Here is a 72,089-nt window from a genome sequence, read left to right on the forward strand (position 1 = left end):
CAGGTGTAGAAGCACGGTGGCTAGGAAAAACTCCCTAGAAAGGCGAAAACCTAGGAAGAAACCTAGAGAGGAACCAGGCTATGAGGGGTGGCCAGTCCTCTTCTGGCTGTGCCGGGTGGAGATTATAACAGAACCATGCCAAGATGTTCAAAAATGTTCATAAGTGACAAGCATGGTCAAATAATAATCAGGAATAAATCTCAGTTGGCTTTTCATAGCCGATCATTAAGAGTTTGAAAACAGCAGGTCTGGGACAGGTAGGGGTTCCATAACCGCAGGCAGAACAGTTTAAACTGGAATAGCAGCAAGGCCAGGCGGACTGGGGACAGCAAGGAGTCACCACGGCCGGTAGTCCCAACGTATGGTCCTAGGGCTCAGGTCTCTCAGTTGGCTTTTCATAGCCGATCATTAAGAGTTGAAAACAGCAGGTCTGGGACAGGTAGGGGTTTCGTAGCCGCAGGCAGAACAGTTGAAACTGGAATAGCAGCAAGGCCAGGCGGACTGGGGACAGCAAGGTGTCATCATGCCCGGTAGTCCTGACGTATGGTCCTAGGGCTCAGGTTCTCAGAGAGAAAGAGAGAACGAGAGAATTAGAGAGAGCATACTTAAATTCACACAGGACACTGGATAAGACAGGAGAAGTACTCCAGGTATAACCAACTAACCCCAGCCCCCCGACACATAAACTACTGCAGCATAAATACTGGAGGCTGAGACAGGAGCGGTCCGGAGACACTGTGGCCCCATCCGAAGAAACCCCCGGACAGGGCCAAACAGGAAGGATATAACCCCACCCACTCCGCCAAAGCACAGCCCCCGCACCACTAGAGGGATATCCCCAACCACCAACTTACAATCCTGAGACAAGGCCGAGTATAGCCCACAGAGGTCTCCACCACAGCACAAACCAAGGGGGGGGGCCAGCAAATCCATAGGTGGTGAACCTCCATTCCCCCCAGTTTAACCATAATATAATAATAATATAATATGCCATTTAGCAGACGCTTTTATCCAAAGCGACTTACAGTCATGCGTGCATACATTTTTGTGTATGGATGGTCCCGGGGATCGAACCCACTACCTTGGCATTACTGATCTTGGTTTTGCCTCTTTGAAGAGCTTTTGTCCAGCTATATTCAATGATCTCTTTTCTCTAACCACAGTTCGCTTATACTGCTTGTTTAGCATCAGAGCAATAGAATCACTGGCCCGATGGTAATCTTAGGGAGTCGACTTTGTCTAGCTAGCCACTAGCGTACTTCTCAACTGATCCAGCATCAGATTCCATGTTGCATCCCTACTGTGTAAACCCTATTATGAAAATAACAGTTTTGTGTTGGGTGGGCCTATTCTGTTAGCTTTGTTGGGATAAGATTGAACCAATTGTAATCTAACTGAACACATTGTTGGATTATCTCTCATGTGTCTGAACGTGTGGGTGGAGGGATACTAGTGAAATCAGTTTCACTTCCTGCCTTTGGGGAAATTGGGCTGTCTTGTTGCAGCTTGACTTTGCACTGCTGGCACCGCTAAGGGTAATTCAAATCCCCAGCCTGTGTCATCAGGGGGTACAAAATATTATTGCTTTTCCCAGATGTCTAAAGCGGTCATTTTGGATCTCGCACCAGAACTACAGGACATTAAACTGAAGCTCTGGTGGATAATGTTGAACCCCCATCGTCAACCAAACTGCAGGCATGCCGGGGCAGAGTGTGTAATACATGTAATTCCAAAATCCTTCAATCTGCTGCAAAAATATTTAGGTCTAGATTTACCCAGAGCCAATAGCATATCTTCCAAGTCAGTGGGCAACGCTATAGAGAGCTTGATCATCATCAGGAACAACAAGGGAGACTGTTGTGTGTTTGAATGGAAAGAAAACCCCAGCTGATCCCTCTGTCTTCAAGGACTGTTTGGAATACCCCATGATACCCACACTTCAAGTTGAGGGAGTTGACACTTTATATTCAGGTATAGTCAAGTTTACACTTCACAAAAATACATATTTAAAAAAAGTGTATTATAACAGTTCACAGTTAGTTTTATATGTAGGTTTATAAGAAGTACAGGGTACATGTTCACTGTTAACAAGTTAATTAAAAGGGATCAAGCCCATGTAGGAAAGAGCTGGTTCACTGTCTCCACCAGGTCTATGAGAGAGAATGATAGTGGTAGCGAGACAAACCGTTGGCGCCAAGTCTGCTAAGTGTCAACACAATCAGTAGCATCTCCCCCCTGAGGTTTCCCGCTCTTTTGTGTTCCAGTCTGAAGTCAAGGAATGGGACAGTGGGAAGAAGGAAGGTTGGGGTAGTAGTGGAGGAGCAGGCAGCTCAACGCTCAACGTTCCGCGTAATGGGAAGAGAGGTCCAAACCACAGGATAAAGCACTCAAAGCGCTGGTCTCTCCAGCCTGTTTCACGCTCGCCTGAGCAACTTGACAAGTACGAGTCAGGGGAAAGGGGGAAGGGGAGGGGGAGGACAAGGAGAGGAGGGGTGAGAACAACAGAGAGAGAGAGTCACTGTGGAGGCTTGATCACTCATGTTGTGTTTTGAGTGCCCGTTGGATGCGTGACTCCGTCTCTCTCTCTCTCTCTCTCTCTCTCTCTCTCTCTCTCTCTCTCTCTCTCTCTCTCTCTCTCTCTCGCTCTCTCTCTCTCGCTCTCTCTCTCTCTCATGCCCGTGCTTCATTGTTTTCCAAGGTTGGTCATCATATGCTTGTCTGTTCTCGGTCGGAGGATCATGAAAGAGTCTTGAATGTAAGTACTTCTTCATTTGTTCAGGTCCATCCTTGTGGGTTATTGGAGTTTGTTTAGTTAGTGGCAGATGCTGATGCACTAAGCTTGGTCACACATGGGGAGGTGTGTTTTGGGGGCTTGCTCCATTTACTTGGGCATGGGAGGCACCTGCATGTGGAAGTTGTTGTTATTCTGTCTGTGGCTTCCACTCTTCGGGTCTGACTTGGACTGGGATAGACTTCTGGAGCATGGTATTGAGATTTACTTCAAATTTATTCAGATTCAGTAAGACAAAGTAAATAAAAGTACAAATACTTTGAGGTAACTATATGCAAATGTGTGTCCAAAAACAACTTTTACATTTAACCTTTATTTAACTAGGCAAGTCAGTTAAGAACAAATTCTTATTTACAATGACGGCCTACACCGGCCAAACCCGGACGACGCTGGGCCAACTGTACGCCGTCCTATGGGACTCCCAATCACAGCCGGTTGTGATACAGCCTGGAATCGAACCAGGAGGTCTGTAGTGACACCTCAAGCACTGAGATGCAGTGCCTTAGACCGCTGCGCCACTCGGGAGCCCAAAGTGACTGATTGTACAGTATCCATTGGAGACCACAAATACCATAGATTCAATAATACATAAACCTATTACATTGCTGATTAATTTTGAAGTAAAATGATTGAGAACAGTATAACACATTCATCTCAATTAAACATTGGATGTCCTATTACAGTGGCTGAAATATGAGGCAATTGCTTTGCATGTTGAAACAAACATCCAAATCATGTTAGCTTTCATGCAGAGGACATTTTTCAGATGAAGTCTTGACTGACCACCAGTCTTGACTGACGTCCAATATAATGTCCCATCTTTGTGTCGTTGGAATAATGCTTTGGCCTATTTGTATGCTCACAGGCAGCAGCCAGAAGGACTCTAAAAAGGGCAAATACTCTTGGAGATGGTGACATAAGAAAAACAATCATATCTTGTGCCTTTTTCAAGAGATTTTCATGAGATTTGTCTTCAGAGGTTTGTCAGAATCAGGGTTTGTGTGAATACCACTTGAATGACTTGCTCACTGCTAAATTATATAACAATCTAATACAGGAATGTACAGGGTACATTAGAGGGCAGTACCTTTAACTGTGCTCAAGGACAACTGGTTTTCATTTTGCACATCTGCAGAACCATGTTGTCGTTACCTAATTAGAATTATCTCACCTGACAGGCTTTTTCTTAACAGCTGCAAATAAGCTGGGATAAATTTAGTCTTAAATTTTTTTGTAGTTGATAGGAAACATTTACATTACATTTAAGTAAAAAAAAAAATAAAAAAAAAAAATAAAGTCATTTAGCAGACAATCTTATCCAGAGAGACTTATAGGAGCAATTAGGGTTGAGTGCCTTGCTCAAGGGCACATCAACAGATTTTTCACCTATTCGACTCAGGGATTCAAACCAGAGATCTTTCGGTTACTGGCCCACCGTTCTTAACCCCTAGGCTACCTAACAACAAAGGAACACCCACACATACAATTCTGACCTAACTTCTGGTCTTTTTTGATAAATTATAGATTAAGGAAATATTTACCCATTTTGAATGTAATATTGTTTTTGTGCATCTCTGAGCGATGTACTATCAATTCCTGGGGTCATTTCATGTTTTCATGGGTATCTAAGCTATTGCCGTTCAAGCAGGCAGAAATACAGCCGGTATGACATAGCATTGCGATAAAGCCGCTCTCACTACACTGGAAGTTAATAGGAATATGACATTTAGTTCGCTAAAACATACATGTCAGATTTCAATACTGGCCCATGTCATAACTTGGGAGGTTGTCTTCTCTCAAATGAGCCTTTGATCATATTTTTGCGATATTCCTACCTTGAGAAATGTGTAATTTAACAGGGGGCCAACCACACTTCTCCTATTTGTCTGCCTCTTTAGTCCAGGGTGCATTGCATGGTGCCGTTGTGAATGTAGGTCTGCGAAGCACATCGATCTGCAGGTTGAACATTGTGAGATTGTAGACTCCTAAATTGACTCCAGTTTGTTTAGGCAATCTTACAGCTAACTAGCTACTCACATGCTGATATTGACTTTGGTATTATTGTGTGTAGCTATGTTTGCAGGCCAGCCCATAGAGAGAGTATTGCATTGTGGGTTTTGTAGTTGACAGATTTCCACGATTTTCACGTTGCTACCAACTGTATTATAAAGAAAAAATGTGTTAGTGTTATTTAACAGGAATTAATTATAGGAATTAGTGGTTTTGGGTGGAATTTTCCTTTTGGGCCGAAGCGCTTTCAAACCCCCAGGATACTGCATTCCTCAAGGCCTAATTGTAAATTCAACATTGAACTACAAATTAATCATAAATGTTACCGTGACCCTTTTCCACTGGGTTGTCATTATAAACTCAGCAAAAAAAGAAACGTCCCTTTCTCAGGACCCTGTCTTTCAAAGATAATTCGTAAAAATCCAAATAACTTCACAGATCTTCATTGTAAAGGGTTTAAACACTGTTTCCCCTGCTTGTTCAATGAACCATAAACAATTAATGAACATGCACCTGTGGAACGGTCGTTAAGACACTAACAGCTTACAGACGGTAGGCAATTAAGGTCACAGTTATGAAAACTTAGGACACTAAAGAGGCCTTTCTACTGACTCTGAAAAACACCAAAAGAAAGATGCCCAGGGTCCCTGCTCATCTGCGTGAACGTGCCTTATGCATGCTGCAAGGAGGCATGAGGACTGCAGATGTGACCAGGGCAATAAATTGCAATGTCCGTACTGTGAGACGCCTAAGACAGCACTACAGGGAGACAAGACGGACAGCTGATCAACCTCACAGTGGCAGACCACGTGTAACAACACCTGCTCAGGATCGGTACATCCAAACATCACACCTGCGGGACAGGTACAGGATGGCAACAACAACTGCCCGATTTACACCAGGAACGCACAATCCCTCCATCAGTGCTCAGACTGTCCACAATAGGCTGAGAGAGGCTGGACTGAGGGCTTGTAGGCCTGTTGTAAGGCAGGTCCTCATCAGACATCACCGGCAACAACATCGCCTATGGTCACAAACCCACCGTCGCTGGACCAGACAGGACTGGCAAAAAGTGCTCTTCACTGACGAGTCACAGTTTTGTCTCACCAGGGGTGATGGTCGGATTTGCGTTTATCGTCGAAGGAATGAACGTTACACCGAGGCCTGTACTCTGGAGCGGGATCGATTTGGAGGTGGAGGGTCCGTCATGGTCTGGGGCGATGTGTCACAGCATCATCGGACTGAGCTTGTTGTCATTGCAGTAAATCTCAACGCTGTGCGTTACAGGGAAGACATACTCCTTCCTCATGTGATACCCTTCCTGCAGGCTCATCCTGACATGACCCTCCAGCATGACAATGCCACCAGCCATACTGCTCGTTCTGTGCGTGATTTCCTGCAAGACAGGAATGACAGTGTTCTGCCATGGCCAGCTAAGAGCCCGGATCTCAATCCCATTAAGCACATCTGGGACCTGTTGGATCGGAGGATGAGGGCTAGGGCCATTGCCTCCAGAAATGTCCGGGAAGTTGCAGGTGACTTGGTGGAAGAGTGGGGTAACATCTCACAGCAAGAACTGGCAAATCTGGTGCAGTCCATAAGGAGGAGATGCACTGCAGTGCTTAATGCAGTTGGTGGCCACACCAGATACTGACTGTTACTTTTGACCCCACATTGTTCAGGGACACATTATTCCATTTATCTTAGTCACATGTCTGTGGAACTTGTTCAGTTTATGTCTCAGTTGTTGAATCTTGTTATGTTCATACAAATATTTACACATGTTAAGTTTGCTGAAAATAAACGCGAGAAGTGAGAAGACGTTTCTTTTTTTGTTGAGTTTATGTAGGATGCTTTTATAGAGTATGTCGATTCAGTGCAACTCAAGGACATTTGAAGTGAGTTTCAGTCAGGACGACTGATGAATAATCCACGCAGTGTACATACATTTAACCAAAAAGGCCCGTGACGGTGTGGTATATGGCCAATATACCGTGGCTAACGCAGAGTGCCTGGATACAGCCCTTATCCGTGGTATATTGGCCATATACCACAAACCCCTGAGGTGCCTTATTGCTATTATAAACTCGTTACCAATGTAATTAGAGCAGTAAAAATACATGTTTTGTCATACCCGTGGTATACGGTCTGATATACCACGGCTGTCAGCCAATCAGCTTTCAGGGCTCGAACCACCCAGTTTATAAACATCAATAATTCACATGCTTGGCATGTATACAGAGTGCACATCAGAATTGGTGGGTACGACCTAAGTTTTAATATTCATTGTTGGTTGTGTGTGTGTGTGGCTGCTCTCTACTTTTCACACGGTTCTGCCCTGGGTCCATTGTTACAGCATGGCAGATTGTGTCCTAACATAAATATTGGATGGCAGGATAAGTGTATTGGTGCAGGGGCCTGGTTCCTCCTTCCACCCCCTCATCTAAACATATAACACCATCAGCTAGTCCCAAGGGAGTGATAAGATACATTCTGAAATATTTCTTAACATTTCGAGGTCAAGAAGGTAATATTCTCTTGGGAAACCGATGAAAGGTAGGATAGCTGTCCGGAACGCTTTATTCACTTGTGAAAATATGTACTTTCTTATTCGGACTTCTCAGTTGACCTCAAGCTAATGTTTGTCCTCTGAGAGAAAATGTGAAATGGGACTGCTTGGGCTTAGACATACAGATGTAGGATCTTAATTTGATCGCTGTTTTGTTGCTGAGAATTTTCCTGCATTGCAGGAAATTCGAACTTGTAGTGTATTCAAGGTTTAAAAAGGCTTCTAAAGTTTGCAATTTCCACTTCAAAATGTCAAACTTGATTTGCCCTAATGAAAAATGTATCAACCCCTTCAATACATTTCCATTAATTATAATCTACATGATAATTCACATTTCCTGTTGCTGCAGGAATATTTTCATTCTCAAATTAAAATTATAAATAGCTTCAGTCTGCCCCTCTCTTCAGAAAATCCCTGATGCTAGTTGACATGCAGAGTTGAGGCAGTCGTGACAGGAGTGACAGTTCTGGACCTTAGGCATGGAACAGAGCTGTGGTTGGTCACACTGCTGAGACCGTTGACATAGAAACACAGAGAAAGTGATGCTGTTATACAAAGGCTTTGTCTTTGTATACTTGTCAAATAAACTCTATCAGCAAGTCAAGGCCATCCCCCAAACACTAAAAACAAAATGGAGAATGTATTCGTATTACTTTGGTGGGATCAGTTTCAGTTCAAACGACATGGTCTCATTCAAATGTAAAAATGGTGACATTTAACCTCTGTACCCAAGCTGACCTATTAGTTATATCAATGATCCAGATATTCCTTTACATAGACTGCTATATGTTGTTAGTCAAAGCCTTAAGGGAAGATACCACACTGGTTCACAGTGGTCAACAAGGCAAAGGCGAGTTCACATCAGCACAGTCCCTCTTTAGTCTAATTACTGTGGTCCGATTTTAATAAACCAACTCCTTGTTGCCATGGTAGAAACACCACCGTTTCCAAGCAAGGCCTTGGCATGGGCGACCAGCAGTGTCTCAGATCTATTCATGGCCAGCCAGTCTCCCAAATTCCTGCTGAAAATCTATCCTCTCCCCCTGCTGTGGCTTCCAGTGTCTGGCAGCCATTCTCTGGCTCCTCCACATCACACAGTTTCCCACTTCAGTCAAGAATGCTGGAGTTTTCAATAGAACTAAAAGTGGTTTGTTTGTGAGGGCCTTTTTCTTCTACACTGTGGGGTTACTGGACTGTGTGAAGGGTGGTTTGTGTTCCGCGTGACCAGACATGACACTGGAACGTACCTCTTAGCAAAGACAGGCTTGAGAAAACCAAGCGAAACCAATTTACTGTGGTGGATGGTGGATATTTAGTTATATTCTACCACCCGCACTTACTCATTAAAGTTTGACGGCTTGGGAAAGATGCAGTGGCCACCCTTTTCCAGGTCTATGCTGAGGACAGTAGCAGAGGACATACAGTAGTAGTATGTTTACCCCTGGGATGGTGTTGTGCAAACCTGTCTTCAGCTTCAATGTCATGGCTATTAAACCAGCTATGACCCTGCCACAAACAAAATGGTCAATGACTTTACCCTAAGGCTGGATTCATATCACTATCTAATGAAAGTGTTAGTGCAATGTCAGTCTTTGAGTGTACAGGGACATGATAGGAAGCTGCTGTGGAGGTTTGTTGACTATGACACGGTTGACACCTTCAATATAGAGCAGAAACAGCCTGAGAGAGATCTTATAGCAGAAACTGATAACTGCAAATGTATTTTGGCTTGAATGTCTTGAATTAGACCCAGGGCAAATAATTGACATCAGTCAGTACCAGTATTAGCCTAATCTGAGTATCTGAGTTGACTTACAAGGACCTAACGCCATCATGTAGGGTTATTGTATCTCAAGTGCACACTGTTGATTTGATCTGGTTGATGTTAGGCTTTGTGCCAACATGATTTTAGAAAATGTTGCATTGACAAAAGGCACTGATGGAGTTGTTGGCATTAACTGAATATTTGATTGGATGATGTTTTCAGTTAATGGCACTGCATTTATAAAACAGAGCATATTTTTTTTCAAGCTAGGCTAGATGATAGCCCAGCATAAATGATTTGATATTGAGATAAAAACTGCTGCATTGGACCTTTCAGACCTTTAACTGTTTAGGGTTAAAACGATTTCAGGTGAAAGAAACCCAATGTATGACTTCCCATTGAGATCCTTAAAACTTGTTGTTTAGTTTGGACCCTATTCGGAACTTTTAGAAGGTGAATGGAAAATTAAAGGGAGATTAGTCATTCAAGATTTTGATAGGATCCATGACTACAGCCTGGCCTAACGGTCGCTCATCACCATTTTAAATTAATCTGCCATAGCTAGCCCGTGTCCACTCATGTAAAATGCATGACTCTGACGAATGTTCCTACGCCTTCTTCTCTTAGCCCCATTATGCATTTATCTGCCGTCTCTCCCATCTCTCTGCCTTTGATACCTAAAGATGATACATCACTTTCGTATTAGCGAAGAGCGAAGTGAGATATTCCAGTTCTGAGCTAGCCGAGGGAATAGACCTCTTGCTCTTTGTTTTAAAGGAGAGATAAATCACATCTATCCCTAACGGGCTGTCACATTATACACTGCATTACTTCTAGCTCCACTGTTAGGGGAACAGCGACGTTAGAGTGACTGACTTATTCATGACTTATTCTTAAACGTGCATTTTTATACACCTGGATATTTTTAGTGTGATGTTGCTAGCGGGGGCGTATGGTATAGGTGGTAGCCCGTCTGGGAACAGAGTCTGCACCTTAAGCTCCCATTCGTCTTCATACACTTTGACTTATTATAAGTACGTGTTATAACTGTCTTATACGTTCAGATTGGCTGAACAAACCCCCAGTGCTCACTCCCCCACACTGGATATGAGTGAAGCACTCATTAGATATAATTTCTCTCTTTAATAATTTCATCTCTAATAACTTCAAGCGTCACAGCTTACATGGGCACTTGACAACTAGTGCCTACATACGATGCATGCTAAAAAGGATTAGCTGGCCGTCGTAATGGGTTTGGCACATCGCAGTTCCACTGTGATCCATGTCAGTTGGTCATAGTAAATAAATGTAACATATACAGTATTTATGTCTCTAGATTGAGGATGTAAAGGATTATAGCACATAACACCATCACAGGGTCCAAACCTTATTTCACTCAATATGTTAGGTCCTTGCCGGAGCCTAGCTGGTGTCAGTGATGGGTGGGTTGAGGGAGAGACCGGAGAGGACGTGTTTGACAGTTTGAGGCCTCTTTGTAATACTGTTCCCACTGTGAGCAAATGGTGATGCTGTGTGACATGCCAGTGTTGTGTGTGTGTGTGGGTGTGCGTGTACCCATATGTGTGTGTGTGAACTGGATTTCCCCTGTGTGACAGAGAACGACAGCTGAGTTCAGCGCAGAGGGAGGGACGTGTGTGTGTGTGTTTGGCAACACTTCCAGCATCACCGCAAACTGTTTTCACTGCACTACACTGTTCACCGCTGGATTAGACTCAGCATAAGGACATTTACTGAATCATTAGATAAAACCACACAATTCATGAGGATAAAGATATTGTTGTTCTCGTTCCATTCATCTCCTGTATCTCACTGGTTTGTGTCCCCTGGTAGAAAGGAGAATGCAGTCATCAGTGGTTATAGTCATTATTGGCCTCTTAATTTGTCCCTGAGCGGTCATTTCAATCAGTTTGTGTCCTATTATTGGTTATTGCCTAGCAACCACAGCCGACTCATAGAAAGTCCTTGAACAACATAACACAGCTAAAAGAGAATGTCTGGTCCTTTCAGCTGATAAATGTCCTTTCTCTCTGTGTCTCCTTGTACCACGCAGCCAGGCATACTTGTGGATCTTGGTGATTAGATCAAAAACATTTGGCCATCCCGGGAAGCAGTGTCTAGGTGCCAGTGTTGAGATACCAAATGCAAACACTGCCATATATATCACTACAAATAGTAAAAAACGCTCTTTAAAGGCCCATCTGAAGTCAGTTAAAGGGGCAAAGGTCACCAAGTGAAGAAACGTATTTGGGATTTGCCTGGAGGCCATGACACCTTAGAGCGTGATGCCCCCGAGCCAGACACATACTTTCATTAAAGTGCCCTCCTTTTTCTGTGAGTTCTTTGTCAACAAAGCCATGCAGAGAGCTCTAGATTTCCACTCAGCTTTATTAAACTACCACTAACATGAGTAGGAGCTCTACTGTCACACCATACCAGTTGATTGCAGGAGGGAGTCAAGATAGATGTGAGTGGTAAAGATGTTACGACTAGGGAGGAAGATAGAAGATGTTGATAAGAGGGGAGTGTGTGTGTGTGTGTGTTATCCATAACGCCAGTGCCCTCTAGATGATCTGGTTACAGCCCTGGTCAGGCTTATCCTTTTAATGGGCTCACTTAGAGAAAGGAGGCAATCTCCTGAACATTCCAAGCATTCCACCACGTTAAAACCAAGGCTCCCAAAACACGTCCTAGAAAGAAATGTAGAGAAACCCCAAATAACAGCTTGTGGTAATCATTTTTGTCCATTTCAACCACAATAATCGTCCACACCTGGATGAAAGAGCTGCCATTTCTACTTTGTACACTATGACTTTACAGACATTGTGTAGGTTGATGATATTACTTCCCTGTATCAATTCTATTGTAGTCCTTCAAGGAAGAAGAGAGAAAATAATAGAAGCACACCATCAATGAATACAACCCTTTTGATTGGAGGACGCAAGGAGCAACCTCGTTTAAAATGACCTTTTTGACTTGTATAAGAGTCTCTTGAACACTGAGGAGTCTGAAGAACACTTTGCTCTGCCTGTGTGCTGAGTGGCATGCATTGTGTTATTACAGTGAGCTGGGCGCTTTCCCGCCAGGCTCTGTGACTGGAGGTCTATTGTGGGCTTAATTAAAGAAAGAGTCTGTGCTGTGGGTATTCATGTGCTTTGTGAAGAGGCCTCTCCTCCTAACAGCACATCCCAAAGCAGCAGCAGCAGCAGCTCTCAAAAGGTTGCAAAGAGAGCAGGGCTTTTATTTGATTTTCTTTTTACTTTACTTCACAGGCACCCCTCTAAGGGAAATGGAGGATATCATCTTACTCTGGAGATGGACACTTCTTTACTGAGTCTATTCTGCTGTAGTGTTTTTCCCAAAGGTAGAGAAACCTCTCTCCTGCTCAAACCTGCTACATAGCCTTTGTCTTAAAACTTAATAATATATATATTTTTGCATTTATGCAGACCATACATCATGTTTCATCAAACGTGCTTAGCTGATATAAAAACATATTTTGGGATGATACAATAACTTTTCAGTTAAAAGCTCAACTCTTGTCTAAAACTAACCTCAGATGGAAATTGATTTTCTTGTCTTTCTAAGAAGTACATTTTTAAACTGTACCTTACTCATCCGGTTCAAACTCTAAAAATAAGAGCCAGAATCACTGCCACGATCAGGGTGCTTAACTAGCCAAGTGCCCTGATTCATTTCAATCAGCCAAGAACTTAAACTTAAACTCTTTCTGACTAATACAAGCATATTACATTCTTCTTCCAAATACGTTTGCTTTGAAAGGCACTGATTTTAGTGGAGGTGGCAGATTCGAGCGACATTAAGTGACTATGGAGGAATGTGGCCCAAGATAAGGTCAGCTCACTCTATGTCCCTCTGAGGACATCATCTACCCACAATCCCTTGAGTAAGAAAACAAGGAAGGATTACTGATCATCCTCGTTACAAAGTCTTATAAAGGCATAAGTCATGTTCACCAGGAGTGAAACTCTTCAGTGAGTCACTCAATATAAAGCGAGAGTTGAGGGAGAACCCTTTTTGGTTCCAGGGAGAACCCTTTTTGGTTCCATGTAGAAATCTTTTGGGTTCCATGTAGAACTCCTTTGGGTTCCATGTAGATCTCTTTTGGGTTCCATGTCAAACTATTTTGGGTTCCATGTAGAACTCTTTTGGGTTCTACACGTTTTGTAGAACGCCCTACTTGTCTCCAGAAGTAAATGACTGGGGCCAGAATCTATAATCTTCTTTCATTTGGGGAGAGAAAACAGCATGCTTCAATTAACTTTTGCAAGTGTGTGTGTGTGTGTGTGTGTGTGTGTGTGTGTGTGTGTGTGTGTGTTTGAGAGACAGAGAAAGATAGAAAGAAAAAGAGTGAGAGAGAGAAAGAGAGAGAGAGAGAGAGAGAAAGAGAGAGAAAGACAAAGAGAGCGCGAGAATGAGAGAGAGAGAGAGAAAGAGAGAGCGAGAGATACCAAGAGAGAGACGAAGAGCGACAGAGCTTTGCCAAGATTGCAAAGAGTGTGAAAATTATAAATGGGACAATACCAGGAAGGCGAGAAGATTATAAACCAGGATCGGTGAGTGACAGGATCGGTGAGTTGCCATAATCCCACAACAGGCATTCTGTACTGTACCCACTGACTGCACAGCGTGGGCTGTCCCCGCTCTAGCTATCTCCCAATTGGCTCATCTAAAACAGGGCCGCCCACAAAGCTATTTGAATACAGAGTGGAGGGGAAGGGGAACAGGAGGGGTGGAGGGGGAGGGGGAGGGGGAGGGGGAGGCGGAGCGGTGCGCTAGATTCCCTCCTTCTGCCTGCGTGTTCTCACTGGGCTGGGGAGAGGAGCGGCTTTAGGGTGCAAGGAAATATGCCACGAGAGGCGATGTGACAGCCAGAGACAGACGCACACTGACACAAAGTTCCCCCAGTCGGACTGGATTATAGCAGGGCTGCTTCTGCTGCAGCTGGTCTGTTGTAACGGAGAAGGAAGGGGCTCTTCTGACCTGACCGTTCAGCAGCTCAGTTCAGCTCTCTCCATTTCTTCTTATCCTCTTATTTCACTCTGTTTATGGACAATGGGATTTTAACCATGTGGCAGGTAAGGAGGACTGTGATTGATTGTGTGGAAATGTTGTTGTGTGGTCCCTGAGGCTGTGGGGTCTCTGGTTACTTAAAGCAGGGGTCATCATGAGTACTCTCCAAAGCTCTATATATCTAGTGATGATTATATCACAGAGAGACATGAGTTCTCATCATCATTAACTGGGACTACAGTTATAGAGCTGATGATCGAATGACTATGAGGTTAAATGTGCAACATTTCCAGATGGGACTACCACAGGCAGTTACTTAAGTGAATATTCTACTGTATCAATATAACCTATTGATCATTTGTAGAATTTGAGTATGATACACTTTACTTCAGCAACTGTGTTCTTGTGTTTATGAGACTAGAATGGGCTTGCTGTTTGGGGTTGTGACATAAGTAGTTGTTATAGTGCTTTGCATATTCAAATGAGGGGACTGTGATATGTTAAATATTTTGGACAGCAGGAATACAGTGGGACTCCTAAGGGTGCATGTTGTGATGGTATCAGTGCAGGGAGCGACGCCTCTGTTCGTTTCCACAATCGTTTTCATGTGACCTAATTTTGGGACGCTGATGAGCTTTTGTCCTCTTAGAAGACTTTATGTGAGTGGGTGAGAGATATCGGTGGGGTGTTCACAAAGTTAGTGTGGTGTGAGAAACTAAATAAATAATTGAAGAGAATTTGACACACTGACTATGGGAGCGGCATGGGTGGGATGGCAATTGGGAGGTTGGCATGTGTGTGTGTGTGTGTGTGTGTGTGTGTGTGTGTGTGTGTGTACCTGCATGTACCTGCATGTGTATTTGTGTTTGTTTATGCTATGTATTTCCGAGTTCCTCCAAATACCCTTAGCACACTGCTGTCAACATGGTTGTGATACTGATGAGATCACATCTGCCATTCAGCGACATGTCCTCTCCAGCCAAGCATGCATTTGACACTGTGGACTCCTGTCCCTAAGGACAAACCTATCATGGTCACTTCCCTTCACTTACTGTATTGTGGGTCAAAGGCACAGAGATGCTCCTCTAGCCTTCTCTCCCGTGGTCCCAGATCTGTTTGTCCATGTTTGGCATGACAATGACCATATGAGTTGACAGACAGCACAAACAGATCTGGGATAATTTATTTTCTTTGATAATGAAGGGAGATCTGTGATTTCAAGATGTGGTTGATGCTTTGTTACCCTGTTATAAAGCGGTCCACAGTCAACCTGATCAGTGGAGACGAGTGCTTGAGGATCATAGTCTGATAAGCTCTCGTGAGGCCACTTTGACCTGCCACAGGACATGACAGACTGTTGGAATGAGTCACTGTGACTCGCTCTGTGTTTGTCACTGGGCATAAATATAGCAACAACAGCATTGTGTGTCTTGTTGATATAAGGTAATTAGATGGATGGTGACTTAGCTGTTATCTTTGCGATAGTAGTGGCACATTTTTCAGTTTAACATAACACATCTCAAGTTGCTCAGTTCTGAGCACAGTTGTGCTGTTTGCTAATTGCAATCTGGGTATCTCCCAGCAGGAAATGAGCCACAACCATTTTTTTCTCTCTATTCTGCTCCAATGCTTATGCGTTCTTTGATTATTTGGTCCAATAGATGCATGAACAATATTTCCATGGTAACTTCTTCTGCATTGAGCCTTTGACAATGAGAGACTTGTTTGGGATTTTGGCTCTGCCTGTTCGATCAGGGAAGTCATGTGAACCGGAATGCAGTTTCAGCCATAGTCAATCGGCACAGTAGAGCGAGAACAATTGAAATAGGAAAAGTGTGACTTTAGTTTGGTGGTTGCCATTTTGGGGGAAAATTATGGAATGTGGGATGATGAGAGCCTTCTCTCGCAAGATCCAGAGAAGCAGATGCTCAAATGTATAACTATGTGTCTTTCTGCAAGTCTGCATTGTTGCCACCAGAGAGCGTTCTTTCTTGAAACATTTTACAAAGTAATTTTGAGGATAATTTTCATGTATAAACTGAAGAATTTAACAGTCCTCACATTCATATCACAAGAATGGACAAACAACAGTATTAAAACAGGCAAGATAATAGCTTGTGCATTGTGCATGGTACATTGCACAGAAAACCCTGAAGAAGAAGGCACTACGTGCTGAAACGTTGGTTGCTATAACCATTAAATGTTTGGGAGCATAATTAGTGTGCAACTTTCTTTCTTTCTTTCTTTCTTTCTTTCTTTCTTTCTTTCTTTCTTTCTTTCTTTCTTTCTTTCTTTCTTTCTTTCTTTCTTTCTTTCTTTCTTTCTTTTTGTAGTTTACTCTCCATTACTCAGCACTTCTACAAAACATTTTTGGGTGTGCGTCAGCTTATGTCTTTTACTAGAACAATGCACAGAAAACGCAATAAAAGGTGGAGTATTTGAAGTGTGATACATAAACAGATATCACGGTAGCTTAGTGGTTAAGAGCGTTGTGCCAGTAACCGAAAGGTCGCTGGTTCTAATCCCCGAGCCGACTAGGTGAAAAATCTGTCGATGTGCCCTTGAGCAAGGCACTTAACCCTACTTGCTCCTGTAAGTCGCTCTGGATAAGAGCGTCTGCTAAATGACAAAAAAAAAAAAAAAAAAAAAAAAAAAAAAAAAAAAAATAATAATAATAAATATTAATAAAAAAAAAAAGAAAAAAAAAAATTTTTTAAATAAATAAACATACACATAGGCTGTTTTTAAATACCTCCCATATGGTTTCATATAGCTTCTAACTTGATCCATGTGTAGGGTGTTATGTATGCTGTTATGACCTTATATGACTGTTTACCAGGTCAGTTCAAGCATGCCAAAGATAACCTGGGGTCAGCCTCTTGTGGTGTGACTGATGGAGCAACCAATGACCTGTGGTCTTACTGATATGTCAGAACGAGGGCCCCCAATCCCACGACTGTATCTGCGGTCTGTAGCGACATCTTCTGCTGGTAGAAAAGGGTATCAGTATGAGTTGATGATGTGTGACAGAGATAAGACAACCATACACGCACTCACACAGTCACACGCACACACACACACAGGTGCACACACACATAGGCACACTAACACACAAACACATGGAAGCACACACGCACGCACATGCACACACACACGCACAGGTGCATTCACACACTCAAACAAATGAGTGCACCCACACACACACACACACACACACACACACACACACACACACACACACACACACACACACACAGGTGCATTCACACACTCACACAAATGAGTGCACCCACACACACACACACCTTTATTACATTCCCACCTCTGACCTCTAGGACTGTTAAACTCAGTACCGTATGCTTCCGAGCTCCATATAACATTCCACAGACGCCAGGTAAAGTTTTCCCACTCTCTCCCCCCGGCACTGGGTCTTTGATTCTGCCAGAACTGGCTGATGAGTGGAGAGGCATATGTCACCCCTGACCCCTCTCTCCTCCCATGTCACTGACTGACACTTAAGCTGGGCCTTGAACAGTATCACAGAATCACATTAACAGTCTCAGATATTCTGAAAGGTAGACACACACACATTCAATACACTATCACGAAAACATGCACACATACTAGCTTCATAAGACATCTCTCTCTCGTCATCTGTCTTGTGATGTAAGGGAGTGGAGCGAGGGAGAGGGGAACGATCCTATACAGTATGATGCATTATAGATGAAGGCATTATTTACTGTTTACATCACACAGGTCATATAGGATGTCTCCACCGTAAACTGGATACACTCCCACTTTCTGCACAAACTCATAACCTCACATATGCAGACCTGCTGTGCAAACATGCACTCACATGTAAGCATGCACGCAACGCACGCACGCACACATACGCATGCTTGCACGCACGCACACACACTCACACACACACACACACACACGCGTCATTGAAACTTTTACATCTGGCCCTGTCGGCTTTATAAACACTGTTATACAAACACATTCTTCCCCAATATGTCCCCAACACAAATTAATTTTTATAACAGTTTTATTATTATTCCATATCTGGGTCAGTCAGGAGTGGGGAGGGAGATGAGGATCATAGCCAGAGAGACAGACCCCCCTGAGTCAAATGTGACAGTTTAGGGCTCCGGGTCCCCCCCTAATCGCCTGGCTCGCACCCCAGCCTCAAACACAGCATCCAATCCCATTAGTCGTGACTGACCCGATCCCCAACATGAAAGACTCTGATTGGTCACAGACACAGTGGCAGGAGCGGATTATGGATAAACGGGCAGGGTGTCTGGGGCCGAAACAAAGAAAGGCAGGCTGAGAGTGAGGGGGGGCGAGAGGCTAAATGCTAACGCTAATGAGTCTGACGTACGGTCTGGGGCGGTCATTAGAGGTGATTAGGGGGGCATTGCATGCAACGGTCATGGGGAGAAGGGGAGAGAGAGACACTAGGTTCTCAGAACAGTGGAGGGGCTGTGGAGCTGTAGCTGTGACAAATCCATTTTTATGCCAAGATCAGAGGATCCAATAGCCATTTAGTGGTGGATATTTTCACACTCTCAACAATGACCCTGGAAATATGCCTACAGTATATATTGACAACAAAAGCAGACATCAAGGGCATGAACATGCACCAAATGTTATTCTATGGTTCAAAGGGTGGTGTCAAGACCAATTACATGCTCAATAAAAAATCTATAAATTGAGGTAAATTGTAGGGGGAGGGGACAGCTCCTGGAATAAACTTTAGGGTCAGGGGTTAATCTCAGATGAGCCAACTTTGTGTGTCTGAAAGACATTGTTATCACTCTTAACAGCCAATCCTCTAATCTGCCGTTAGATTATTAAACATGTTTGGAGAGAAGCAAACAAAAGTCCTAGGTAGCTAGAACAAAAAAATAAATTTTGGGCCGTGGTTTGGAAACTATAGATTATGTCCTGATACACTACCTATAAATGGTTCATTCTCTTGCCCCAAAACACTTTGTGCATCTCCTCTCTTTTTTCACCCGTCTCAGTTCATTTAATCATACGCATACACACTGATTATGTTAGCTAGGTCAATGCCTTTGACCTACTTTGAGCGTTGCGCTCCGTGGGATGCCACGGTCGCTCACGTCAAGCCACCGGATGGACAATATTCCCCTCCATTTTGTTACAGCAGCTTTCTGCTGGTTTATTTATTTATTTGTTTATTCTATTTTAAGTTACAGTTGTTCGGGGATAACAAGCGTGGGATTATAAAATGCCATCCACTCTATGGGATCTCCCTTTACCGAACTGAAAGGGAATCTTGGATTTTTTCTAAATAAATTATTGACCACATATTATTGAATAAGGGGTATTTTGTTTGGCTACTCTAGCTTCAAACATTCAGTTTGAGACGTAAGCTTACTATGATAGCATAAAGGCTATTTTTACATCCAATTTCAATGTACTGTAGCTTGAAGGCGTTAACCAATCTCCAATCGAATACTTTCCCTTTGTGTCTCAGAGCGTCTGATCTTTGCGCCGTCATACAATATATTGTCTTGCCCTTTCATATTTCTATCCACTCTTCATGAAGTGGCTGTTTTTAGAAACTGGAGAGAAAAAGGATCTGTAAAAATGGTTGCAGATCACAGTGAGTGAAAAAGCCACAACCTCTAGTAACTGAGTTGAATTAAAGATACAACCAGTAACTCCACACACAGACAAGATATCCAGAGAGACACAAGGGGATATGCATAGTGCTCTAAATCAGGGGTTCTTAAACTTTTTCAACATGGGACCCAAATGAGAAACTCAATGTTTTCCTTGGACCCAAGATCATGAAAACAAGCCCCCTTTTGAGGGCCTTAAGTGAGCAAAAAATGTCTCTTGACGGCGGAGAGAAGAAATTTAGTTTTAAATATCCTGCAATTCTACACTTTCTGTCATGTGCGTAGAGAATATTTTTCAATTTCACAAAAATGTCTTGCGATTCTACTAATTTTGCCATGGGGAAGAGATATATACTAGAGTGAGTGACTAACAAATTCAAAGGGGACCCCTGAAGGTCAGGGCCCCTGGGCACGTGCCCTGCGTGCCCGGTCAGTATTCGGCCACGATAACTACAAGTTTAGATGGAGAATACTGTAATTCAACTTGTGACTCTCTCGCTCTATCAGGCATATCAGCACACTAACATAACTCCACACATTGTTTTATTGATCTTAATGGTTCAGACTCAGTTCAACTGCTAACCCTGGTTAGCCCTTTGGAAAGGTCATCACAGTCGATTTTTCACAGAGGTCTAAACCAATTACATGTCATAGAACTTTACGCAAATATTATTTTTTTATCTGTATGTGTACCCCCCAGTGTACACAATATGTATCCCTCATATCTGATTTTCACACAGTATTTTAATGATGTGTTACATCTGATTTCTCACTGGACCACAGCTATAAATGAGCAGAAGGGAGAGAGAGGAAAATACCCCTCTCCTCTCCTCTCTTCTCTCCCTCCTTCCCTCCCTCACCTCCACTGTGAGGTCCGACAGAGTGCGGTGTCACTGGCAGAAGTGTGTGTTCGGAGGTGTTCAGTGTTCGTGTGAAGTGGGATTGTCCACAGAGCAAACCGCTCTAGTGAACCGCTCTCACTCGCTAACTTTCCTGGAATTGTCGGGACAACTCTGTCCTTTCCTGTTGTGCCTCTATGGCTCCTGTGAAACTCCTGTGAAACGCTGGTTGGCAGCTACACTAGACGACTCTGCGTATTCAGAGTGTGCGTTGAGGAGGTTAAGGGAGAAGCAGGCAGCAGAGCGATGCCTGCTGTGGACCGATGTTCTACCCCGCTGTGTCTCCGTGCTCAGGGCTCTGTCCTCTGAGCTCCCTGCTGCCTGTCTTTCTGATTCCGTAGCATCGTCCTCCGCCTCAGCAGAGATGTCTGCGATGTTGAGTGCACAGGAGCGAGATCCATCGGTAGGTAATGAGTGGGTAGGCTAACAGGGGATCCGCGTGCTAAGGAAGGGCAAAGACCATGGCAAAGTCTGACGGGGAATCCACTTGCTTTGGACTTTTAACAGAGGAATCTATTCAGCTGTTTCATGGTTTATTTCGTGTTATTAGGGTGAGGGCAGACACTTTGACATGCAGTCGCATACTATAATGGCATACACCGAAGTCAAGGGACCGATTTGGTCACAGAGTTCAGAGAAACCATTAGGTCACTGCAGTTGTCTCTGTGATAGCCAAGTCATTGTTAGTACGGTGTGTGCTACTTTGATTTATTCAGTTCTGTATCAGGTCAATTAATCTAGGCAAGTTTGGTGTATGTGTTTCAAACTTGTGACTTACAATATTACACAATGTATGATCCTTAATAATGAATGTGTCTGGTCACTACAGCTTCTGTCCGATGCCCGATGCCAGAAGGTTCAACCATTCTGCGGTTGACATTCAGTGAACTCAATGTCCCTGATCAGAGGAATTCAGAGATGATGCCATACTAAATAAGAATATTTGTGTCTGTCAGAGTTCTAGAGGGGTATGGGGAGTGGTGTTGCGTAGCAGTCTAGTCCCACTTGGAACTAGGTCAGAGAGATGTATAGTACTGTACTGGCTGGACAGACAAGTTGTTGAAAATACTGCACTCAGGGACATCCCTGGAAAAAGGGCTTGATTAGAGGAAGGATTACTCAGTTATTGACACTAGACTTTGGAGAAGGGTTCAAATTGATCAGGTCAGCATTGCCATGGTCAAGTAAAATCACATAATGGTTTTGGGTAACTGTAAAATCATTGTATTGCCAGGTAGACAGATCCTATTTCCTGTGCTCTGCTCAGCATCAGTTTGTTGAAAATAATTTGCCCCTTGCTGTATTCAGCCAACCTGAAGTCTGAGGGTACATTTTCACTGCAGCAGGATTGAGAGAAGGGAATGGCGTCGGGAGAGTATTGGCACCCGCCACCTTAGACAATGGCATGAGTGTTTAGCTGACCTGTCTAGACAGCATTGTGGGGGAGCAAGTTTGAGTTTTCTCTGTTCTGATGAGTGATTATCTGCATTCAGCATCAATTGGGGATTGGATAACCCACCTGGAGGCCTACAAAAATTATATACAAATGTATATTGCCAAATGTATTGAGTTGTGTAACCAGGTTTTCGGGTAGAAGTAAAAAAACATCCCTCCTTATTGGTTTTGACAAGGGCTCTGAGTCACCGTCAGTCAGTGTGTTACAGCTTGCCATTACTGAGACAATATTATCTGACTTATGCAGACATGTTTAATGTAAATGGTACTCCTGTCCTCTGTTTATTAACATTAGACAAATAAATAAAGGAAACAGAAATAACAGAAGAGAGTTTTGCTTCATTTCTATGACCTCACCCATATTTTAAACAATACAAGCTCTGATAGCTCAATACTCCACGTTTTTGTTGAATTAATTTATCGCTTCATTTTCATTAAAGTACTTAATCTGATGACAACGAAAATGATCAGTCAACTCTTTACATAATCATTCACATGTGTATTTATCTGAACTGTTCATTTTACCCCAAACTCTTTCTGTCCACCTCTCCAGTTAGCTGAGCAGTTAACCTGGATTTCGCTGACACCGCGCCTGAGTTCCGCCTGAGAGGATGGACGCGCTGGAGTCAGAGCTGACTTGCCCAATCTGCCTTGAGCTCTTTGAGGACCCACTGCTCCTGCCTTGTGCCCACAGCCTGTGCTTCGGCTGTGCCCATCGCATCCTGGTATCCCACTGCGCCTCCAACGAGCCTGTCCAGTCCATCGGAGCCTTCCAGTGCCCCACCTGCCGCTATGTCATCTCTCTCAGTCCGCAGCGTGGCCTAGAAGGACTGAAACGCAACGTCACCCTCCAGAACATCATCGACCGCGTCCAGAGGGCCGCCTCCTCCGGCCCCCTGGCCCTGCTGCCCCACAGCGGGCCCAACTCCCCTAGCGAGGACGGCGGGCGATTTGCCCTGGCCCTGGTCCCCACCTCCGCCGCCATGACCAGCCCCGGGACGCCGCCCAGCCACGTGCAGTGCCAGTTCTGCGAGCAGGACCCGCCGCAGGACGCCGTCAAGACGTGCGTGACGTGCGAGGTGTCATACTGCGACGAGTGCCTGCGAGCCACGCACCCTAATAAGAAGCCGTTCACGGGCCACCGTCTGATCGAGCCCATGCCGGACTGCCACCTGCGGGGGCTGCAGTGCCTGGAGCACGAGGAGGAGAAAGTGAACATGTATTGCGTCACCGACGAACAGCTCATCTGCTCGCTGTGCAAACTGGTGGGAAGACACCGAGACCACCAGGTGGCGGCCTTGAGCGACCGCTACGAGAAACTCAAGGTAAGGGATGACTTTTTTGAATGTATGCATGAACCTGGTTGCTATGCTCTGCTGGTGGACATGTTGTTTTGAGGAGGGGAGGCATTAGAACTGCAGGCATCAGAACTGCTGTGGATAATGTGTGTGATGGTGTAAAGAATTAAAAGCGAGAAGTGAGGAGCTGTGGAAAGCTGTGTGTGAAGTGACAAGAGTGAGAAAGTAAGATGCCCAATTGTGCACTCGTAATCGTAGGTGTGACTTTGTAAGTGTAATGTTGTGGTGAAGAAATACAGCTACTATATTTTGTTTTGAGTACACCATAATCCTTACTAACCATGTAGCCTAGATTTCCAACAAAAATTATGTTATCATCTTTTTGTTTTATCATTAAAGCGTCCTAATCATACAATTAGTATTAGTACCGCACCGCCCCAAAATGACAAGAGGGTCTCTCTGCATCTCTCCTGTGCAGGCAGTGTGAAAATAGGGGCTCATTAGTGATGGGGAAGATGGCTGCCTCCAGAAGGGTGAGGTTAAACAGTGGTAATTGCTCCATTTGGTGGGGTTGGTTTAATTGAGTGTGACTTGTAGGCCGTGTTAGAGGCAGTTAGGGAGGGCCCACTGGGAGATGGCCTGGTATTAAACCCTCTCTCAGGGGGGAGCTGAAGCCCACTCAGGAGGGCTGTTGGATGGGGGCCTGCTGCCATTTGAAGAAGGGTGTCTGTTTGGGCATGGTGGTCCCCAGATGTGTGGTGTTTGATGGAGGTGTCCAATATGGATTTTGCAGGACAAATTAAGAATAGAGTTGATTTGAGAGAAGGCCATGTGTGATCACTGATGTTCAGTTTGGCATCTTTTGCAATCTGGTCCAAGGGATATGTCCTGTGTGTTCTGATTACAGAAGTAACACATAAAGGTAAAATGTGCTTAATTTGTAAATCGGGAGGTTCCGGAACAAAAGGTGAGCGCAAGAGGGGGATGACCTGGGGGGCTCTGAGGTACCTTTATAATAAAGCATTGCATGCAAATCATCACATTTGCCTAGTGGCATAGAACAGTAGAGTAGAGGCACTTACATGACTGGTGACTTTAGCAGAATCTTTTTTAATACAACACAAATGATCGAAATGACAGCCTACTTTGACACTGACAAACTGATAATCTGAGATCAATAAAAACAACCTTGTCTTGAATCCATCAATAGCCTAGGCCTAGGCGTGTGGAGACATACAAAGGCTGTGTTTACACAGGCAGCCCAATTCTGATCTTTTTTTCACTAATTGGTCTTTGACCAGTCAGATCTGATGTGAAAAGATCTGTTGTGATTGGTCAAAAGACCAATTAGTGGAAAAAAATATCAGAATTGGGCTGCCTGTCTAAACACAACCATATTGTACAATCTGAGGAAGAAATGATAGTCATAAAAAAATCTTTCCAGTTTCACTGACTCATCCAATGAGTGATCTCCTTTATTAGAATTTTTACATTGCAATGGTGTAAATAATGTTTCATGCCAGGAGAGGTAGGCTATCTGGTCCTGGCAAAACTGAAAGGTGCCGGATCCTATTCCGGCAGAATCCGGGCCAAATTAAGCACTGACTATTATGTTCAGTATGTATTGCAGACAGTGAAAAACAAAATGTCATGCCATGAGAGGTGGGCTACCGGATCCTGGCAAAACTGAGAGGTGATGGATCCTATTCCGGCAGGATCCAGCTCAAATTAAGCACTGGCTATTTTTGTTTTTCAGAGAAATGACACATTGATAGAGGGTTTTTAATTCTACACTACAGTGTCGTTCTACCTAACTTCCATATTATGTATGCTTTATCACAGACAGATGCATTCATATTAAGGTCAGTGGATCTCCCAATTAGTACACTGAATAATTTCATAGTGGTATACATGCATTTCTCATGGATCTTCTGCGCTTAAAGGGCATTGCACATTGCACAAATGAGCATACCAGAGGAACACAATCATGTAAGAATGCAGGGCTGGTCCTTGCCGTGCTGTCGCCCTAGGTGAGTCCAAAAAATGCCGCCCCCCGCAAAACTAGAATGGGTACCTGGGTGCATGATTACAGACTTGCTCTGAGGCTTTGGGTTCTTGGTTATAAAATGGAGATAGTTCCTGATGCAGTGACAACGCAATACCACATGTGTGCACTGCAACTGCAAAATAAACACATTTCTACCTAGAGGAAGAACATGCTTGTGTATGTCCATTGACGTGGATCTTTCTTTGGGGGAATATTCGACTCCAGTATACAACCAGGGTTGTGTTTATTAGGGCACGCAATGGAAAACATTTTGGAATGGTATACAAACAAGAGCATTTCTTAAGTCCAGGTAGTCCCTCCCTGTTTCAGTCAGTTTTCTTCCGTTTGGAGCCAAATGAACACAACCCAGGATTTGCTTATGATAGGTTAATACTCTCACTCTGACAGACCTACATCAAAAGGCCTGGTGTTGTAGTCTAATCTCTCTCACTTCACCTTTTGAAAGATTTAAAGAAGCGTAGCGGCAAAGCTATTAACATCTTAATAAGTCATGAAAGCACTCTTGTAAGGGCATGCGAAGCTCGGATGTAGGTCACTACTACCAGAACCATTTGCACCACACCATGTAAAATTCACGCAGTGTTGATTCGACTTTTAAGCTTTGCTCAGGAAAGAAAACATTAAGGATCATTGAACATGTACGAATATTACGCTGAGCTACCAAATGCATGAAGGGAAATTACAGTCCTATGATTGCAGTATTTTCAGTGGTGGCAGTGGGCCTCTGTGAAGGGGCTAGGTCATTGTGGCTACACCCTTTCCTTTTGGGAGATAAAATTACAATTTCACGGAAACGTACAGAGAGAGGAAATGGTTCATAATAGCATCAGAGGTCCATGGATCTGGGTCATCTAACAATGCAGAGTGATGATAAACAAGTAGTAGCTAAGCAAAGACCTTTGACTGTCCTCTGTCTTCCTCCCCTCCCCAATGACACAGCTCCTGGCTTGGCCACAACTCTTCACTTTACTCAGCCCCAGTACAATTTCTTCTTCCATGCCCTGGAGTAATTGAGTCATACTGTTACACGGTCATGACCCTTTGTCTTGCCTCTGATCTATGACTGGCCATGCAGATGACTTTGTGTCTCAAGGGTCTAGGCCAAGGGATGGACCACAGACAACACAAGCATTGACTGTTTCTGAAGTGTTATCATGTACAGTATGTTACGCAGCATAGCGGTGTCAGGAGAAAGGTTACGTTTATCATGAACACTGCAAATAGAGGGTAAACGGTGATATAAATGATTTTGTATACATTTGATGTCAACAAAACTAATAGCACAAAATTACATGGAATTAATGCAGATGGACTTCAAGAACGGATCCTGCAACTTTCCCACATGGTGTACACATGAAGGCCTGGAGTCCATTAAGTGACAGTAAATAGCTCAAAGCTGCTTGCCTTTCTCCGTAAACAAAATCACTGAGTTTATATCCGACAGAAACAGGTTGGGAAAAATGAAACAGGAGAAATGGAAAACTGAGTGAGATAAAGAGAAAGTTGACGCACGTAAAAGTGCCAAAATCTAAATTTCGCCTAAACTGCAATATTACAGCGCCTTGCAAAAGTATTCATCCCACTTGGCATTTTTACTATTTTGTTGCATTACAACGTGTAATTTAAATTGATTTTTATTTGGATTTCATGTAATGGACATACACAAAATAGTCCAAATTGGTGAAGTGAAATGAAAAAAATAACTAGTTAAAAAAAAATCAAAAAAATAAATGATGGAAAAGTGGTGCGTGAATATGTATTCACCCCCTTTGCAATGAAGCCCCTAAATAAGATCTGGTGCAACCAATTACCTTCAGAAGTCACATAATTAGTTAAATAAAGTACACCTGTGTGCAATCTAAGTGTCACATGATCTGACACATGATCTCAGTATATATACACACCTGCTCTGAAAGGCCCCAGAGTCTGCAACACCACTATGCAAGGTGCACCACCAAGCAAGCGGCACCATGAAGACCAAGGAGCTGTCCAAACAGGTCAAGGACAAAGTTGTGGAGAAGTACAGATCAGGGTTGGGTTATAAAAAAATATCAGAAACTTTGAACATCCCACGGAGCACCATTAAATCCATTATAAAAAATTGAAAGAATATGGCACCACAACAAACCTGCCAAGACAGGGCTGCCCACCAAAACTCACGGACCAGGCAAGGAGGGCATTAATCAGAGAGCTAACAAAGAGACCAAAGATAACCCTGAAGGAGCTGCAAAGCTCCACAGCGGAGATTGGAGTATCTGTTGTCACGAACCGGCTCAAGTTCGTAACAAAAGGGAGACACGTGGAGACAAGGAATACTTAAAGTATATATTTATTAACTAAAGTAACTAACTCAAATAACGATGGGGTGTGTAATCAGTAATCAGTAGTGTAAGTGAGTGTTTGCTTGCATAAATGTAATATGGAAAAGTGTTGAGAGGTGCCAAATCAAACAACCAAAAAGTCCACAAAAAATACCACAACCAAAGTCAAAGTATCTGCCTGGAGAGAGTCTCCTCAATGAATGTGAAAGAGGTCCATTTATGCTGGGACACACCCGGCCCAGGTGTTTCCCATGTAGCTGACGACCCTCCCAACTCCGCCCACCGGCATCCTAATAAGGAAACAAGAGCAAAGAGAGAATACGGCAGACAGAGTGGGAGGGTCGTCACACCCCCCCCCATAAGACCGGGGACCAACAAGGACCCCGGACCAACGTACCAGCCCCTGCGTCCCAAACCGACAATTTGTACATGTTCACCCCTCCACTTGCCCCACCCATCATCCTCCTCTCCAGACCTCAGCAACCTTTACACAGGAAGCAACCTTTAAGAGGAAAGAAAAACACAAGACTAGGAGGGGACAAACAGGAAAGATAGAACATGACAAAATCAAACACTGGTCAGTCACATCAATATTCATGAACAGGGCGCACGAGAGAGCGCATCAGCAATCACGTTATCAGTCCCCCGGATGTGCCGCACATCTAGATGGAAGGATTGTAAAAATAAACACCATCTCATTATCCTCTGATTAGGACACCTCATGGACCTCAAAAATGTGAGAGGGTTATGGTCGGTGTAGACCACAATAGGTACTACACCCGACCCAACATACACTTCAAAGTGTTGTAGCGCCCATATAAGTGCTAATGCTTCTTTTTCAATGACCGAATAGTTCAACTGATAATGGTTAAACTTTTTGGAAAAGAAACTAACAGGCCTCTCAACCCCAGCCACATCTGCTTGCAGTAACACTGCACCCGCCCCCACATGACTAGCATCCACCTGCAAGGTAAATGACAAATCCACACGAGGAGCAGCCAGTACCGGAGTTGAAGTAAGCAACCTCTTTGCATTTTCGAAAGCCTGTTGATAATGAGAAGACCATACGTATACAGCCTTACCTTTCAGCAAATCTGTCAAGGGAGCGACCACAGTAGAGAAGTTCCTACAAAAACCACGATAATACCCAATCATTCCCAAGAAACGCATCAGTTCCTTTTTAGTAGTTGGTAGTGGAAAAGCATCAATAGCTACCACTTTAGCCCGAACAGGACGCACTTCACCCTGCCCAACCACCTTTCCAAGGTATGTAACAGTCGCCTGAGCAAATTCACATTTAGCCAAATTTATCGTGAGACGACCCGCAGCCAGACGTTCGAACAAGGCTTGAATACGGGACAGATGTTCCTCCCAAGTATCTGCATATATCACTACATCGTCCAGATAAACAGCGCACCCGGCCAGACCAGAGACAACCCTGTTCATAAGTCGCTGAAAAGTTGCAGGCGCATTACGCAGCCCGAAACTCATAACCGAATACGAGTACAGACCAAAAGGTGTAATAAAGGCAGAGATTTCACGTGCCCTACTCGTCAGTGGCACCTGCCAATAGCCCTTTAACAGGTCAAATTTGCTCACAAACTTAGCTGCGCCGACTTGATCAACGCAGTCCTCCATCCGAGGAAGAGGAAATGAATCCGGCTTAGTGACATCGTTTACCTTACGGTAGTCCGTACAAAATCTGTTTGTTCCATCCGATTTACTGACCAAGATACAGGGAGAAGCCCAACTGGAGAAAGAAGGCTCTGCTATTTTACTCTCCAGCATGTACCTGACCTCAGCATCCAGACAACGCAGTTTCTCTAAAGAAACTCTATAGAACCGTTGACGAATGGGGTCAGCATCTCCAATGTCAATATCATGTTCTATTAAGTTTGTACGTGTTGGTGTATCAGAAAACAACCCTGGAAATCTCCGAATCAGACCAACCATCTCTTTCCGCCCATCAACAGGTAGATGAGTAAGAAGGCTATCTAAAATCTCCAGTGTCTCTGAATTCTTCAATCTACCCTGCAGTATGCAATCGTCGGGACCAGAAACATCTTCCTAGTCCTGCACAGACCTAGCATGACCAGAATCCAGGGAATAAACAGTATCAGCCAAAAGAACAGCCTTACCGTCCTCTGTAGACTCCCCCTGTTCAGTCTCAGAGGAACGTGCATAATAGGGTTTTAACAAATTTATATGGCACAGTTGGTGTGCTTTCCTCCGTTCTGGAGTGGCAACTAGATAATTTTGCTCAGTGTACTGGCGCACCACTGTATATGGACCTTGAAACTTGGCTTGAAAAGGAGAACCAACAATTGGCAGCAGAGCCAGAACCTGATCACCTGGACTAAAGTGACGAGGCTCAGCTCGCCGATCATATATGCTCTTCATCCTGTCCTGTGAAGATGATAGCTTCTCTTTAGCCATTTCACCAGCGGCATACAAGCGTCGCCGAAAATCACACACATATGATAACAGGGACTGAGGAGGCTCGGGAGACTTCCAGTCATCCTGGAGAACAGATAAAAGCCCACGCACCCTATGTCCAAACACTAGGTCATTTGGGCTAAAACCTGTGCTCTCCTGTGAAACCTCCCTAGCAGCTAGCAGTAACCAAGGCAACCCCTCCTCCCAATCCTTATCCATCTCAGTATAATAAGCTCTCAACAAAGACTTAAGCGTTTGATGGAAACGTTCCAGTGCTCCTTGACTTTGGGCATGATAAGCGATAGACAAGTTGTGTTTAATATAGAGTTGTTGGAGAACCTGTCCAAAGAGATTAGAGGTGAAATTAGATCCTTGATCACTTTGAATGACCTTAGGGATTCCAAACAGTGAGAAAAACGGAGTCAAAGCTTTTAACACAGACTTAGTCGTGATAGACCGGAGAGGATAGGCAGCAGGAAACCTAGTGGTCTGACACATCACAGTCAACAAATAATTACTACCCTTTCTGGAACGAGGCAGAGGACCAACACAGTCAATAATCAGATACTCAAAAGGTTTACTGAGTACAGGAATAGGGAACAGTGGTACCGGCTTAATAGCTTGATTAGGTTTACCAGTTAATTGACAGGTGTGACAAGTTTTGATGAAATCAGAAACATCCCTCTTTAATCTTGGCCAAAAAAAATTTCGTAATATGCGATTGTAGGTTTTTCTCACACCCATATGCCCAGCAACGTCGTTGTAAGAAGTTGTCAGTACCAACTCACGAAGCTTAACTGGTACCACAACCTGACTAATCGCCTCCCCCAGAAAAAAACTACCATGAGACATCCACTTTCTCATCAGGACCTCCTCTTGGAGAAAAAAGCCCTGTGCGACATCTCCCAACTGTTCCACAGGCACAATTTGGTCCCGCAACTCTTCTAATGTAGGGTCAGTCCGTTGCGCCTCGATTAAATCGGAGCGGGATACAGATAACGGGATAACAGGGAAAACAGTAACAGACTTCTTTATGGTATTCTCGTTAGCCAGCTCCGTGACCAGGTCGTCATGGATCATAGAACGCGTCACTGCACACGCAGAAAACACCTCTGGGAAATTCTGCTCACTCTCATCAGGAATCCCTACAATTGACGGCTTAGTGGAAACCACTAAAGATGGAAACGCGATAGGCCACACACGCTCCCCAGCCAAGTTATTTCCAAGGATCACGTCAATACCCTCAATAGGCAATGAAGGACGCACCCCCACAACAACCTCACCTTTCACCAGTCCACAATCCAACATCAGTTTATGCAATGGAACTGACAGAGTGTTCAAACCTATTCCCCTAATTAGAACACTATTCCCCGAATCAGTCTCCGCAGAGAAGGGTAACACAGATTCCAACACAAATGATTCAGAGGCACCTGTGTCTCTTAGGATCTTTACTGGCACTAGGTTCTTACTTCCTACCATAGACACAAAACCCTCCGTAACGAAAGGTAAATAGTCGGGATCAATATAACCCTTCACCTGGCTCTGGGCATGAGACAATGCGTCAGGAGTGAACTGATGTGGAACAGGCGCGGCTAACGCTGCAGGCCTCAATTTACCATAAGCACCTGTACTGAATTTACCCCTAGACCTAAGAATCGGACATTCATTTTTCCAATGACCTAATTCTTGACAGTAGTGACACTCTTGACCAACGTCAGTTTTACCACGGGTATCAGGCTCAACCCTAGTTGAATGAAACTCTGCCCGGGAACCGAAGTATCTCGGCGAGCGCGGCCCAAATCTCTGCGAACGCCCCCACTCACTCCGAATACGGGGTTCTGCAAAAACATTTTTGTGAGTCAACACATATTCATCTGCCAAAACCGCAGCTTCAGCGACAGTCTTTATTTTTCTTTCGTTAATGTACGTCGCTATACGATCAGGGATTGTGTCCTTAAATTGTTCTAACATAATCAGATCACACAGCCCTTGAAAAGTCATAACTGCAGAGGCAGAACACCAGCGATTGAACTGTGAAGATAATATTCGCGCAAACTCAACATGAGTCTGCTGATCATCCCTTTTTAAAGTTCTAAATCGTTGGCGGTAAGCCTCAGGGACCAATTCATAACTCTGTAACACAGCCGTTTAAACCTTCTCATAACTAACACTGTCTGCTACACTAAGAGCTGAATATGCTTCTTGCGCTTTACCAGTCAGCACACACTGCAACATCAAAGTGCGATCAGAATCAGGCCAACTCCTAGCGTCAGCAACACGCTCAAACAACGAAAAGAATGTCTCCGGGTCCTTTTCATTAAACTGGGGCAACAACCGTAAATTCCCTACAACATCAAATGTGTCTGGATTACGACCAAAAGAGGAACGACCCCTAGGTAACTCTGGGTCACCTTCCCAGAGCAAACTCTCCCCTGAGAGCTTTCCTTCTCTAACCAACTCTAGTCTCTCTTGTTGCAGCTTGATTTTAGCACGCTCCATATCCTGTTTAAATTCCAATTCCCTTTCATATTTTACACGATCATGCTCCATTTTAGCTTGTTCATGCTCCATTTTAGCTTGTTCATGCTCCATTTTAGCTCTTTGTCCATTTTTTTCATGCTCTAGCTGTAACAGAAGCAGTTCTTTCTGCTGTTCAAAAAGAAGACCACTATGACTAACCGATGGAGCGGTCATTGTAACATATCGGGGAGACAACGTGTCCTCAGCAGAGGCTGCCCCAGTGGTAACATCCAGAATACCACTCTCCATCAAATTGGCCTTCAATATTAACCTAATAGAATTTTTTAGGCGTTTATCACTAATTTCAACCTTGTAGTGTTCAGCAACCTTCAACAGCTGTTCTTTAGTACATAATTCTAACAGTTCTTCTGATGGAAAGCGAATGAACTCGTCTACATTAGACGCCATAATCAAGAATTTTTTTTTTTGATATATATATCATAATAATCTTGCTCAACCCCTCTGCTGAGCACACCAGACACAAGAGAAATGACAATCACACCGAGCACCACAGAAGAGAGATGGGATATGGAGCTTCCCCATAACCTACAATAACTCAACCCTAGTCTTCGTGTAGATTCGCGGTGGGTAATTACGCACTGTAGCCCGCTGGCAAGGAATTAAACCCCCCAGCACGCTGGTAGATTCCACCAAGCCACGGATGTGCCCCCGAGACAACTGCTCAGTCCACAGACACCACACAAAAATAACAAACATTTAACCATGCCCAACGTATCCCAAAACAAAACACGTCACTAAGCCTATCAGGGGAAAAAGCTATAGCTCCGGGTAGAAAATGTCACTACCCTACCCAATCTCCCACTGAGGTACACAGCCGATTGTACTCACCTCCTCAGACCGATGCCCCAACAGCGAGTAGAGCAAGAGTTTCCAGGCTGGGCAAGGACTGGAAACTAACCAATGTACACCCTCCAACGCAGTACACAACCCAAAGGAAACCAATATTGGGCCTATCAAACTCAACCAAACTAACAAAATTTACAAAAAAAACCCTACAGAATTGGACATTAACTCCACGTTCTCCCAAACACAACCAGTTCAAGATCCCAGACGAGCCCCCACTTGTCACGAACCGGCTCAAGTTCGTAACAAAAGGGAGACACGTGGAGACAAGGAATACTTAAAGTATATATTTATTAACTAAAGTAACTAACTCAAATAACGATGGGGTGTGTAATCAGTAATCAGTAGTGTAAGTGAGTGTTTGCTTGCATAAATGTAATATGGAAAAGTGTTGAGAGGTGCCAAATCAAACAACCAAAAAGTCCACAAAAAATACCACAACCAAAGTCAAAGTATCTGCCTGGAGAGAGTCTCCTCAATGAATGTGGAAGAGGTCCATTTATGCTGGGACACACCCGGCCCAGGTGTTTCCCATGTAGCTGACGACCCTCCCAACTCCGCCCACCGGCATCCTAATAAGGAAACAAGAGCAAAGAGAGAATACGGCAGACAGAGTGGGAGGGTCGTCACACTGTCCATAGGACCACTTTAAGCTGTACACTCCACAGACCATTGCTTTTTTAAATGTTTTATTTATGTATTTATTTAACCTTTATTTAACCAGGTAAGCCAGTTGAGAACAAGTTCTCATTTACAACTGTGACCTGGCCAAGATAAAGCAAAGCAGTGCGATAAAAACAACAACAACACAGAGTTACATATGGGATAAACAAAACGTACAGTCAAAAACACAATAGAAAATCTATATACAGTGTGTGCAAATGTAGTTAGTTATGGAGGTAAGGCGATAAATAGGCCATAGTGCAAAATAATTACAATTTAGAATAAACACTGGAGTGATAGATGTGCAGAAGATGATGTACAAATAGAGATACTGGGGTGCAAATGAGCAAAATAAATAACAATATGGGGATGAGGTGGGCTAATTACAGATGGGCTGTGTACAGGTGCAGTGATCGGTAAGCTGCTCTGACAACTGATGCTTAAAGTTAGTGAGGGAGATAAGAGTCTCCAGCTTCAGAGATTTTGGCAGTTCGTTCCAGTCATTGGCAGCAGAGAACTGGAAGGAATGGTGGCCAAAGGATGTGTTGGCTTTGGGGATGACCAGTGAGATATACCTGCTGGAGCGCATACTACGGGTGGGTGTTGCTATGGTGACCAATGAGCTAAGATAAGGCGGGGATTTGCCTAGCAGTGATTTATAGATGACCTGGAGCCAATGGGTTTGGCGATGAATATGTAGTGAGGGCCAGCCAACGAGAGCATACAGGTCAAAATGGTGGGTAGTATATGGGGCTTTGGTGACAAAACGGATGGCACTGTGATAGACTACATCCAATTTGCTGAGTAGAGTGTTGGAGGCTATTTTGTAAATGACATCGCCGAAGTGAAGGATAGGTAGGACAGTCAGTTTTACGAGGGCATGTTTGGCAGCATGAGTGAAGGAGGCTTTGTTGTGAAATAGGAAGCCGATTCTAGATTTAACTTTGGATTGGAGATGCTTAATGTGAGTCTGGAAGGAGAGTTTACGGTCTAACCAGCTTAAAGAAAAAAATAGGCAAACACATTTGGTGTTCGCCAGAAGGCAAGTGGGAGACTCCCCAAACATATGGAAGAAGGTACTCTGGTCAGATGAGACTAAAATTGAGCTTTTTGGCCATCAAAGAAAACGCTATGTCTGGCGCAAACCCAACACCTCTCATCTCCCCGAGAACACCATCCCCACAGTGAAGCATGGTGGTGGCAGCATCATGCTGTGGGGATGTATTTCATCAGCAGGGACTGGGAAACTGGTCAGAATTGAAGGAATGGTGGATATATATTTTGCATCTTCAAAGTGGTAGGCATGTGGTGTAAATCAAATGATACAACCCCCCCCAAAATCCATTTTAATTACAGGTTGTAAGGCAACAAAATAGGAAAAATGCCAAGGGGGTGAATATTTTCGCAAGCCACTGTATATTGTGGCCTTTCTCTTGCATTTCAAAGATGATGGAACAAAAAAAATAATAGAAAAGGCATGTTTTTTTGTTTGTATTATCTTTTACCAGATCTAATGTGTTATATTCTCCTACATTAATTTCACATTTCCACAAACATCAAAGTGTTTCCTTTCAAATGGTATCAAGAATATGCATATCCTTGCTTCAGGTCCTGAGCTACAGGCATTTAGATTTGGGTATGTCATTTTAGGCAAAAATGGAAAAAAAGGGTCAGATCATTACGAGGTTAATTTGATGAGATAACCTCCTATCTTACATCTTTACCATAAAATGAATGATCATCAATGGCAGTATTCTGACCTCATAAACCATTTTCTTTTAAAGATATACATTTTTATTATTTTGATCTGTAGAGGCAACATCAAAGTTACTCCTATTTGGTTGTCTATCTCTTACTTGTCTATCAACATATGAAGAGTTTAATTCCAAAACGCTATATATCACTCTCAGATAAATAAGTAGTTCTGCTAGGCTTTACACAGTCAAATGTGAAACACATACTGGAAATTAGTCCCACAGCGCCCTCGGCAGGGGAATTCTGTAAGAACTTTTATTTTTTAAAGAACTGTAAAAATGATACATTTGTGACATCAACATTTGTTATCCAGAGTGACTTACAGTTAGTGTATTCATGTTAAGATACCTAGGTGAGACAACATATATCACAGTCAAATATAAAGGATATGAACATTCCATTCCAGCTAAACAATGGATTTTTAGCTTTTAGCAACAACACATTTTTTTTTTTTAGAAACATCTCAAATCTATGAATTTAACATCTGACAACAGCAATATGTTGCACACATATGAAGGTACCCATAAGTAATACTTTCTTATGATAAAACACAAATGTAAAAAATTGGTGGATTTTAGAACAAAACTCTTCATAAGAATGTGGCCCTTTGTCTCAGTGTTGCAACCGTTTAACCATTTAAGCCCAATAATGCATTTTTGCAACATTTAGAAAATACCTCTAGCTTGGGTTCAGAATGTATTTTTTTATATATTTTTTTACACAATCACTACATCTTAGAGAAGACAGCAAAACATTGTTCAAGTCATGTACTTGCATGGATGGCTACCAACATATGCTTTTGTAGGGGACCAGTGCAGTCTCAGTCGAGTGGACAGGTTTCTAATGTTCCAGAGGCTACTGATGCCAAACTAATCATACTGACACACAACAAATACTACTAAGATATAAATATGTGTCTAAGGAGATGCATATAGTGTTTGACATAATTTTTTTGTTTAGGACCTGTACGTGATGCAATGTAGGCAGCGTTGCATTTTTGCAACTGTTGATCTCAAAGGGATAAAACAGAAAACAAACGTAACGGTTAAGTTTAGGCATTCATTCCGACTGTTTAAGGTAACGGTTAAGGTTTGGAATAGGGTTAGAACAGAAACAATGCAAACGAGTGCCTAGCACTGGGAATGAAACCGTGATCCTCTGAGCCGTAGCTTGCAGTTCAAGCCCTTCCTCTATCCTAACCCATAACACCCTATCAAGCCGCCAGCCTACTAGATAGTAATAGGTGCTCACGTTGCCCCTAGTGGACGGTATCGAAGGCATCTCCCGATGTCCTGGACAAACGTTGAATACTGAAGTGGATCTGGTGTGACCTGGCTGCAACAACAGGTTAGAGGGAGTTGTGATGTGTGATGACAGACATTTTTCAGAGGATTAGACTGCTTGTTCAGGGACACCCAGACACAGAGTGAGCAGGAAAACAATGTCCCACCTGCCTATGAGGAAAGAGACAGTGGTGTAGGAACATTATAGGATAATCGGTCTACTCCCATGACATCACTGCCTGAGGCTAACTATGTCTAACATCACTGCATGTCAGTCAATACCACACACAGTGAGATAAAACAGGGATAAAACATGTTTCTTGTTACTATTCCTAACAGAAGTCTTGCTCAGAGAAGTTTGGTATTGTGTTATGTAATATTGGGGAATGGGCAATGACATGATAGGAAATGTAGTTATTCGGGGCCATTGTCTGCTAGCTTTTGTTAATTTTTCAAATCAGTGTCTGACCAGCGAATCCAGGTATATGCTTGCATGTAATTAAATGCCAGGCAAAGCACAAAAAACAGCCTAGTTACCGTCGTGTAGAGGATGCAGAAAGAGTTATGTCACACGCCATGTTTTATCAGTGACCTTGTTAACAGTATAAAGGTACAGGACCTGACACACCATAGCAATGACTCATTCATTTTACTCAGAGGTGTGAAGATGGTAGGCCTCCTAGGACGCACGCATCTTAGGGGGGATGCTTTAGGGGGATGCTCACTTCGGGCTATGGCAGAAGGAGAAAAGGGCGAAGTCGTGATCCTGGTCCTTCTGAGTAACGCCGTTAACAAAGGCAAACAATGGAATAGAAATGGACATCCAAAGAGGTTAATACTTTTGTTATTTACAAGCCACACGCATAAATTATAGGTTGACTTGTGCATTAAGATAAAAACAGCCTTGCCTGTCCTCAGCTCTCTAAATGCTGTGATAGTGTCACATAAATAGTGTTTTAGATGCCATTGGTGGTTCCTCCAAAATAGATATGATCAAATATTGGATAGTAAATGTTTTTCCCTCATAGTAAAGGGTTCTTACAGGGATCTTAGAAGGTCAAGTAGCAAGAAGCCATTGAAAGCTTGGTTAGTGGTAGCTTTCTCTTGATTAGATACAGATGTTGAAGGAAAGACGTTAGAATCTTTTCCCTTTGTAGAACTCCCTGCAACTGCCTTCAATGTCATCTGACCACACTCAGGAGTAGCCCACTTTTTTATAGAACTGTATTTGAATCTCAAAAGTTTCCCATATATACCCTTCCACTAATGACCAGGGATTTCTCCCAGTTTGAAATGTTAACTACTGAAATGTGGCTACTGATATTCTGCAATGAAGGGAACTAGTCTATTTGGTAAATGGATAGGCTGTTATTTGGGTTTGATGTCGACCATGTGTCTCCTGCCTAATATGAGTCTTTCCTTCTACCATGACAGACCTTTCTTTCCTCCATACAGCCAAAGGTCTTTCAACAGAGTTCTTGTCCACATGATTTATCTCTCAGTGGATCTCATTTACTCTATCAACACATTTACAGACAACAGGGTTGGATCACCCCAACATAGTCATACATTATTCATTGTCCAACAGTCCCAAGATGTGTAACAGATGCTTCTTTCATATTTCTTCTGATACTCTGACTTCTTCTGACTTCTTACGAGGTAAATAAAAAGAAAATACTTCACAAATATCCTCCTCAACCCAGAGCTTGTGTCACGCCCTGGCTCTGGGACTCTGTTATGTTGAGCCAGGGTGGGTTGTTTCTATGTGTTTTGTGTGCTAGGTTGTTCATTTGTTTCTATGGAGGCCTGGCCCACGGGGAGGAGAGACGCCCAGAACATTTTTAGGGGGGGGCTCACGCCGTGGACGACGGGGCAGCAGGAGGCCGGGATAGAGTGGTTCAGCGGGTTGGCAAAGGAGGCCGCCAGGTTAAGGGAGTCACTGGTCAGCAGGGGGAAGGAGAATGTATAGGCACGGCGAGAGGTACTGGGGTGTGTTGCAAGTCCGGTCCGGCCCGTTCCTGATCCCCGCGTAGGGCCAGTGGTGTGTGTCCCCAGTACGGTCCGGCTTGTTCCTGTCCCTCGCACTGAGCCTGTGGTGCGCATCGCCAGCCCGGTCCGGCATGTTCCTGCCCCTCGCACCAAGCCTGTGGTGCGCGTCGCCAGCCCGGTCCGGCCTGTTCCTGCCCCTCGCACCAAGCCAGTGGTGCGCGTCGCCAGCCCGGTCCGGCCCGTTCCTGCTTCCCGCACCAAGCCAGTGGTGCGCGTCGTCAGCCCGTTTTGGTCCATTCCTGCTCCCCGCACCAAGCCAGTGGTGCGCTTCGTCAGCCCGATTCGGCCCGTCCCTGCTCCCCGCACCAAGCCTGTGGTGCGCGTCATCAGCCCGGTCCGGCCTGTTCCTGCTCCCCGCACCAAGCCAGTGGTGCGCTTCGTCAGCCCGGTTCGGCCCGTCCCTGCTCCCCGCACCAAGCCAATGGTGCGCGTCGTCAGCCCGGTCCGGCCTGTTCCTGCTCCCCGCACCAAGCCTGTGGTGCGCGTCGTCAGTCCGGCACAGCCCGTGCCTGGGTCACCGGTGCCTGGTCAGGTACCGGTTAGCTGCTCCACATCGGAGCCTGAGCGATCCGCTCCACCGATGTCCAGTCCAGATCCAGCCAGACCGGACCAGGGGCACTATGGGGGGTTTGTTGGAGGGTGGGGGTCAAGCCCGGAGCCGGAACCGCCTCCGAGGAGGAATGCCCACCCGGCCCTCCCCTGTTCGGTTTATGTCACGCCCTGGCTCTGGGACTCTGTTATGTTGAGCCAGGGTGGGTTGTTTCTATGTGTTTTGTGTGCTAGGTTGTTCATTTGTTTCTATGTTGGCCGGTGTGGTTCTCAATCAGAGGCAACGTGAATCAGCTGTTGCTTGTTGTCTCTGATTGGGAACCATACTTAGGTAGCCTGTTTTGCCACAGTGTTTGTGGGATTTTGTTCCGTGTTTGGTTAGTGTCTATTGCCAAGGACGTCACGTATCGTTTTGTTCGTGTGATCATTAAAAATAAAAGTCAATCAATCAATCAATCAATTTTATTTTATATAGCCCTTCTTACATCAGCTAATATCTCGAAGTGCTGTACAGAAACCCAGCCTAAAACCCCAAACAGCTAGTAATGCAGGTGTAGAAGCACGGTGGCTAGGAAAAACTCCCTAGAAAGGCAAAACCTAGGAAGAAACCTAGAGAGGAACCAGGCTATGAGGGGTGGCCAGTCCTCTTCTGGCTGTGCCGGGTGGAGATTATAACAGAACCATGCCAAGATGTTCAAAAAATGTTCATAAGTGACAAGCATGGTCAAATAATAATCAGGAATAAATCTCAGTTGGCTTTTCATAGCCGATCATTAGAGTTTAAAACAGCAGGTCTGGGACAGGTAGGGGTTCCATAACCGCAGGCAGAACAGTTTAAACTGGAATAGCAGCAAGGCCAGGCGGACTGGGGATAGCAAGGAGTCACCACGGCCGGTAGTCCCGACGTATGGTCCTAGGGCTCAGGTCTCTCAGTTGGCTTTTCATAGCCGATCATTTAGAGTTGAAAACAGCAGGTCTGGGACAGGTAGGGGTTTCGTAGCCGCAGGCAGAACAGTTGAAACTGGAATAGCAGCAAGGCCAGGCGGACTGGGGGCAGCAGGGTGTCATCATGCCCGGTAGTCCTGACGTATGGTCCTAGGGCTCAGGTTCTCAGAGAGAAAGAGAGAACGAGAGAATTAGAGAGAGCATACTTAAATTCACACAGGACACTGGATAAGACAGGAGAAGTACTCCAGGTATAACCAACTAACCCCAGCCCCCCGACACATAAACTACTGCAGCATAAATACTGGAGGCTGAGACAGGAGCGGTCCGGAGACACTGTGGCCCCATCCGAAGAAACCCCCGGACAGGGCCAAACAGGAAGGATATAACCCCACCCACTCCGCCAAAGCACAGCCCCCGCACCACTAGAGGGATATCCCCAACCACCAACTTACAATCCTGAGACAAGGCCGAGTATAGCCCACAGAGGTCTCCACCACAGCACAAACCAAGGGGGGGGGGGGCGCCAACCCAGACAGGAAGATCACGTCAGTAACTCAACCCACTCAAGTGACGCACCCCTCCCAGGGACGGCATGAAAGAGCACCAGCAGGCCAGTGACTCAGCCCCTGCAACAGGGTTAGAGGCAGAGAACCCCAGTGGAGAGGGGAACCGGCCTGGCAGAGACAGCAAGGGCTGTTCGTTGCTCCAGCCTTTCCGTTCACCTTCACACTCCTGGGCCAGACTACACTCAATCATATGACCTACTGAAGAGATAAGTCTTCAGTAAAGACTTAAAGGTTGAGACCGAGTCTGCGTCTCTCACATGGGTAGGCAGACTGTTCCATAAAAATGGAGATCTATAGGAGAAAGCCCTGCCTCCCGCTGTTTGCTTAGAAATTCTAGGGACAATTAGGAGGCCTGCGTCTTGTGACCGTAGCGTACGTATTGGTATGTACGGCAGGACCAACTCGGAAAGATAGGTAGGAGCAAGCCCATGTAACGCTTTATAGGTTAACAGTAAAACCTTGAAATCAGCCCTTGCCTTAACAGGAAGCCAGTGTAGGGAAGCTAGCACTGGAGTAATATGATCAAATTTCTTGGTTCTAGTCAGGATTCTAGCAGCCGTATTTAGCACTAACTGAAGTTTATTTAGTGCTTTATCCGGGTAGCCGGAAAATAGAGCATTGCAGTAGTCTAATCTAGAAGTAACAAATGCATGGATTAATTTTTCTGCATCATTTTTGGACAGAAAATTTCTGATTTTTGCAATGTTACGTAGATGGAAAAAAGCTGTCCTTGAAACAGTCTTGATATGTTCGTCAAAAGAGAGATCAGGGTCAAGAGTAACGCCTAGGTCCTTCACAGTTTTATTTGAGACGACTTTACAACCATCAAGATGAATTGTCAGATTTAACAGAAGATCTCTTTGTTTCTTGGGACCTAGAACAAGCATCTCTGTTTTGTCCGAGTTTAAAAGTAAAAAGTTTTCAGCCATCCACTTCCTTATGTCTGAAACACAGGCTTCTAGCGAGGGCAATTTTGGGGCTTCACCATGCTTCATTGAAATGTACAGCTGTGTGTCATCCGCATAGCAGTGAAAGTTAACATTATGTTTTCGAATAACATCCCCAAGAGGTAAAATATATAGTGAAAACAATAGTGGTCCTAAAACGGAACCTTGAGGAACACCGAAATGTACAGTTGATTTGTCGGAGGACAGACCATTCACAGAGACAAACTGATATCTTTCCGACAGGTAGGATCTAAACCAGGCCAGAACTTGTCCGTGTAGACCAATTTGGGTTTCCAGTCTCTCCAAAAGAATGTGGTGATCGATGGTGTCAAAGGCAGCACTAAGGTGTGTTCGCATTCCACGCTGCGCCTTGGTCCTCTTCCTTCAGCGATCGTGACAGCTTGTTTCCACTTGAAACTCAATGAGTTGAGACTATGGGCTATAAATACATGAGATCAAGAGTGATTTCTCCTGACCCTAATACAAATTTACAACAGGGACATTTGAATTAATCTTCTCAGGACCGTGGGGGACAAATTCCATTGTATTAACGTCAATTTCAATCGCCCATTAGATTGAATATGCTGAAGAGAACATAATGGAGGGAGTCACATGGGGCATACTGTTTGACCCCTTAGTTGGTGACTGAACTATGGTTTTGGTTCCCAGTGATACCTATTCAGTATGTCCATTCAAGCAAGAAGACACGCTAGTAGTCCTTGTAGTATTGCTGTTTTCCTCCACGGGTTCAGTTATTTTTACACCCCCGTTGATCATGCCATCCCCTATGGTCCTTAACGTTTTTTTTTTTTTTTATGTCATCGTCGTATTAAGGCCATCCATTAGACTGGTAAGCCCCCCCCAACCTAATTCTCCTGCCTGGCTCATCTGTTGTTTACGCTGTGTACCCATGGGGCAACTCCATTGAATCCCCACTGAGCATCACATTGTAGCTAAATATGGTCGGTTGGGCAATAATATGATAGAATGTTGAAATAAAGAGGACAGATTGTTTCTAGGCAGAATAGGAAGGGCAAAAGGGGGGGGAAATGTCAGAAAGAACAGCTTACATAAAGACTCTTTGATAGGTAGATGGGCTGTCAGATGAGCTTTTGACGCTTCATTTGCCGGTCGGCCGGGTTTATGGATTGGTTAGTTTTTTTCCGGAGTGGCTCAGGCTCTGGCTCAGGCTCTCGTGTTAGGCTGTGAGTCCTGCTCGGAGACTGAGTAGTCAGGATGAGGCGGTATCGGGACGAGGGACAGGGGCAGCGCCCGGAGGTTAGTGTCCAAATCATCCAAAAGCGAATGTGACAACTGTGGATGAGATTTTGGAAGGGGAAGAGGGAAGGAGGAGGAGGAGAGGGAGGAAGCGAGGGAGGAGGAGGATGAGAGGGAGGAAGCGAGGGAGAAGGAGGAGGAGGAGAGGAGGAAGCTTCTCTGTTTTGGCTTTATCATCTTTCTCTCTCTAAAACAGCAATGTAGGACCTCCGACACCTTTTCATCAGCTTGGTTTTGTGTTTATTTTATTTTGAAAGTATGGTAGGTTGCTTTTTAGCTTTGTGCAATTCAACCAACTTCTTCTATTCTTGTTCGTATGAAAAACAAGGACAAGAGCTGTTGTTTCTCTTTTGTCTTCCTTGTTCAAGGCATCAAGTCTTCAATAGTATTTTTCTCTTTCTTTTGCAGCAAGCGTTGGATTCCAACCTGAGTCATTTGGTCAAGAGGAACAATGAGTTGGAGGGGTTGATGGGAAAGTTGATCCAAACCTGTCAACATGTAGAGGTGAGTGCTCTATGTCACTGACCATGCTATGAGTCCAGGGATGTGTGCACGTGCAAGGGGCATACTGTAGTTAGTTAGTATAGTGCATGGGATGCAAGCCCAATTTACTGTATGCTGTTCACCTCAGAGAAAAACAACAAACTTTGTTGATTTTTTGTATTGATGTCAAATTTCAAATGAAGAATTATGATTTCCCTGACATGCTTATGCTAATGTTGTCATGTCAGTCATGTCATGATCTGTCAGTCATAAAGTAGTTTATGTGGCAACAGATGCTCCTGTCTCTGCTTGAGTTTGACCATCTGAATTTGTACATAGAATCATATTCTACAATTTCAAAATGCACAGTATTTTCCTGATATGTAGGCTACTAATCATTGAGTTGTCAAGTAACACATTATAAAAATGTCCAATTTAAATGTCCAATTTAAATGTGCAATACAATCAGATTATACTTATGTATCAATACTGAGACAAAAGATTGGTTGTGCCACTGCTTTAATGAAGGTTCTTCTGGATTAAGCCTTTCTGTCCATAGTCACTTGTTCTTGATCTGTGATGATTCAAATTTGAAGCGCCTGAGAGGAAAGAGTTACAGCCCCATGGTGGAAGGGCGGGCTAGCTATTCTGCCTCTAACAACCATCTCACATATGGATAGACAAGGAAATGAAAATGACATGGCCTGAATCTTTTTGACTTATGCTCTAAACAGAGATTGTATTATGTCTCCATGGACACTGTAACCAGTACACTAAAAGGGTGCCAACATTTGAGGACAGGTCCACTTGTCAGTCCACTTTGGTAATTACATTTAGCCTTTTAAAATCCACAAACCTTGTCCTTTCAAAATGGATGTATTTAAATAATGCATCAGAGAGAAAGAGGGGAAATATCTGACCTCTGTTTCATGGTGGATGTAGGTCGGAACAAATGTGTACATGGTTTTTAAACACACTTCCACCCATTAAATAATGATTGTACAGGCTAACTCTCGAGTGTTTCTGTTATTTATTTTGTGTGGTGTGTGTGTGTGTGTGTGTGTGCAGCTTGTGCTCAGTGAATCAACTTTTCAAAAGTCATCTGCGTGAATAATTGAGGAATGTGGAATGAGCTGCAGAATTATTGTGCAACTCATGAAGCAACTTCATTAAATCTGTAGATTTTAATTTGCTGCGAGTGTAAACTCTAATTCACTATATCCACCCCAAGGATTACAATTAGAGTTTTTTTTAGCATAGTCATCATCACTGTACATAAATGTGCAAGGAGTGGAAAGGTACCCTTTCTCAGCACTTAAAGAGAGTACACAGGACGCGTGTGTACTTTTTGGAGAGATTGCTGAATATTTTAAAGCCTTCTAAAGCAAATCCGCCTTCTGTTAAAAGTTTCTGAGCTCTTTTGAAGTGCAATTCTCCAGAAATGCATCTCCTTCAGGTTAAATGAATCACTTATGCTCCTGCCAAAGACTCATCTGTCATGTCCATCACACGCTCCCTTGCCATGGCCAAAGGCTGAGCCCACAGCTAAAGGATGTGTGCCAGCCATGTGTACTCATGATGCTGTCATGGCATCATTGCAACAGCATGTGTGTATGCTTGTTTGCCTGTTTTTGTAGGTATATGGGGGAGAGAGAGAAAGAGACAGAAAAGCGGGGCTAATTAATAATTATTAATCTAATTAATCTAAGATTTCAAGAGATGCTAGAATGATTTAAGAGGAATACTGTATGTCCTCACTGAACATCCAGCTCCTACTGTAGTACATAGATGGTTCATTAGACCTAAAATCCACAAATATTTCATAGCAGATCAGAGGGAGAGATGGGGGCCCTCACCCATGATCTCCTCTAAACCCTGTGAATTTACAGTAGATAAACCCACTCACAGGGCAAAGGAACCTAATTACTGGCGTTGAAAAAACGGATCTGTGTGGGTTTCAATGAGTCCCTTTCATATTATAAACAGCCTGTCCACACCAGGGAGTGACCTTAACACACCTCGTTGGCCTGGCAACGCTCAAACAATCCCCTCTTTCATGACTCCCCACACCACGTTTCGCAAGCTTCGGTCGAAACCTGTCCAGGTGGTGAAATCTGTGTTTCCCCAGGACATAAAAACGGGCACCAAAGAGGCATCTATTTCAAAGGTCTGTGGCTAGTAAAGTGGACCTGAGCGTGCATGCACTCACCGATCTGTAGACTGATCCAAATGCTACATAGAATTGAGCACTGTTAGACTCAGCAAAACACAGGCGCAGGCATTCCTTATTTTCTGTAGTAGCCAGAAACAAACACACATTAAGTTACTGTGGTTCAATATTGATTCATTCACCCGTAGGTTATTATTTGCAACGCAAAACCAACTGACATCTGAATGAGCATTAGTTGAACAAGAGCTTTAAATGGATACTGCAAGATTCTGGCAATTAATCCGTTTTTTCTACTTTTTTCAAATTCCTAGCCTTGAGACATGCCCTGTAGGTCAGACATTTTGATAATTACAAACCATTAAAGGGATACTGCGAGATTCGTGTTTCGACATAGCCAGAGTCAGATGAACTTGTGGATACCATCTTTCTGTCTCTGCATGCAGTATGAAAGAAGTTAGAGGTAGCCAATGCTGAGCCACTACTAACTAGCGTTAGTGCAAACCATACGCTGGTGTTCCTGTAGACTTCCAGGCATTGCGCTGACGCTAGTTAGCAATGGCTCTCAAAACTACCTCTAACTTCCTTCATACTGCACACAGACATACAAATGGTATCCATGAGGCTATGAATTATCAGACAGATTAATTATGGTTCATTTGTGTTTCTCAGGTCAATGCATCACGGCAGGAGGGAAAGCTGATGGAAGAATGCGACCTCCTGATTGATATCATCCAGCAAAGGAGACAGATCATTGGGACCAAAATCAAGGAGGGAAAGGTAAGATCCAGGAGTGGCCATGGGTCTGAAAGGGGATCCCATCCAACACACACACAATCCTCTGCACTTTCTCTGAGCTTCAGTCTGAACTGTATGGTCTGTGAGGGAATGTAATAGTAAAATAACAGAAGGGTTAATGTCTCTCGCCTTCTGTTCTGGGTCTGCTTTGGAGCTGTTGGAAAATCCACCGTCTGTTTACTCCCAATCTGTTCATTTATGATGCAAAGCGAACATTTGCACAAGGTCACCAGGGGAATTGGACCATGCCAATGTATCCAAATGTCTGACCTACAGGGCATGTCTCAATTATTTTTACTGACTGACTGAGTTGGAGTTCGCTCAAAGCTAACTATTTGTAGTCAGAGAGGAAATGAAAACGACTTCACTCTTTGTGTTACTTTTACTTGCTTCAGTTCCCTTGTTGTATTTCTGTTGGCGTTGGAATTACCAATAGCTCTCCAGGGTTAGTCAGAAGCCAGGTTCCTGCTATTTCTCTAAAGGGCGGGACTTCCTTCCTTCCTTCCTGGTCTCGTGTCAGGACTTGAGTCAGGAGCGGGGCTTTAAAGTTGAAGGGCCATAGAGGCAGTTTAGCTCTGATCTTTCGGCTGGAAATGAAACCTGCCTAAATGGAAATCCTTTATGGTGGGTGGTTGCCGCTGAGACGATAGAGAGACAATTTTGTATTTTTTCCTGCTCCCACACCTCTGGCATTGTCCAGATATAGGATACGGGTGACAAGTTGTTTCATATAAATACCAGAAAATTGCAACAAAAATATACACATTCGAATGAAACCAAAGATTAGTTGTTTAGTTAGAGTGGGTCAGAAAATGTTGATGAGGGTAGTGTCTCTGACATAAATACAACATCCAACCAACCACATTTCACTGCCCTCAATCACTCTCTCTAAACCTCTCATTAGGTGAAGAGAAAGCAACAAGCAAAAAACATCTGGATAGGATCCCAAATGCCCAATCTGGGCTAAATCTCTACCATCCCTGACGTGGGATTAATTTAATCACCTTCAACCCATTCTAACCCCCCTCTGTCCTATCTGTTCTACAGGCGGTCAGGATTAGGAAGCTAGCTCAGCAGATCTCCAACTGTAAGCAGTGCATCGAGAGGTCCTCTGCCCTCATCACCCAGGCCGACCAGACCCTGAAGGAGACGGACCACGCCCGCTTCCTCCAGACCGCCAAGAGTATCACCGAGAGGTGAGCCAGGCCAGCACGGAGGGCATGGTAGAAGTTCACTACAAACACTGGCTCTCTGACTAACCATTGGAAATTCACAGTCAACCAACATGACCTCTGGTATCTTATGAAAATGTGCAACATAGTGGGATAGTTGTGAACTAAACCCTCTGGGAAATGTGTTTGTGTTAGGGTTTCCATGGCGACCGCCTCCTCTCAGGTCCTGATTCCAGAGATCAACCTGACGGACACGTTTGACACGTTCGCTCTGGACTTCACCAAGGAGAAAAAGCTGCTGGAGAGCCTGGACTACCTCACAGGTACAGAGTACAATCAGCCTGCTTACTAGTAGTGGTGGGCGCCAATAGTGATAGTTCAAAACAATAGCGATAGATTGTGATAATTTGGCGGTATCGTGATATACTGTGATATTGTTGCCTATATCGTGATATTGCTTTGTATCATGATATCTACTATATCAAAGCACTGGCAATATATGCACTCAACCTAACTGGGGTTGAAAGTTCCACATCGACATAATGTCAAAATTGTCAATGTTATTGCAGTACAAAAAAAATGATACATCATTTGAATGGATTTATTAGAGATTGTGGAAGAGATTCTTGTTTGGTCTTTGTGATGGCAGAGGGCTTCGCTTGAGGGCTGGCTCACTAAGAGAATCACTCTGAGTCATCGATGTGTACTCATTGGCGGAGGGGGAGAGCGATAGAGAGAGAGAGAGAGAGAGCGCGAGAGAGAGAGAGAGAGGGAGAGAGCGGGAGCAGGAGAGAGAGAGATGAGAGAAGAGAGAGAGTAGGGTTAGGGAGGGGAAGAGAGCGAAAGATGTCATCAGCTAAATCACACTGTCAACCTCTGAAATATTATCTAGGCTATTAATGATCATTAGCAAGCAAAATCTTGGCAATCAATATAAGTCACTAGCCTTCAGTCCTCCTTTAAGAGCAACAGTACTTTGTTTGAGGTAAAACTGCACGCTCAAAGGTGAACCACTGTTATTTCATTGTTATGCCAGAGCATGCATAACATTTTCTATTCTTACCCTTCTCTAATTTCTCATTACCCATATCTAGCGCCAAGTCCTCCGGGCATCAGAGAAGAGCTCTGCACTGCATCGTACGACACCATCACCGTCCACTGGACCTCAGACGACGAGTTCAGTGTGCTTTCCTATGAACTCCAGTATGCTATCTTCACAGGTCAAGCCAACGTTGTCAGTAAGTATCTGGGTGTAGGCAAAAATACAGTCACACATTCCAGAAACACCTCCAAGCACACAACTATCTTCATAGGTCAAGCCAATGTTGTCAGTATGTATCAGGGTGTAAGCTAAACTACCCTCTGGCAGACAAGACACACCACCAGACACACAATGGTATCTTCACATGGCAAGCCAATGGTGCTAGTAAGTCCACAGAATGCCTTGAGAGAACGCTTTGTTCTCACAGAACTCTCTCCTGATGATAACTCTAGTATTTTCCAACTCAAAGCCAAGCGAAAAATCAAGTGGAAAGCCAAACAGCTGGAGGACTCAAGAATCAAAACCGAATCATGCGTTTCTTCTCACCGAGCCTGAATAGGGCCAATGGGGTGAGCTCAAATCTCAGGATCTCAGCTTGAGTTATTGCAGAGTCAAAGGGGACAGAGTGGGAAGGAGAGAGGGAGGGAGACTAGCTGATTCGAATTACAGTCATAACACGAATCAGTGCTCAGAGCCCTCCTCCCCCACGGATCACGCCGAAAGCCACACTCATGCATACTTCACTGGGCAAGCAATATAAAATGAGGTCAGGGGATGGGAAATATAGCTTCTTAGATTCAGAGAACAGAAGGAGAAGTGTGGTTTGATGAAAGCGGATGGCTAGCAAAAAAGGTTATAAGATATCAGAAGGCGAGGTCAGTACAGGTGCATCAAAGCTGGGACCGAGAGAATGAAAAACAGCTTCTATCTCAAGGCCATCGACTGTTAAATAGCCATCACTAGCAAATTAGAGGCTGCTGCTGCCTATTGAAATCACTGGCCACTTTAAGAAATGGAACACTAGTCACTTTAATAATGTTTACATATCTTGTACTACTCATCTCATATGTATATACTGTATTCTATTCTATAATATTCTACTGTATCTTAGTCCATGCCGCTCTGTCATTACTTGTCTATATATGTATATATTCTTAAATTCCATTCCTTACTAGTTTTGTGTGTATTGGGTATATGTTGTGGAATTGTTAGATATTACATTTTACATTACATTTTAGTCATTTAGCAGACGCTCTTATCCAGAGCGACTTACAGGAGCAATTAGGGTTAAGTGCCTTGCTCAAGGGCACATTTACGTCATTTAGCAGACGCTCTTATCCAGAGCGACTACAAGTTGGTGCATTCACCCTATAGCCAGTGGGATAACCACTTTACAATTACTTGTTAGATATTACTGCACTGTCGGAGCTAGAAGCACAAGCACTTCGCTACACCTGCTATAACATCTGCTAAACACGTGTATGTGACAAATAATATGTGATTTGAATTGATTTGAGAATAAATAGGATATGATATGTCTCCTATTGTGAGCATCTCACTTCACTTCAAACATCAAGTAGCATTTTAGCAACAAAAAAAGAGAAGAAACTGAACACTACCAGAACTATAGCTTTAGTATTGCAATACATCACCAGTGTTGCTGCAAAACTGGCTTTTTCCATGCTTAAATCATGTTGAAAACTCCAGTGCCCTCAAGTTGAATGCCTTTTAGAATGTATTTTGATACCGATATACAAAATGAATGAACATAAATGTATAATAGAAGTCTACCATGTTCACCCTTGAATGATAATTGAACATAACAATTGTGTCAGTTGCTGTGTTTGGAGCCCCATTGAGCAGAAGACTCTCTAAGGGCCTTTCTTTTTTTCAAGTCTACCAACATCAGCACTTTTCATGAGGGGTGCTGTAAACCCAGTGTGACACTTGTTTTTTTTCCACTTCCTCCTCTCTGCTATGTTTTCTTCCCGCTCTAGTTTCACATCCAATCACCAGGTCTAAGCTCTGGGCTGAGGCTGAGTTGTTGTCACAATGTCACATCTTAGAAAACACGGTAGAGGAAAGGGGTGACGGCAAACACTGGTCCCATAGGGTATCACTCAGGGTCATTTAATTGCAGGGCAATTGAATAACTGACTGAGTTTTCTCTCACTAATGTAAATAATGTGTGGCAGGCACTCCGTTCCAAAATGGCTGCCATGTGTGAGGTGAGAATGGCACTTTCCATTTAAAATATTGGCAAATGTACTGTACATTCACAGTGCACTGTACATTTACAGCACAGAAGCCTTCAGAACACGTTAGACATGATGATGGGGTATGATGGGACATGGTAGCCTATAGAGACGGACAAAAAGGTGTAATGGGTTCGCACACAAATAAATGTCGCATAAATCTTACGGAGAATACACTGTGCACTCAGCATGATGGCCACTCTGTCAGAGAGTTAAGCCTGCGGGCATCAATGTGGCATAGCGCAGTTTAGTATATACCTATCACATGTATAGCACAGCCATTGAGATGTGAATGACCTACAACCTCCTAACGCCCACAGTAACCACATGAAACAACAGAGTAGAGTTAATCGCAATAGAAAGGGAATGTGTTGGATGATTATAAATTAATCAATATTAATGTCATAATGCTATGATGCATTCTGGCTGACTGTGGCTTTTTGAAGATCACTCACATTTTTCATAATGAATTTACTTTGTATGACAAATCACCCCATCATTCCACGTTTACTACACCCTCTGATACCAAAATCATATTGGACAAGAAGCTTTGTCTGAACACTGATAATGAATCCTCCCCCTCTCACTTGGATATGATCAAAGGCAATAGAATAGATTGAGGAAATGACTGATAGTGGAATTTGGACCACTCCTCTCTGTCCTCTAGCTCTGGTCTCCTAGGAACACATTCATCTACTTCCTCCTCTCCCTAACACAAACAGACTCAACCCTAGACCTCGTTCAAATTATAGATAAGACTTCGCTAACAGAAGAACAAAAAATGCAATATGTTGGGGAAATATGGATTTAATTAAATGGTGAATGGTGGTATTTGGTCCAAGTATGATACTTACCTTGGCTGAGGATTGGCTGTCTCTGCGGCAGGCAAAGTTTTCCTCATTATGTGACAATTAACTTTGCTTATGTCATGGAATTGTGCCTGACAGCAGTTTACGAGTGACCTAATTAATTGAAGATGTTTGCTTTTCAAAGTTTATCAAAGCCACAATACTTCAACAACAACGTCTGTGTACTCTGTGTTGTGGGTCTGTTATAGCCACTCTGTGTGTGTTCATGTGACTACGTGTGTGCAAACGGAGCCATTTGTGTATTCACTCATATGCACCAATGCATAGCTGAGTGTGTATGCATGACAACACTGGAACTGTGCGTCTGTGTCTCCATCCCAGGCCTCTGTAACTCTGCAGACAGCTGGATGATCGTGCCTAACATCAAGCAGAACCACTACACCGTCCACGGCCTGCAGAGCGGCACCAAGTACATCTTCATCGTCAAAGCCATCAACCAGGCGGGTGCCCGCAGCAGTGAGCCAGGAACACTCAAAACCAACAGTAAGGGCTCCATACATTACGATATAAGGAAACTTGGCATTATAACATGCCATTTTTAAAGAAGCACAGTATCTTGTGATTCTTACCTAATATGGACACCATATTATGTATTATTACAGTGTCAATATTAGCACAGCATCACATGTCGGGGATGGTGTCCTAATATGGACACCATACATACAGCTGCTGCCTTCATAGCCTATCCTATCCTAGCCCTTTGCTAACGTAACCATGTTGTCTCTCTCTGTCCTCTTCGTCCAGGCCAACCTTTCAAGCTGGACCCCAAGTCCGCCCACAAGAAGCTGAAGGTCTCCCATGACAACCTGACGGTGGAGCGCGACGAGACGGCATCGAAGAAGGGACACGGCCAGGAGCGCTTCACCAGCCAGAATAGCTACGGAGTCGTCGGCAACGTTTACATCGACAGCGGACGTCACTACTGGGAGGCCCTGATTGGAGGAAGCACATGGTGAGTTAGACCTGGGAGACCTGATGGACCGATGTCTTGCTCTGAACCACATGGTGTTTGGCCTGTTGGATCTGTCTGGATAGGAATGACAGAGCTAAAGGGGTGGTCATGTTACGGCACATTGTAAGTCAGTTAAAGGCACATTTATAGAATGTAGACAGAGAAAGATTCAATGCACATGTAAGAAGTGTTGAAGTGTTTTGATTTTAGAGGCTGGCTAACAGTCTTCTTACTTATTTCTCTGCAGGTATGCGGTGGGCATCGCCTACAAGTCGGCCCCCAAGCACGAGTGGATCGGCAAGAACTCGGCCTCCTGGGTCCTGTGCCGCTGCAACAACTCGTGGGTGGTGCGTCACAACAGCAAGGAGCTGGCCATCGAGCCATCGCCACACCTGCGCCGCGTGGGTGTCCTGCTGGACTACGACGCCGGCTCACTTACCTTCTACGACGCCGTGGGCTCGCAACACCTGCACACGTTCCACGTGTCCTTCACCCAGCCCGTGTGTCCCGTCTTCAACGTGTGGAACAAGTGTCTGACTGTCCTCACGGGCCTGCCCATCCCCGAACACCTAGAAGGGTTGGAAACCCAGGACTGAGAACTAGAGTTCCACCGGGCCAAACCAGACTAAGTTGGGTTGGGTTGGGTTAGGTTAGGTTAAGCCACTTCCAAGGCACTTTGGGCCACCATGAACTAGCAAAGGACGTCTTCATTCTCGAATCATCCCAGAACACGTCATGCTACCACCTCATTTCATTTTAGGCACTTTGGACCACCCCTTGGGCCAACGTCAATCGCACAGACCACCCTTGATTCAACCACAGACCACTGTTTGGGATGGGAAACAAGGAAAGAGCTATGTAGCTGTACATTTGTGAATTATAGCATTGCCCAACTCCCACCTTCATGATTATGGAACCAAAGTAGCAATGCATTTAAATGTCTTTACCTACTATTTTATTGTGCTTATATAATAGATATGAATTATTTAAGTGTAAGAAAATAGCCTAGATACATTTCAATATGTACATGTTCCCTTGCATTTACACATTGTTCATACATTATTTATGGTCAGTTTACCGGGGATAGGAGACATTTACAAATGTAGGGAAATTATTTTGATGTAATTTATCGATGTTACTTTCTAATCTAGGAAAAGTATTGTGGCCTAATACATTAATGTGTAAATTATACATATTTTGAGACAACATCATTACTTTCTTCCTTACAGTACCTTAACCCCCCAAGTGTAAAAGTACCGTTGCACTTTAGACAAGCAGGGATACACAACAAATTGTGTCTTCAATTGTTTTCATGTTTTGCAAAGGGATAGGTCCTTTGTAATTCAGCCATGCATGTTTGTGAGACTCTCTCAGGTCTATTCCAAATCCTGTTTTCATCCATGAAAATAATGCTAACTACTTTGTCCTCTCCTGAGTGAATACTAAATTCCTATTGTCCTTAGTAGTTGTCACAAACCTGAACTGAAAAACATTTCCACTTTGTTGTTAGGTACCGTGAGGACAAGACTATTACAATAATTTCTCTATTCAGGTCCAGTGGCTGCTGGGAGGTAAATTCCAATGACAACAACCATGCCTCTGGGCATTTGTCATTCATATGTCATACAGTGATGTCATCAGGAAGCACCACACGTACAAACTCAGGCATTATTTCAACAAGGTCGATGCCACCACTAGCCACAGCTTGACCTCAGCTTGACCACTGTATGACCCAGTGACCATGAACTCAAACGTTGTAGGATACATCTCGCCACTACACACAGGCACTCCATGATGTACATAACATATTATGTTCTCTTTAACTCTGTTTTCTTTCAAAAGAAGGACCATCTTGATATTTTACAGATCATCTTGGTTCAGGATTGGTATACTCATTAATGTGTCTCTTAGGTGTGGTTTGGGGTTATCTGTTTCCTTGTATTGGATGCAGCGATGATGTACTCTTTAATGTTACCACAAAAATTCAGTTGTATGTTTGAATCCTGTGGACAATATTTTAGGAAAGAGGATCGGAATGCTTGTGTCACTGTACAAATATGAAGTAGAATTTGTCGATTGTCAAAGGTTCAATAAAGAGAGATACATTTTAACTTGTTTACTGCCTGCTATGCTGTATATTTTATTCACACACATACACACTTTGCCGTAAACATCACTTAAGCAATACACCACAGGTCTTTGTGCGTTTCCGCCTAGCATATACTTTTTTCTCCTTCTAGACCCTTGCCTTCCCAACATAAACCAACCCAACCAGCCATATATGTCTAAGTTTAGCCTACAAACTAGAGAATTTATCCTGAGGACTTCCTGTAGACAACAGGGCCTCTTCCTGGTCCGCTAGAGGCTTTTGTCTCTGGTTCACAGGGACAACGGTGTGACCGGGCAATATTGGCCTTACCCACCAGAGCCTCAGACAAAACAACAAAGAACTGAATACAACTGACTGGGGTCCTTCCTCTTACAACTAACAAACATGTTTGACAACAGTGTTTGGGAAGGTGTGTGTGTGTGTGTGTGTGTGTGTGTGTGTGTGTGTGTGTGTGTGTGTGTGTGTGTGTGTGTGTGTGTGTGTGTGTGTGTGTGTGTGTGTGTGTGTAGTCCTTCATGTACATATTTTACCTAAAACGGTACTCCACTGAGTGTCACAGTGTTGTCATCCCACTGGGCAAAAACTGTTTGAATCAATGTTGTTACCACATCCTTTCAACTAAAACATTCAATGTGATGACGTGAAAAACTGATTGGACTTGCAAAAAGTAATTGAATTGAACACTCTTAACCGCCAGGCTACCTGCCGTCCAGATTTCACATTGAATTCAGGTTAGTTGACAACTCAACCAAATGTAAATCCAAAATAGATGTTGAACTGACATCTGTGCCCAGTGGGAGGGTTCAGTGATTTTGAAGAGGCAGCTCTTCCACCAGCCCAGGAAACTGTTAGGATGACATGATTTTCAATGACATCTCTTTTGGTCCCCCGGTAGAAAAGCTGTAGGGACTTGCTGAAAAAATGTTTTTAGTCAGCCACCAATTGTGCAAGTTCTCCCACTTAAAAAGATGAGAGAGGCCTGTAATTTTCATCATAGGTACACGTCAACTATGACAGACAAATTGAGAAAAAAAATCCAGAAAATCACATTGTAGGATTTTTAATGAATTTATTAGCAAATTATGGTGGAAAATAAGTATTTGGTCACCTACAAACAAAAACGATTTCTGGCTCTCACAGACCTGTAACTTCTTCTTTAAGAGGCTGCTCTGTCCTCCACTCGTTACCTGTATTAATGGCACCTGTTTGAACTTGTTATCAGTATAAAATACACCTGTCCACAACCTCAAACAGTCACACTCCAAACTCCACTATGGCCAAGACCAAAGAGCTGTCAAAGGACACCAGAAACAAAATTGTAGACCTGCACCAGGCTGGGAAGACTGAATCTGCAATAGGTAATCAGCTTGGTTTGAAGAAATCAACTGTGGGAGCAATTATTAGGAAATGGAAGACATACAAGACCACTGATAATCTCCCTCGATCTGGGGCTCCACGCAAAATCTTACCCCGTGGGGTCAAAATGATCACAAGAACGGTGAGCAAAAATCCCAGAACCACACGGGGGGACCTAGTGAATGACCTGCAGAGAGCTGGGACCAAAGTAACAAAGCCTACCATCAGTAACACACTACGCAGCCAGGGACTCAAATCCTGCAGTGCCAGACGTGTCCCCCTGCTTAAGCCAGCACATGTCCAGGCCCGTCTGAAGTTTGCTAGAGTGCATTTGGATGATCCAGAAGAGGATTGGGAGAATGTCATATGGTCAGATGAAACCAAAATATAACTTTTTGGTAAAAACTCAACTCGTCATGTTTGAAGGACAAAGAATGCTGAGTTGCATCCAAAGAACACCATACCTACTGTGAAGCATGGGGGTGGAAACATCATGCTTTGGGGCTGTTTTTCTGAAAAGGGACCAGGACGACTGATCCATGTAAAGGAAAGAATGAATGGGGCCATGTATCGTGTGATTTTGAGTGAAAACCTCCTTCCATCAGCAAGGGCATTGAAGATGAAACGTGGCTGGGTCTTTCATCATGACAATGATCCCAAACACACCACACGGGCAACGAAGGAGTGGCTTCGTAAGAAGCATTTCAAGGTCATGGAGTGGCCTAGCCAGTCTCCAGATCTCAACCCCATAGAAAATCTTTGGAGGGAGTTGAAAGTCCGTGTTGCCCAGCGACAGCCCCAAAACATCACTGCTCTAGAGGAGATCTGCATGGAGGAATGGGCCAAAATACCAGCAACAGTGTGTGAAAACCTTGTGAAGACTTACAGAAAATGTTTGACCTGTGTCATTGCCAACAAAGGGTATATAACAAAGTATTGAGAAACTTTTGTTATTGACCAAATACTTATTTTCCACCATAATTTGCAAATAAATTCATAAAAAATCCAACAATGTGATTATCTGGATTTTGTTTTTCTCATTTTGTCTGTCATAGTTGACGTGTACCTATGATGAAAATGACAGGCCTCTCTCATCTTTTTAAGTGGGAGAACTTGCACAATTGGTGGCTGACTAAATACTTTTTTCCCCACTGTAACTGTGTGCATGAGTGAGTGTGAATGCATGCATGCATGCTTGTGAGTGCAGGCGTGTGCGTGTATACATGTGTGCATGGATATGTGACTGTGTGCGTGAATGTCTGTTGTTCATGAACTTACAGTGACCCTGCACATCAATTACTGTTCAGTGGAGGTCATGACTTAGCAGGAGTGCTGTGACATTTCCCTCATGGCTGGATGTTTGGCCAACACACCAGGAGTCTTAGCTACCCGTGAGAGAACTGCACAGAATCACAATCTACAGACACAGGAAGTGAAGGACAGTTGATAAGAAGGAAATAAGAAAAATAACAAAAACAAATGTCTATATCAACTGCCTTCATTCAATTCGATAAACATTGTCTGGTTTGGTGTGGCTATTTCGTTGTATAACAGGCATCTACACACATTTCAACAGGGCACCCATATTGTTGGTCATGTATTAAAAGGAATAAAAACCGAAAAGTTTTCCATATAAGTATACTTTACATTATGGCACATGATACTCTTTTCTTTAAACAAAAAGTATTACATCGACTGTGGATGTCAAATCCAGTCAACTCCATGAATGGCCAGCAGAGGCCAGTATAATGTGAAAAGAAAGTACTTCCATAATCAATAACATAATTTGGACAAATCGTAGAAAGTCTTGTGCCAATGTCTGACAGTCTGGGGTAGTGATTTTAAGATGATTAATTACAATAGGACCACACATGCTCAACTGAATCTGTGTAGTCTGGCTCTTAGTATGGGTTATGGTTAGGGTTAATATCTCTGATACAGGTGTCCAGGTATCCACAATGGTCTGACACATATAGATTGTACTTGATCAAAACAACATCTGTGAATTTGGAGTACTATAACATAAACAAAAAAAACAACTAAGGAAAATATCCTATTAATTCACTGACTACAGCTGTTCCAGTAATCAACGTTGGATCCTAATCAAAAGCGTGCTGATTCCTCTTACACAATCTTTTGCTCCTGCCGTGTAATAAATTGCAGTTTGATTCGCTGTGCCGCTGATCAATCACATGAGGGCTGGGAAACAATTAAAGTTGAAGATTGAAATCCTACTGCCCTGGGCCCAGTTTTTCTAAAGTTATCTATCTGGATTTTGCCTATGGGATAGCATTAAATGCATAGACATAGAATGAATAGAACAGACAAATCATTGACTTAAATGGGGACTCCTATTTTATTCACCAGTGTGTTAACACGCCAAACAGATCATTCGTGTCCGTATCTAACGTTGTGTAAAGTTTTGGGTTAGTTTTGACAGTTTGAGTAAGAACTTTGTCAACTTATTCAGCCAGTTAGTTAGCTAGAATAGTTAGCATACTAGCTAGCCATTGCTCTCTGCCAACAAACCAATCCCTCATCCCACGGCACGAAACACAGAGAGAGCCAAGCTAACGTTAACTAGTCACCCATGTCCCGAATTCCCTTGAACGACTCTGGTTACCAGTATGTAAAAACAAAACAAAAATAAATGCATGTTATAACTTACCCTTAGTAGCTACTGTTAGCCAGTTAAGTGCAAAGCTAGCCACTGAATCGATTCAGCCAGTTCGCATCTGTCCCAACGGAGAGAAAGCGTCTCCAAATATTACAGCTAGGTCATTCCAGCTATTGTTTAGTTAGCTATCCAGGTAACAACAAGCTAGCTATATTTCGAGTACAGTAGCTACTAACTACCTAACGTTAACGCTTCAGATAATGAGGTTAGAAAAAACAGCTGAATGGTAGGTAGCTAGCTGGCATAATTACAGGTACTCTTAAGCGTGAAATAACATTGGAAACAACTATCCACAGTTGCTAATAGTTACCAGTAGCTACCCGCTAGCTAGCTAGTTTTATTGGTCCAGGTAGTGGGTTAGCTAGCCTCGTGCTTCACCGGGCTCAGCCGAATACAATACTTACCTACAATAACTACCTAGATAAACTACCTACAATACCTAACTACAATACCTACCTACAATCTAAATACATGGTTTAAGCTTTACTCGACACCATATAAGAAGCCAAGCTTACCTCCTGCTAGAGAAACACAACCTCACCCGACCAGTATCCTGTTGCCGTCATGTCATGACTGATAATATGTATTAGTTTCAGTGTGCGTTCAATATTTCAACCATCTGTTGTTGTTTTCTCCTCTCGCTCTCCCAGTCTCATCCAATAAAAACACACAGAGATATCCCCTTTCCAATTACACACCACACTGAGACAGACACATGTACGCACATACACACAGGCCATGTATAAATATGATATCCTCAATAGTTCCTTCCATCAAGCCTAATCAGAACTGGGTCTGTAATCTAACAGCATAATAGTTCTGATGATCAGACATCAGACCTAATCATAACTGAGAATAGCGGGGGAGCTCTTTGAGAGCTGGGTCAGAATGACAAATGATGCGCTCGTTTCACCTTAAATCATATTGTCCTCCAGCCCTCTCTCCATTTGGTTGAGGCAGCTCTGACAGCTCCTGTATCTGTCTGCACCACTCTCTTACATCCCCACTGGGCAAGTTCAATTAAGAGGCAGCTCACAAATACACTCAATGTAAAGCTTTGGACTCTGTCTCGCCTCTCTCTCACTCTCTTTTTCTCTGTCTGTCTTGCTGTTTCTCTCTCTAACTCACTCCTCTCTTCCTTGCTTCTTTCTTTCTTTATCTCTCTCTCTCTCTCTCTCTCTCTCTCTCTCTCTCTCTCTCTCTCTCTCTCTCTCTCTCTCTCTCTCTCTCTCTCTCTCTCTCTCTTTCTCTCCTCTTTTACTCACTGCCTGTGTCTGCCTCATTTCTTTCTTTCTTTCTTTCTTTCTTTCTTTCTTTCTTTCTTTCTTTCTTTCTTTCTTTCTTTCTTTCTTTCTTTCTTTCTTTCTTTCTTTCTTTCTTTCTTTCTTTCCCATATTTAGTCAGTCAGCCAGTGAGTCAGTCTCTCCATCCTTTCTTAATAGTCAGCAATTTTATCCTGACAGCAAAGATAATCTAATTATTTTGCACCCCTCAATCCTGAAATCTTCACTGAGGGTGAAACAAACTTGGACCCTTTTACCACTGCACCAGCTAATTAAGTGATGATAATTTATTGCACTCCAAATTTGCAAGGGCTTTTGTGCTTTCAAGTATTTAAAAAAAAAGCAGCTTGAGCAGCCGAGCGACAGAAAACGAGAAAGCCATAATTTTAAAGGTCACTGCACCAGTGGCAACGCGTTACCTAGGTGTTTCAATCTTTTCCCTACCCTTTCCCTTCCGCTAATCTAAAAAGTAAGAGCAGATCCATTAGGAATTGAGATGGTGAGGGTAGCCGAGCAACAACGAATGGTACACTAGTGTCCAATGGTGAAAAACAGAAAGCCTCAGTTACGTCACCCCAGGTTGAAACGGCACTGGCTTTGAAAATTGTTAAGATAGCAGAGAGATGCTGTGAGACGCTGTGACTCAGTAGGTTGAACAAACAAGCAGAGGTGTGTTTGCACAGGGGGACGGGATATGGCGGGGCGCATCGCAAGGCTAATTGCTTATGGATTACCTGTGCAGAGTCCCCTTGGAGAGAGATTTGGAAGTGGCACTCTCCCAGGTGACACTTAAAAGGTATGTTGCTGTCCCTGTTGTGTTGAAGGCCAGACCGTTTAGGATTAGATGCATCTGTGTGTGTGTGAAGGGGGTGGGGGTGGGGTATCTTGTGTGCGTACAGTGGGGGAAAAAAAGTATTTAGTCAGCCACCAATTGTGCAAGTTCTCCAACTTAAAAAGATGAGAGAGGCCTGTAATTTTCATCATAGGTACATGTCAACTATGACAGACAAAATGAGAAAAAAATTCCAGAAAATCACATTGTAGGATTTTTTATGAATTTATTTGCAAATTATGGAGGAAAATAAGTATTTGGTCAATAACAAAATTTTCTCAATACTTTGTTATATACCCTTTGTTGGCAATGACACAGGTCAAACGTTTTCTGTAAGTCTTCACTTGGTTTTCACACACTGTTGCTGGTATTTTGGCCCATTCCTCCATGCAGATCTCCTCTAGAGCAGTGATGTTTTGGGGCTGTCGCTGGGCAACACGGACTTTCAACTCCCTCCAAAGATTGTCTATGGGGTTGAGCTCTGGAGACTGGCTAGGCCACTCCAGGACCTTGAAATGCTTCTTACGAAGCCACTCCTTCGTTGCCCGTGCGGTGTGTTTGGAATCATTGTCATGCTGAAAGACCCAGCCACGTTTCATCTTCAATGCCCTTGCTGATGGAAGGAGGTTTTCACTCAAAATCTCACGATACATGGCCCCATTCATTCTTTCCTTTACACGGATCAGTCGTCCTGGTCCCTTTGCAGAAAAACAGCCCCAAAGCAAGATGTTTCCACCCCCATGCTTCACAGTAGGTATGGTGTTCTTTGGATGCAACTCAGCATTCTTTGTCCTCCAAACACGACGAGTTGAGTTTTTACCAAAAAGTTCTATTTTGGTCTCATCTGACCATATGACATTCTCCTAATCCTCTTCTGGATCATCCAAATGCACTCTAGCAAACTTCAGATGGGCCTGGACATGTACTGGCTTAAGCAGGGGGACACGTCTTGCACTGCAGGATTTGAGTCCCTGGCGGCATAGTGTGTTACTGATGGTAGGCTTTGTTACTTTGGTCCCAGCTCTCTGCAGGTCATTCACTAGGTCCCCCCGTGTGGTTCTGGGATTTTTGCTCACCGTTCTTGTGATCATTTTGACCACACGGGGTGAGATCTTGCATGGAGCCCCAGATCGAGGGAGATTATCAATGGTCTTGTATGTCTTCCATTTCCTAATAATTGCTCCCACAGTTGATTTCTTCAAACCAACCTGCTTACCTATTGCAGATTCAGTCTTCCCAGCCTGGTGCAGGTCTACAATTTTGTTTCTGGTGTCCTTTGACAGCTCTTTGGTCTTGGCCATAGTGGAGTTTGGAGTGTGACTGTTTGAGGTTGTGGACAGGTGTCTTTTATACTGATAACAAGTTCAAACAGGTGCCATTAATACAGGTAACGAGTGGAGGACAGAGGAGCCTCTTAAAGAAGAAGTTACAGGTCTGTGAGAGCCAGAAATCTTGCTTGTTTGTAGGTGACCAAATACTTATTTTCCACCATAATTTGCAAATAAATTCATAAAAAATCCTACAATGTGATTTTCTGGATTTCTCTCAATTTGTCTGTCATAGTTGACGTGTACCTATGATGAAAATTACAGGCCTCTCTCATCTTTTTAAGTGGGAGAACTTGCACAATTGGTGGCTGACTAAATACTTTTTTTCCCCACTGTATGTGCTTGCATGTTGTTTGTGTGTGTGTGTGTGTGTGTGTGGGGGGGGGGGGGGGGGGGGGGGGGGGGTGAGGTGGTATATCTATATGTCTGTCTGTCTGTCTGTCTGTGTGTGTGTATAATTAAAAACATACTGAAACAAATATGTTTTACTCTTAGTGTCTCCTACAGCATCACACAGACGTCATTCCCATAGACGTCACAGATTGCAATCTGATTTGACGCCTGACCATGACCAAATATGCAAGCAGTCACCCAGCATTTCCATGTGACAATTTATCATTGAATAACTAATGATAGAGTGAGGTTTAATACAAAAAATCCAAGCAAATCAAAGTTTATCAGTTGCGTACACAGATTTGCAGATTTTATCAGAGGTTCAGCGAAATGCTTGGGTTTCTAGCTCCAACAGTGTAGTAATGCCTAGCAATACAAAACAATGTGCACATAATACAAAAGTTAAAAGAAAGAAATGAAGAAATATCAGAATGAGCAATGTCAGAGTCCGGAATATAAATGTATTTACAAACTGGGTGGTTCGAGCCCTGAATGCTGATTGGCTGAGAGCCGTGGTATATCAGACAGTGAAAAACATGTATTTTTACTGGTCTTATTACGTAGGTAACCAGTTTATAATAGCAATAAGGCACTTCAGGGGTTTGTGGTATATTACCAATATACCACGGCTAAGGGCTGTATCCAGGCACTCCCCTCGGGCCTTATTGCTTGAATAATGGGGTGTATGGACAGTATATGAATAGGAAAGGTGTGTACAGCAGTAGTTATATAGGATGAGCCGTGACTAGAATACAGTATATACATATGAAGTGGGTAAAACAGTATGTAAACATGACCAGTGTGACCATTGTTCAATGACTCTATATATATAGGGCAGCAGTCTCTAAGGTGCAGGGTAGAGAACTGGGTGGTAGTTGGCTGGTAACAGTGACTGAGGTTCAGGGGAGAGTACTGGGTGGAGAAACCTGTACTGTCTCCTCCTTCAAGATGGTAGCGGGGTGAACCATCCGTGGCTCGGGTGACTGAGGTCCTTGATGATCTTCTTGGCCTTCCTGTGACACCGGGTGCTCTAGATGTCCTGGAAGGAAGGCAGTGTGCCCCGATGATGCTTGAAAGCAATATCTTTAAATACATCTGGAAATTATGCAAATATTAAAATTTTTCAGACATATACATGACAAAGGTTGTCATAATTGCCTTTGATTTTGACATCAAGAATATTGTTGTTCTTCAATACTCCACTGGAGTTTGCCATTGAGGAGGAATGACTTGCAAAAAATGTATATTTTCTAAATAAAAAAACAAACCCAAAATAGAAGTTTCCTTTGGCTGGAAATGCATATTGATTTGCTTTGATATAACATCCCTTAACTTCTCTTCATGAGAGGCAAGAAGAAAATACATGTTCTTACCAGGTGAGTTGAGAGTTGAAAGTGAATTATACAATTTCTACATCCGAACACCAGAGGGTGCTGTGGACACATGAATGAAGCCAAGTGGATGCTTAGTGGCCTGGGAAAACCTGGCTTGGAGCACCATGGGGCCTCATTTCGATCTCTGCAACACTGTCGTGCAGATAGCTAACACCAAACAGAGGCAGCAGAGACTAAGCTCATGCAAGACAATGCAAAACAAGACACAGGGTCTCCTGTTCTCATTTGGTTGGTCACGCATGCTTTCCGTTGCTCCCATTCTTACTCCAAACCGAGACCTAGCCCTCCGGTGTGGATTGTTGTCATAAAATACATATCCACCATGTTTTTACTCTAGGCTTCCCTCAACCCATTCCATATTCACAACCCTGCATGTTTGTTACATCCTGCAGGTGAAATCATGGCTTTTAGCATGTGAATGTCAACATTCACTCCCGGCAGTTAGTGTGCTGACTGCATGCCGGAGTGATACAAACAACCCGGGGTTGTTGGTTAAGTTGAATATCCATTTGGCTTTATGATTTTATGGGTCAGCAAGGCTCCAGTGAGACGTGCATAAATCGAGAGATTTCCAAAGCACACCTTGAATTATAAATCTGATGCATAGCAATGCAATCCAGCTACATTCGCTATGGAAGACTGCAACCAAATACCATTGATACAATCTATATATTGTATCATTGTGGTGTACGGTAACTGGACTAACTGCTCTGCAGAGATACTGAGCAGTAGATAGACACGATTAGACTACATCTCTAAACCAGTGGCAGTCAGTGCTGTTTAGGATGAGGGAGGACGATTTTTGTTTTTCATGAGCATGGCCTTATTTCTATTACAGCATGTTGGATGACTGTCATTCATATTCCATTCACCCAGTTCAATGTAACATCGATAGGTTTAGGCTACTACATGATACTCACATTTTCCCTATACCCATCATGAGGTTGCTACAACCTAGCCTATGAATGAACTTTTACAACGTAGGTGCACACAGGTCAAGAGAAAAATTTGAGATGACAGACAGTGACACATGGACAGACAGTGACACATTCAATACCACCTTGCACACTCTTGCCTGCATCTAGCTGATCTAGGGTGTGATCATTAGTCCAACAGTTGCAAACAATAGTTTCTATTGGACAAATTCAGGTATTTGTATCCCCGTTTCGTTTGCTTCTGTTTAAGAAACATTTTTTTCAACAGAATCGGTGGAATAAATACACCCCTGATCACGCATAAACACAGTTCACTTTCATATCAGCCACATTGTATTCATTCTAGCCTCTATGTACTTTCCTCCTCTCACCTTTTCCCTTGGTTTCTGGACTTCAATTAACAACACATCAGCTGTGTGACCAGGCGAAAAAAACGTTCCAAGCCAAACCATGTCATAACCGCTACACACAGCCTACATCGTTGTCCCCATATTAGCTAAAGTAACGTCCTAGTCAACATAGCTAATATAACTAATGCGTTAGTAAACCTGCTACAATCATGCAGTAACTTTACAGTGTATAGTCAGTAAGCAGTTAGACCGGCAGGCCCCGGTGTCAATAAATGAATAAAACCAAAAGCTTACCTTGACTTGGAAGTGTTCCAGTGTTGTGTTGGATAGTCATAGCCAGCTAGCTAACATAGCATCCCTCTGTTTGAGCCTCGTGTTTGAGTAACTAAACTAGCTAGCTACATTTGCTAGCTAAGTAAGTGAAACTGAAAGTGAAAAAAAATTACGAAATTCTCTCTCTCTCTCTCTCTCCTGCTTCTCCTTCAAATTAATTTGTTGAAAACTGTTCAACTATTGTCTTTCTCGCTCTTTGAGTCAACTTCTTACCACATTTTATGCACTGCAGTGCTAGCTAGCTGTAGCTTATGCTTTCAGTACTAGATTCATTCTCTGATCCTTTGACTGGGTGGACAACGTCAGTTCATTCTGCAAGAGCTCTGATAGGTTGGAGGACGTCCTCCGGAAGTTGTCATAATTACTGTGTAAGTCTGTGGAAGGGGGTGTGTGTACGTGTGTGTGTGCCTGTGTGTGTGTTTATGTGTATGTATGTGCACAAAATCAGTGTGTGTTTCTCTGAATTAGTGTGTGAATGTCTGCGCATTTCTGTGTGTGTGCTTCTGTGTGTGTGCGTGTTTCTCTGTGTGAGTGTGCATGTGTGTGTGTATGTGTGTGTGTGTGATTATGCATGTTTTACCATAGTCTCTGATATGCTTCTCACCACGTGTCTGACCTGTAGATTGACAGGGATTTCCAGGGGTCCTGAGGAGGATACTTTAAAGCACTTTGTTGAAATAGTCAGCCAGCAACACAACAGGGGATGCAAGGCATCACTCCTTCAATCAACCTGTAGAATTGGAGTGAGCTGCTCAACAGCGGCCCACACACTCCAGAGCACAGAGAGGGGATTTCAGAGCCTCACAGGTAGCCCTTTGTAGGCCTGCCAAATCCACGAGAGGGAGGTGGAAGCCGATTTCCACCCCGAGTCCATCTCTCCACCCCTCTGCCTGGACGAGTTTGAAGTCTTTTAACCTCAGACTTTCTTCTTAGGGATGATCATAATTTATGGGGATCTAAAGCTGAGATCTTGTGAAATGTCATTGGGATTCCACTTATTCTTACTGTATATTCTCACTATAGGTGTATAGTTCTGTCTACAGTTGAATGATATTTTGAATTGATATAAAAGGTATCAAAACAGATGAAAGGGCTTATCACTAATTCATGGGGATCTAAAGCTGAGATCTTGTGAAATGTCATTGGGATTCGACTTCTTCTTACTGTATATTCTCACTATAGGTGCATAGTTCTGTCTACAGTTGAATAATGTTTTGAATTAATGTAAAAGTTATCAAAACAGATGAAAGCACTTATCACAACAGTGCCATGAATCGCCCGTATGTAGATAGGGTATTAGGGATCAATAGTTTGATAGTCTCTCCTGTTGACGCTCTGTCAAAGGTAAGTGAATGTGACCATGGACTCTTTGTAAAATGCAAACCTAATGGTTGGACCAAAGGTCGAGCGGCGGAGACCAGAAGTTCAAAATCGATGGCCGGATGAATCTTGGTCCACTGTGCAGCTATTACAGTAGGTGAGTGATCACTAGACCATGACAAAGGCCCGTATTCATCTCTGTAATGATCAAGTATGTTGGATGACAAAAGGTCCACTTTTAGGAACCGCTGCAACATAGACATAGACCCTCCACCTTTTCAGCCTCGACAAAGATGCACTCCGATTGAGACGTTACCTGTACATCATTTAAATAACGGAGGTATGCCGAACACTGTGAGGCATTATTCTCCCTGACATGCTCCTGTGCACCTGTCTGTCCAACACCTTAACATTACCATTGAGTGATGAACATATGATGTTTCATTGACACACAGTACAATTCCATGGAAAGAAAGGGCGGGTGGAAGGATACCGTGAGTAATCTTAAACCCCTAAATCTGAAATTGTAAGCTGAACTGGCTATTTATAGTCCTCTAGTCTAAACCCTAGCACCCAATAAAAGTCCTCATTCTCCTCTCATTTCAATGTTTTTATATAAATAGATTGGCATGGGAGGAAGCAGAATTGAGTGGGAGCTATTCAAATTTTGACTTTGCTGCATTATTTTCAACCAGAATCTCCGGACAACCAGAGCTGGCCTTTCATATTAACCCTGGCTCCCTCCCCTCCTCCCCCCCCTTCCTCCCGAACCACCAGCACCAACCAACCACCAGCCTCCAAGGGATCAATTGAACTACAAATTCAATGAATTCTTTGGCAGCTCCTGTATTTCCTTGGAGAAACCGTTCCTCTAGCTATCAGTCGAGGGGGGAAAAAGAGAGCAATAAATAGGAGAAAAGGCGTCAGTTTGCTATAGGATATTTAGCACGTGGCTCTGGCTGGTCTTGGCAGAGGAGTTGCTGCGTTCACTCCCAGCAAGGCTAAATGAAAAGCGGTAAGAGGAAATGAAAGAGGGCCAAAGGATAAGATCAGGAAATACAATAAGGAGCTGTCTTGTAAACAACGCCTTGATGGCAAAAGCAGATAATAAAAAGAACTGAATAGAACAGCCATTACATTTTTTCTGACAGGGGGTGTGTGTTTGCTGTTTTTTTTTTTTTTTAGCATGCTGACGCTAACATTATGTCAACTTTAGAAGTGCTAAACACCACTCACAGTCCCTCCTCCTCCAATTAAATACCAAGGCTTTGTAGGTAAAAGCCTTGGCAAGGTGCTTACAATACAAGCCAGTGTGTACATTTTTCCACCATTCAATTGCTTGTTTAAATAACCCTATTTATTGTACCAGTCAGACATAATGCTCATAAATAGCATCATAAGCAAAGATTTATCATTATTATAGATTTTATTCATACATTCTTTAATAGATAATGAACTTAGCTGGTGTATGCATTATTCACTCAATAGAACAAAATAATAATATTAGATATTTATATTTGTTTTTGGAGCATGGGTGATTAGTTGTGAGTGTGTGAGAACCTCTTTAGAAAATATAATATGATGAGTGTGAAGAACCTGAAGGGAGGATCAACTTTATAGGGCAGAACAAGTGAATCAATCCACCAGCGTATAAGGCACACCAAAAGGATGCTGTGTCACATTTACTTCCTCAGGCCTCATCTCACCAAGTGGTTATAGCACACTAATGGAAGAATATTTACAAAAGTTATCTTCCAGCATAATATATAATGTAATACATGCCAATTAGCAGACGCTTTTATCCAAAGCGACTTACAGTCATGCGTGCATACATGAAAGAGAACTACTTCATTTAATAGATATAAAGTGCCTGTAGGCCGAAACATGGAATAGCTAGTTCCATCTCTCATATTATGGAGCCCTGAAATAAAAAGGCATCTCTTTCTCCTTATTTCTATTGCAGCCCAATAACAACAACAACAACAGCAGCAGCAGCAGCAGCTGTATGTCTGTCTGGAAGAACTCTGTGTTCTTCTACAATAGCTGACAAAGCTTTGTTTGTCCGCGTCACCAGTTTATGTGACAGCCTAAGGAACTCTTAGAGTACTGATCTCCAGGATTGAATTGAGTCGTTTGATCACCACAACACCGTGCTTCTTCCATTACTTTCAGGATTCTCAGTCCCTCTCCTCTTGAAGGTTCAAGGAGCTTCTACCTGCATTACATTGTTGTCTGGAGGAGTGGTGCGGATGGTCAGAAGACTATTGTGTTTTAATAACCTGACCACCCACACACACACGGTTGTTGAGTGACACTTTATCAGTGGAAATGTTTCTGCGATGTCCCCATAATTATAAGTTAACTGCACCCACTCAACTTGTGTGGGCACTTCGAAGACTCATAATGAAGACTGAGAACGTTTTTGCATGAGGGGACTAAAAATAAAAATGGACTGTTGTTAATGTTGACTAGTGACCATTCATCTGGTATTGCTATTTGATATGATGTGTTGGAAAATATCTATGTACTGTACATGGTGTACATTCCATGCAGAAAGTTGAGTTGTTCTACATTTTAGTCCACGTCATAGCAACAAAATATATAAGATCCTACATTTAGTACGGCATCTATAAATTAGTTATCACTTCACTTGATTTCATAATAACAGTTTACAACACAGTTATAAGAGGCCATTCTAGAGTATTAGGACATACCCCAGGCCCAGTGGAGGCTGCTGAGGGGAGGACAGCTTGTAATAATGGCTGGAATGGAGTCAATGGAATGGTATCCAACACGTGTTGGATACAATTCCATTGACTCCATTCCAGACAGTATTATGAGCCGTCCTCCCCTCAGTCAGCCTGCACTACCCAGGCCGGGTCCTCATTTGATCTGATGAGGAAGGATGGCCAAGCCGTCGCCATTCTTCACAGCTGGTAAAGATATAGAGTGACAACACACACACAAGGCTCTCCCAATCTCCCAACACCCGTGGATGTTTACTGCATGAGTCTCTATGAGTGAGAGGTGAACTCCCGATTAAACACTACTCGCTGCCATGTTCATCCCTCCTCCCTCTGTGACATAAGCCCGGGCATTTAGATCACATAGCACTTTCTGAATCACTGCCTCTCTCTGGAGCTCATAGTAGCCTCCTCTCCGGCAGCTAAAGACATGGGGAGGAGGATAATGGTTAATCAGACAAGAAATAACCCATCGGGGTGAAAATATTCCTCCTTCCTCATCTACACGCACCCCGCTTCCTTGACTTTCTATCTTCTATCCCTCCTTCATTCCTGCTCTCTTCATGTGTCTCTGAATGTTCTTCACTTATTTGTAATTTTCCATTTCAGTGGAACCTCTCTCTTTAATGTCGAATGACAACACACTCTTCTGAACCTTCTAGAATAGAAAAGACTGGACTTCCATGCATTTTTTTATTTATTCCGCCATGACTGGTAGACTATAATTCATTTTTTAGATAACTTTGTTCTGGCACACTGTGCCTAAAAAAATAAAAACGTTCCCAAGGTGATTATAAATATTGTCAGTCCTGGTAGTAGGTCAATTTAAAATGTTGTGACTCTTGAGACCCTGGCAGATTTCTCCTCCTCCACTCTTTGCGTGAGCTTGTCAACACCCCAAAGTCACTTTCGCTGTCTTTCTTTACAACGGAGTTTGCAAAAATTTATTCCGCCTCATTGCCTAGGCAACCTCTGAAACCGACTCCTGTGTCGGGCCAACCTGTGTTGACAACGCCCTGCTGGAGTAAAAAGTATCTGGCTCCCCACTCTATACACCACACCGCTGTCTCCATGTCCCAGGATTCTCTCTGTTCCAATCCTGACTGACTTCCCTCTTGCTCAACGCCTGCCAGCTCTGTAGGTCATCCAGCTAGTAGAAAAGAGACAAAAGAATGAAAGAGAAACAGGGGAGTGAGTGAAAAAATTCAACAAAGAGCCCACACTGGCTCTCACAGTGTGGTGGTGGTAAATCATCACATTGTCAGTGTGTGTAGGCCGTCATTGTAAATAAGAATTTGTTTTTAACTGACTTGCCTAGTTAAATAAAGGTGAAATAAAAAATAAAATAAATATCTCAGTCTCTGTAGACTGTGGAGCATGGCAAGTCTGTCCATCCATCCGTCCGTCTGTGGCATGGTGAAATTCACTTATTTTATGTCTGGGTATGCATCCTATGCACAGTGACCTGAAAGGGAGAAGCATTTGCTTGGGGAGAAAGTTAAAAGTAGTAAGGAGAGTCTAAGATGAAAGTGAAAGTATAGTTTGTGGTTCTGCAC

At 43.5% G+C, this 72,089-nt stretch overlaps 1 protein-coding gene across 2 annotated transcripts; it reads left to right on the top strand.

Annotated features, from left to right (window-relative positions):
• Positions 1–22,806: 22,806 nt before the first annotated feature.
• Positions 22,807–54,372, top strand: LOC311112217 (E3 ubiquitin-protein ligase Midline-1-like; the record flags this gene model as incomplete). Of its 2 annotated transcripts, none has more annotated exons than XM_084155238.1 (9): positions 22,807–23,520; positions 44,149–44,244; positions 47,063–47,170; positions 48,236–48,384; positions 48,556–48,683; positions 49,455–49,598; positions 52,848–53,009; positions 53,271–53,478; positions 53,726–54,372. In XM_084155238.1, the coding sequence occupies 9 exons, from the start codon at positions 22,807–22,809 to the stop codon at positions 54,072–54,074; spliced, it is 2,058 nt and encodes a 685-aa protein (XP_084011364.1). In that variant the 3' UTR covers positions 54,075–54,372. The 2 variants fall into 2 exon arrangements, with proteins under 2 accessions (XP_084011364.1, XP_084011365.1); XM_084155239.1 differs by having other exon boundaries at positions 22,807–23,406.
• Between the last annotated feature and the right edge of the window lie 17,717 nt (positions 54,373–72,089).

Source organism: Coregonus lavaretus (genome assembly GCF_964263955.1).
Source record: "Coregonus lavaretus genome assembly, chromosome: 38".
In the NCBI taxonomy this organism is placed as follows: Eukaryota; Metazoa; Chordata; class Actinopteri; order Salmoniformes; family Salmonidae; genus Coregonus; species Coregonus lavaretus.